The following is a 66,138-nucleotide window of genomic DNA, read 5'->3' on the forward strand; positions in this document are numbered from 1 at the left end:
TACTCCGTGTCTCACAAAGACACAGTGGTTGGAAGCAAAACCCTCAAATTTGTACTCATCAGACCAAAGGACAAATTTCCACCGGTCTAATGTCCATGAACGCCTGGTTCACGCAGTCTCCTCTGAACAGTTGATGTTGAAATGTGTTGGTTACTTGAACTCTGTGAAGCATTTATTTGGGCTGCAATTTCTGAGGCTAGTAACTCTAATGAACTTATCCTCTGCAGCAGAGGAAACTCTGGGTATTCCTTTCCTGTGGCGGTCTTCATGAGCGCCAGTTTCATCATAGCGCTTGGTGGTTTTTGCGACTGCACTTGGAGAAACTTTCAAAGTTTTTAATGTCTTAAAGTAATGATGGGCTGTCGTTTCTCTTTGCTTATTTGAGCTGTTCTTGCCATAATATGGACTTGATCTTTTACCAAATAGGTCTATCTTCTGTATACCACCCCTAACTTGTCACAACACAACTGATTGGCTCAAATGCATTAAGAAGGAACATTTAACATATAACACCTGTTAAGTGAAATGCATTCCAGGTGACTTCCTCATGAATCTGGTTGAGAGAATGCCAACAGTGTGCAAAGCTGTCATCAAGTCAAAGGGTGGCTACTTTGAAGAATCTCAAATATAAAATATATTTTGATTTGTTTAAAACTATTTTGGTTACTACATGATTCCATATGTGTTATTTCATAGTTTTGATGTCTTCACTACTATTCTACAACAACAACAAAAAAACATTGAATGAGTAGGTGTGTCCAAAAGTTTGACTGGTTCTGTATATAGATGAAAATAATGCACAAATAAGAACAACAAGGTTCCCAAAAAGGCAAAATTAGCAGTTTTTTGGAAGATGGTTCGCCCCCTCATTGGACCTTTAAATGGTACAGAGGGCAAGGGAGGGGAGAGAGCTCACCTGAGTAGCGTCATCCATCCAACTCAGGGTTAGATGAAAGTTCAGCGGTGTCATAAAGTATGACCTTCCACATACAGTGCCAGTATAATTAGTTACAGACCCATAGATGTACAGTACAGTCTGTTTTGATTTGGGTGAACTATCCCTTTAACTCTATGGTTAGTTCTATGGTTGTGTAGTAGTAGCCTGGTTGCCAGTCTGGAGCAAGATATGATATTCCTCTTGTCCTCGTCACATATGGGCTCCCTACACTAGAGCCCGTTTTCGCAAATGGTTGTTCCATTTGATTTGAATCACTTTTTGACCATTTCACTTTTGATTTGAACGAAACCTTCCATACATATTTGCCCATGGTAGAAGTGGTCAGAAAGTAACTTTGTGGACCTGAATGCCAAAACATTCAGGAGATCAAAGTCCACCCATTTTGCATACCCCACAATACCACGAGACATCCATGTCTTCATCACTGGAAAAGATTAACGAGCGAGTTTGATGTCATTTAAAAGTTTACAAACAGTCTTGTCAAACAATTAAATCATTTCTTTAAAAAATATGTTTTTTAATAAAAATTGTCTTTTTTTTTACCTTTGACATCAATTATCTAAAAACATATAAACTCAGATTTGTTTCATTTTCACATATGTTGTAGTTTAAACCCTAATTTATAATCTGAGATGAATGTGTTGTGCCTACCATCAGTTGAGACAGAGCATGCTCTTTAATACAGGGTGGTTGGCATTTCAATTATAGAAATATAATTCACAGAATGGACCTATACCTTCAGATCACTGCAATTTAGCTTGTACACCATTGAAATTGTAATTTAATGTAAAATTGAACTTCCAATTACTGCCACAAAGATGGCCGTCGCCCCACCCAACGTTGAATGTCAACTTAAATGCGAATATCTTTTCTATTATCTATATTTCTATGATTTCAATAGGTTTCTATGGAAAATTGGCAGTGTAATTTAAAACTGATATTCGCATGCAAGTCAACATTCTCTGATGGGTGGACCTCCAACCATCTCTGTAGCACCATTTGAAAGTAAACATTTCTATTTTATTCAACAGATGGTGGGCACAACAAAAACACCTCAGATTATGTAAATAGGGACTAATCTACAACATATGCAAAAATTATGTTTTTAAATAATTGCCATTAATAAAAATAAAAAAACATTTTAATTCCATTTTTTTTTAAATGATAAAATAGTATGACAACCCTTTTTTAAAGCTTTTAAATGATTTCAAACTCAACCGTTTCCATTTTCCATTGATGAAGACATGGATGTCTCATGGTATGGCAGGGTATGCAAAAAGGGTCAACTTTGGGCACCTCTAGGTCCAAAAAGTCACTGTCTGACCACTTCTAAAATGTATGGGAAGTTTTGTTCAAATTAAAAGGGTTGCAGTCAAAAATGATTGAAATCAAATGGAACAACCCCAAAGCTTCCCAGAGTAGGAGTACTGATCTAGGATCAGGTCTCCCCCTCCTGTCCATATAATGGTATTCATCTTAGATCAGCACTTCTACTCAGAGGTTTCGTGGATATGGGCCATGGTCTCAGATTCCTCTATTAAAAAGAATTTATTGAAATTGTATAGCTCTTTTCATTACAGAAAATAATCTCAAAGCGCATTAAAAGCAAACAAACAACACATTTAAATTGAGATGATGAAGATGGAGATGGAATGTCTCTAGTTGGGTTCGGATGATGGAAAGTCCGGGAGACTCTTCATCAGTGCACCACACCAGACCTGCTTTTCTGACGTCAGTTCCTCCAAACGTCGCTCCTTCTTAGATACTCCACCACATCTTGGCAGTGGTTAAGAACAGTCCCCGAGCCTCCTCTGCCATCAGTGGACACAGCATACAGTCCTTGTTGTGGTTCATCCTGACAGATGAAACATAAAAAGCAACCGGGATGAAAATATACTTTTCACCCCAATTCTGCAAATTTGAGAGTCAAGAATGTCAGGATGTCTCTACTGACAGTGACATGCCTCTGCTGCCTGTAGGGAAGCTGCTGGGTCAGAGAGGACCAGGGGATGCATGCTCCTGCAGTATCAGTGGGGTCCAGTGGGTAGTAAAAGTGCCACTCAGAAAGACAGAGCAGGTGATCGTATTTCTCCCCCAGATTGTGGGATAAAACACAAGCCTCATCTGATCCATAAAAAACAACAGCCAAGCTCACAACTCATGAGGCTGAAGGACACACTGGATACAGAGTGTCAGTGTGTGTGAGTATGAGTGTACATGCCTGTCTGTGTGTCTGTATACAGTATGTGTGTGCGTCTCAGAATATGTGTTCCAGAAAGTGTGTGTGTGTGTGTGTGTATGTGTTATTTCACTCAGTCAGAGCCCTAGCTCCAGATGTGCGGGGGTCACAGGAGGAGTTTAGCTCTCCCAGATGTGGCCAGGTGTTGCCTGTGGCATCACGCCACCAGACCCATGGCTTCCCTCCACACAGGGCTTTATCTAGCGGTCACAGGGTCATGTTTGTCTGCCTGTCTGTCCAATCAGCACTCCAGAATTGGAGGAGAGGAGGACCAGGGTAGGACAGGGCCAGGCTGAGGTCCAGCTTCGCTGTGGCAGGAAAGGGACACTGAACTTCTACACCACACACTAGGGCTGAGGAGGGAGGGAGGGAGAGCTGGGCAGGTTACGAGGAAGGCGAGTATTAGTAGAGGTTTGGGATCAGTCAAATCAAATCAAACTTTGTCACATGCGCCAAATACAACAGGTGTGGACCTTACCGTGAAATGCTTACTTACAAGCCCTTAACCAACAATGCAGTTTCCAGAAAGATTTAAGAAAATATTTACCAATTAAACTAAAGTAAAAAATTCTAAAAAGTAACACAATAAAATAACGAGGCTTATACAGGGGGTATCGGAACCGAGTCAATGTGCAGGTTAGTCGAGGTCATTTGTAATTTGTACATGCATACATAATAGAACAGCAAGTAGCAGCAGCGTAAAAACTAATTGGGGGGAGGTGTCAATGTAAATAGTTTGTGTCGGCATCCCGAGTGGTGCAGTGGTCTACTGCATCGCAGCGCTAGCTGTGCCACTAGAGATCCTGGTTCGAGTCCAGGCCGCCCGGCCGGCCACGACCGGAAGTCCCATGGGGCGGCGCACATTTGTCCCAGCATCGTCCGGGTCAGGAGAGGGTTTGGCCGGCAGGGATGTTCTTGTCCCATGGCGCAATAGCGACTCCTGTGGCGGGCTGGTCGCAATGCACGCTGACACAGTCGCCAGGTGTACGGTGTTTCCTCCGACACATTGGTGCGGCTGGCTTCTGGGTTAAGCGGCCATTATGTCAAGAAGCGAACATAAAATGCATTTAGCTCATCTGGTAGGCTCGCGTCACTGGGCAGCTTGAGGCTGGGTTTCCCTTTGTAGTCCGTAATAGTTTTCAAGCCCTGCCACTGACGAGCGTCAGTGCCAGTGTAGTAGGATTCAATCTTAATCCTGTATTGATGCTTTGCTGGTTTGATGTTTCATCTGAGAGTGTAGCGAGATTTCTTATAAGCGTCCGGATTAGTGTCCCACTCCTTGAAAGCGGCAGCTCTAGTCTTTAGCTCGATGCAGATGTTGTCTGTAATCCATAGCTTCTGGTTGGGATATGTACGTACGGTCACTGTGGGGACGTCGTCAATACACTTAATGATGAAGCCGATGACTGAGGTGGTATACTCCTCAATGCGTCTGTGCTAGCAAAACAGTCCTGTAGCGTATTATCCATGTCATCTGACCACTTCCGTATTGAGCAAGTCACTGCTCTCTTGGTAGATAGAGTACCTTATGATAAGCTGTAGACCACGCTACCTCAGACGAGCAATACCTTGAGACTTCTTTAATATTAGACATTGTGCACCAGCTGTTATTGACAAATGGCCACACACGCGTCCTTCGTCTTACCAGATGTAGCAGATCCTGCAGATGCATGGACAATCCTGCCAGCTCTATATTATCCGTGTCGTCGTTCAGCCACGACTCAGTGAAACATAAGATATTACAGTTTTTAATGTCACGTTGGTTGGATAAACCTCCACTACCACCGTATATCATCCATTTTGTTTTCCAATGATTGCACGTTGGCCAATAGAACGGATGGTAGTGGAGGTTTAATTTTCAGAAGGCAGCCCAACGAACAAAATAGCACAGTTGGATAGGAGCCCGTAAAACGGCAGCCATCCCCTCCGGCGACATTCTCAGTTAGGAGGGTATTGGGGGGGGGGGGGGGGGTGATTATGAGGGGGTGTGGCGGTGCAGAGGAGGTTGGCTGGAGGGTAGAAGGCAGTGGGGGCTAGGATGGAGGAAGATGTCATCTCCTCGTTATCTAGGTTCAGTGTTTACCCAGATTCCAGCTCTAAGATATCATCAGTAAATAAGCGGCCAGGGAGACGTGCTCTGGGACCACGCCAAAAATGACCCGCCCCCCCTGCCCTCCCCTGTAAACACACACACACACACACACACACACACACACACACACACACACACACTATCCGATGCCAAACTATGAGCTCTGAGTGACAGGGGTAGAAGACCATGGGGTGGGGGTTATGGGGGGCATTTCTTCTAGCACTAAACAGACCAGGCCAAGCAGTACAGAAATCCTGGATAGGCCTGGACAGAGAAACAGCTGCTCTGAGTGGGATGAACAGAGTAATAGAATCAGCACTCACTTAGACATTTAAAGGCGTACCACATTAAAACAGTATAACAATGATAGATCATGATCATATCAATTATAAAGACTCAATTATAAAGTATCTTCCTCATTCTCCTTCCCACTCGTCCCTCTCTCTTTCTCCATTCTCTAGTGACGGACCACATTGTCAACATAATGGCTCTTTCAAAATGACAGTGTAACGTGGTTTGATTCACTTCATATTGACCAAGTGGTTTTGATTCTGCCCTCTCCCCATCTCTCCATCTCAGCCTCCCTCTCTCCATCTCTCCCTGCGACAGAGTGATGAGACAGTAGAGAGCAGACAAGGTTGGGTTCCCCTGGTAATTTCGGAGGGGACGGAAGTAACCGCGGCGTCCCACCCTGGGCCCCGAATGAGCCCACTGACGATTCACCGGCCTGCGTGACGAAGGTTGGCAACCCCAATTTCAGAGAGGAGGAGAAGGATGATAAGAAGAGTGGGAAGAGGTGGAGGAGGGGACGGCGATACCTAAATCAGTCGCTCGCTAATGGGCAGATGTCCTGGTCTTTGACAAGTAAATTAAGCCTCATGAAAAGAGGGAAAGAGAGAGAGAGAGAGGCCAGAGGAAGTGAACGAGAAAGACACACACTACATGACCAAAATATTGAGGACACCGGCTCGTCAAACATCTCATTCTAAAATCATGGCCATTATTATGTAGTTGGTCCCCCCTTTGCTGCTATAGCAGCCTCCACTCTTCTGGGAAGGCTTTCCACCAGATGTTGGAACATTGCTGCGGGGACTTGCCTCCATTCAGCCACAAGAGCATTAGTGAGGTCTGGCACTGATGTTGGGCGATTACGCCTGGCTCGCAGTCGGCATTCCAATTCATCCCAAAGGTGTTCAATGGGGTTCAGGTCAAGGCTCTTCCACACTGATCTCAACAAACTATTTCTGTTTGGACCTCGCTTGTGCACAGGGGCATTGTCATGCTGAAACAGGAAAGGGCCTTCCCCAAATTGTTGCCACAAAGTTGGAAGCACAGAATAATTTAGAATGTCATTGTATGCTGTAGCGTTAAGATTTCCCTTCACTGAAACTAAGGGGCCAAACCCAAACCATGAAAAACAGCCCCGGACTATTATTCCTCCTCCTCCAAAAATTACAGTTGGCACTGTGTATTAGGGCAGGTAGCGTTCTCCTTGCATCCCTCAAACCAAGATTTGTCCGTCTGACTGCCAGATGGTGAAGCATGATTCTTCATCACTCCATAGAATGTGTTTCCACTGCTCCAGAGTCCAATGGTGGCGAGCTAAAGCTACATTGTTCCAGCCGGCGCTTGGCATTGCTCATGGTGATTTTAGAATTGTATGCTGCTGCTCGGCCATGGAAACCCATTTCATGAATCTCCCAATGAACAGTTCTTGTGCTGACGTTGCTTCCAGAGGCAGTTTGGAACTCAGTAGTAAGTGGTGCAACGGAGGACAGACGATTTTTACATGCTATGCGCTTTAGTGGTCCCGTTCTGTGAGCTTCTGTGGTCTACCACTTTGCGGCTGAGCCATTGTTGCTCCTAGACGTTTCAACTTCACAATAACAGCACTTACAGTTGACCGTGGCAAGTCTAGCAGGGCATACATTTGATGAACTGACTTGTTGGAAAGGTGTCATTCTATGACAGTGCCACATTGAAAGTCACTGAGCTCTTCAGTAAGGCCATTCTACTGCCAGCGTTGGCCTATTTCTTATTTCTTTAATTTGACTAGGCAGGTCAGTTAAGAACAAATACAACTATTCAAGGTCAGGCCTAGGAACAGTGGGTTAACTATCTTGTTCAGGGGCAGAACGACAGATTTTTACCTTGTCAGCTCAGGGATTCGATCTTGCAGCCTTTCGGTTACTAGTCCAGCGCTCCAACCACTAGGCTACCTGCCGCCCCCATACCAACTATGGAGATTGCATGGCTGTGTGCTCGAGTTTATACAGCTGTCAGCAACGGGTGTGGCTGAAATAGCCAAATCCACAAATCTTTAGGGGTGTCCACATACTTTTGTGTGTATATATATATATTGTAGATTGAGATTGCAGTCTGGTCCGGGGAGGGGGCTGGTGGGCTTGAGTATGTGTGTGAGATAAATTATAAGCAATTAGGTCTACCTCCTGAAAATGCGCTTTTGATGATGTGTAAAAAAAAAAGATGAGTACAGGAAGGAGAGTAGAGGGGAGAATAACTCTCCTGTAGTGTAGCAAGTACTGGAGGATGAGGGGGCGTTGGAGGGAGGAGGAGGGGACTGAGTGTCGGGAACCGTCCTCCCTTCCGTTCTTGTGGGATCGTCTGAAGATCAGTGCAGCGCTCCAGTCACAGACACAGCGTTAATGACCACAGGAAGAAAAACCTTTAAATGTATGTGATTCTGTCCCTGATAGCTTTATGAGACTGCCACTTCTCAGTGCCAGGGCGCTTTCCCTTGGAGATAAATTAACACACATCTCCTTTGCACCTCTGTTAAAATAACTAGATTCAGTCATTTAAGGGAATGCAAGAATGTCTAATGCGTTCTTGCTCATCGAACAGGAATGTTATTCAACATAACAAGATGTTGAAATAAGAGGCCTTGGCATAGCAGGGTCAGGCCTGGGCCCTTGCCCACACCGAGCTCCAACAGGAAACTGCTTCTCAGATATTGCCTGTCTACTTCCTGTTATTGTCTAATTAAAGGATTATTGCAGTGAGATCCTAGCAGCCTGGAATGGTCCGTTAATACTGTTGGACCTGTAGTTCTTTGGCTTGGACGTCTGCAATGAGGTTCAGGAGTGGTTGGGAGCCCAAGGAAGGTCCCAACTTGACTGGAAATATGAAACATTTTTATCTTCCCTTGGCCTATGAACATCCTAAAAGCCTGTGTCGCTGATATCAATATGGATGACTCCATTTAACCCGTTTGGAGGGTTGGATGGACCCATTGACATCATGCTTATCCACAAACATACCAAAATGGCAGCTTTGCTTTCCTGCCTTCCCCTGATTGGCTGAGGAATGAACTTCATAGCTTGTGAAGCGATCCAATCATCAGTTGGGAGCTCTGTTGGTGGGTCATCAGCATCATAGTCATTAGCAGCATCTTCCTGTGTTTAGGCCTGTGGGAATGGGAGTGGGACAGTTAGGGCTCTCTAGGCTTTGATGTAGATAAAGTAAGATAACTTTAATCTCTGACTAATTAGCGAACCCCCTTCTTCGTGTTTTTCTGTCTAGACAGAGTACATGCGACCCCCCTTCCGTCCTTCCCTATTAGGTCACTCAGGAAGCAAAACTACGTTCCCCCACTTTACTATGATGTGTTGGAAAGCAGTCAACCAGCAGCTGATATGCTCAAACCATAGACTGTCTGTCAACACGCTTAAACCTAGGGAAGAAAGAAAAGTTGGAATGTTAATTTATGAACATGTTTCATATACATAGCAAACATACTCAGACAACACTAATAGATTCAATATTTCCCGGGATATGTTTGGTTCAGGAACACATACTTTACACAGATATAGTATTATATAGTATTATATAAATGAGCAGGCTTGAGGCCTCCTGGTCTGAGCTAAGTGGGTTTGTTTGGGTTTGGGGCCCAGACGTCTACTTGCCTGGGTCTCTCTGCTGGCATGGTCCCCTGCCTTGGTCTTTATCTCCCTGGCCACTTGAGCCGGGGAAGTGAGCCTGCCACATGGAGCGCCTGGCCCTCACAATCACTGGAGCTCCTCCAACATTCCCTCACAGGCTAGTCAAACAAACCTGGGGCATGCCGCCTGCCCGTGACTCAGTCAGTCCCCCCTCGGTTTGCTCTGCTCTGACTGCCGCACAGCGCCACAATGGGCACATTCCAGTCAACATCCCCAGCGGCCCAAGGAGCCACCGTCTTAATCTCCTGTATGGAGAAACCAAACAACAACATGTCTGATGGAGGGCGCTGTGACCCAATCACCACTGTGTTTTCATATTATTTCATATAAGTGCAGGGCTTTTTCCATGGAGAAACTGTCGTGCTTTCCATCCACATAAAGCACATGTTTTAGGTAGCACCTCTTCTCCAGCTGTTTGATCACAAACCGCTTGCCTCTCGAAAGACAAAACAAGAGGCCGGAGACTGGAGAGAGCATGATCCAGGCCCCACAATAGGACAGGCTTTGGTCCTTTCAGAGCCAAGATTAACAGCGCATTCGGAAAGTATTCAGATCCCTTTACTTTTCAACATTTCATCATGATACAGCCTTATTCTAAAATGGCCTCCATCATTCTTAAATGGAAGAAGTTTGGAACCACCAAGACTCTTCCTAGAGCTGCGCCGCCCAGCCAAACTCAGCATTCGGGGGAGATCGCCCTTGGTCAGGGAGCTGACAAGATTCTCTGGTCTGATAAATCCAAGATTGAAGTCTTTGGCCTGAATGCCAAGCATTACTTCTGGAGGAAACCTGGCACCATCCCTACGGTGTAACATGGTGGTGGCAGCATCATGCTGGGGGGGATGTTTTTCAGCAGCAGTGACTGGGAGACTAGTCAGGATCGAGGGACAGATGAACAGAGAAAAGTACAGAGAGATTCTTGATGAAAACCTGCTCCAGAGCATTCAGGACCAAACTGGGGCTGAAGTTTCACCCTCCAACAGGACAATGGCCCTAAGCACACAGCCAAGACAACGCAGGAGTGGCCTTGGGACAAGTCTCTGAATGTCCTTGAGTGGCCCAGCCAGAGCCTGGAATTGACCACAATCAAACATCTCTGGAGAGACCTGAAAATAGCTGTGCAGAGACGCTCTTCATCCAACCTGACAGAGCTTGAGAGGATCTGCAGAGAAGAATGGGAGAAACTCCCCAAAAACAAGTGTGCCAAGCTTGTAGCATCATACCCAAGAAGACTTGAGGCTGTAATCACTGCCAAATGTGCTTCAACTATGTACTGATTAAGGGTCTGAATACTTATGTAAATGTGATATTTCAGTTATTTTATTTATACATTTGCAAACATTTCTAAAAACCTTTTTTGCTTTGTTATTATGGGGTATTGTGTGTGTGTCTAGATTGTTGATGAAAAAATACATATAAGGCTGTGGATAAAGTCAAGGGGTCTGAATACTTTCCGAATGTACTGTATACCCATGTATCTGCCTCTGTATTTTGAAGTGGGGAAAAGAGGAAACGGATCCTTTCCCCCTCTCATGGTTGTATCATGTAGGACTGTTATACCAACGTGTTTCTTTCCACTACGGCACTGATGTTAGGTAGGTGAAGGAGCTCCTTTCTGATGAACTCCTCATGGACACTCATTTATTGGACACAACACAACAGCGTGGATGTCCCAACAGCTTTAAAACAGTTACACAGCCCATTGCCAGTAATGGCTATAGGAATGCGTGGACAAAGAGCTGTGATGGGATGGTGAGGCTGCGGCACTGATGTGTTCCTGAAGCTGCTGAAAGGGTTTCACAAGAACCCAGCAAGGTGAAACCGATCTGTTTCAGGTTCCATTGACTCTTCAATTAGGTGTGTGAATTCCTCATCTGACTGCTGGCTCATTGGTAAAAGACCAAGTCCATATTATGGCAAGAACAGCTCAAATAAGCAAAGAGAAACGACAGTCCACCATTACTTTAAGACATGGTCAGCCAATCTGGAACATTTTAACTACGTTGAACGTTTCTTCAAGTGCAGTCGCAAAAACCATCAAGCGCTATGACGAAACTGACTCTCATGAGGACCGCCACAGGAAAGGAAGACCCAGAGTTACCTCTGCTGCAGTGCATAAGTTCATTAGTTTCCAGCCTCATAAATTGCAGCCCAAATAAATGCTTTAGAGTTCAAGTAACAGACACATCTCAACATCAACTGTGTAGAGACTGCGTGAATCAGGCCTTCATGGTCAAATTGTTGCAAAGAAACCACTACTAAAGGACACCAATAAGAAGAGACTTGCTTGGGCCAAGAAACACGAGCAATGAACATCTGTCCTTTGGTCTGATGAGTCCAAATATTAGATTTTTGGTTCCAACTGCAGTGTCTTTGTGAGACGCAGAGTAGTTGAACGGATGATCTCCGCATGTGTAGTTCCCACTGGGAAACATGGAGGAGGTGGTGTGATGGTGCTTTGCTGGTGACACTGTCGATTATTTATTTAGAATTCAAGGCACACTTAACCAGCATTGCTACCACAGCAATCTACAGCAATACGCCATCCCATCTGATTTGCGTTTAGTGGGACTATCATTTGTTTTTCAACAGGCTGTGTAAGGGCTATTTGACCAAGAAGGAGAGTGATGTAGTGCTGCATCATATGACCTGGCCTCCACAATCACCTGACCTCAACACAATTGAGATGGTTTGGGATGAGTTGGACTGCAGAATGAAGGAAAAGCAGCCAACAAGTGCTCAGCTTATAGTACCAGTCAAAAGTTTTAGAACACCTACTCATTCAAAGCTTTTTCTTTATTTTTACTATTTTCTACATTGTAGAATAGTGAAGATATCAAAACTATGAAATAACACATATGGAATCATGTAGTAACCAAAAGTGTATTTTATATTTTATATTATTCAAATAGCCACCCTTTTCCTTGATGAAAGCTTTGCACACTATTGGCATTCTCTCAACCAGCTTCACCTGGAATGCTTTTCCAACAGTCTTCAATGAGATCCCATATATGCTGAGCACTTGTTGGCTGTTTTTCCTTCACTCTGTGGTCCAACTCATCCCAAACCTTCTCAATTTGGTTGAGTTCAGGGGATTGTGGAGGCCAGGTCATCTGATGCAGCACTCCATCACTCTCCTTTTGGTTAAATAGCCCGTACAGAGCCTGGAGGTGTGTTGGGTCATTGTCCTGTTGAAAAACAAATGATAGTCCCACTAAGCCTAAACCAGATGGGATGGCATATTGCTGCAGAATGCTGTAGTAGCCATGCTGGTTAAGAGTGCCTTGAATTCTAAATCACTGACAGTGTCACCAGCAAAGCACCCCCACACCATAACACCTCCTCCACCATGCTTTACGGTGGGAAATACACATGCAGAGATAATCCGTTCAGAGATAAGCCATGTCGCTGTTGAAACAAAAATCTCAAATTTTGACCCATCAGACTTCCACCAGTCTAATGTCCATTGCTTGTGTTTCTTGGCCCAAGCAAGTCTTCTTCTTATTGGTGTCCTTTAGTAATGGGTTCTTTGCAGCAATTGGCCCAAGCAAGTCTTCTTCTTATTGGTGTCCTTTAGTAATGGTTTCTTTGCAGCAATTCGACCATGAAGGCCTGATTCACGAGGTCTCCTCTGAACGGTTGATGTTGAGATGTGTCTGTTACTTGAACTCTGTGAAGCCTTTATTTGGGCTGCAATTTTTGAGTCTGGTAACTGTAATGAACTTATCCTCTGCAGCAGAGGAAACTCTGGGTCTTCAATTCCTGTGGCGGTCATGAGAGCCAGTTTCATCATAGCGCTTGATGGTTTTTGCGAATGCACTTGAAGAAACTTTCAAATTTCTTGAAATGTTCCGTATTAACTGACCTTCATGTCATAAAGTAATGGTGGACTGTAATTTCTCTTTGCTTATTTGAGCTGTTCTTGCCATAATATGGACTTGGTCTTTTACCAAATAGGGCTATCTTCTGTATACCCCCACCTTGTCACAACACAACTGACTAGCTCAAACGCATTTAGAAGGAAAGAAATTCCACAAATGAACTTTTAAGAAGGCACACCTGTTAATTGAAATGCATTCCAGGTGACTACCTCATGAAGCTGGTTGAGAGAATGCCAAGAGTGTGCAAAGCTGTCAAAGGCAAAAGGTGGCGATTTGAAGAATATAAAATATATTTTCATTTGTTGAACACTTTTTTGGTTACTACATGATTCCATATGTATTATGTCATAGTCTTGATGTCTTCACTATTATTCTACAATGTAGAAAATAGTAAAAAATAAAGAAAAATCTTTGAATGAGTAGGTGTGTCCAAACTTTTGACTGGTACTGTATCTCTATGCACAGAGTCCTCGACCTCATGCCTTATGTTAACCAGTAATGAGTAATAATTGTAATTTCTCAACCCCAGCTCTCCTAAACCAAAAACTGAATCCGTCAACCCCTTATGAGGCAGTCATAGAAGGAAAACACCTACATTCCCTAAAAGTAACTGCCCAACAGTTTTAATGGAGGATTTTATAGGCAGGGGCAGGGTGTGACCATGTATTTTTGTAAGTTATCACAGACACTTGACAGGAAGTAAGAGGGCCACAAACAGGAAGGAGCGGAATGTGCTTCCTGTTGGATGGCGTTAGACAGGGCAGATTCCTTGTACCATCGTGACAGCCCCTCTCCTCTTGTAACACTGGCGCACAGGGATGTTTTTCCACTGGGAGAAGCAGAATCCAGGAAAGAGAAACTCAATGGTAGATAACATTGAGAAACAGTGTGCCCACTATGCAACAAATGAGGCAGACCACAAGACTCAGTCCACAGTACAAAAATAGGATTATCATAAAGTGACCAATCACACTCTTCTCACTCAAAGGAGACAGTAAACGAACTGTACACACAGCAACTAGCTGTATCATCACTTAGTTGCGGATACACTACTGCAACGAGATTAACGTTCAGACCACTTCTGTTTTTCAGAGCTTGGACGGCACGCACATCGAGAGTGCGGGCTGGGAGGGAGTTGAGCACTGCTGCCACTGCCTGGGAACATGAAATTAACATTGGTCGTCCTTGAGGGCTTTCTGATTTAATAACAAGGGCCCTATGACGTCACAGGGTTTTACTCATTACTCATCATGATTGTCTCCACAAAGCGGTCAGTATCATTCAGGCACAACAGCAGAGGGATCCTGCACTGCACACCGACCGCCTAATGCCATTCCAATAAAAGTATTTATTGGAGACGCACACAAAACACACCTTTTAGGAAGATTAAATATTACTGATGCCTCTTCATAAGGGCAATTTGTGAGGATGACGAACTCTACACTATTGATCACTCATAAGGAGTTTCAACTGACAAATGTGTAAACTAAAGATGTCACATTGATCCACACACAACATATGCAAAGAGCTTTGACCTTAAACACAGTCATTTATAGTGCGTTAAAAAAGTGTCTTAAAGACTGGGCAGTCGAGATCAATTAGGCTAAGTCTACTTTCTTCTCATCCATATTAACTCAGAAAACCAGAGGTTGCAATAGCATCTGGGCTGACTGGCACAATACTGGAACGTAGGCCAACGTGTCAGGGTCCTATCAAAATAAAAAGATTAATTTGAAACTATAGGACAACCAGTGACCACTGAAAGTTAATATTTCATTCAGTGAAAGGAATACGATAACGTCGACATCACCAACACCTTCATCTACAACATATGGCCTACTTAATCAACACATTGTCAAATTCAACGCAAGTGACAAAATGTTTATTCAAAGTAGAAAAAAAACTAAGTGCATATGCCCGTTGACAATGTAATAGGCTTCAGTGGTAAACAAACATATCTCAGCAACAGATCTTATCAGAAGGAACAAGACAAGAACCACATTGTCATATATTCAAGGAACAATGCCAAGATTTTCAGGTTGCCAGACAATTCAATCCAAATTCCACCTGCAGACATGCGTCCTCGTCTCTTCCTAATGAAATGGACTGGACAGCCGAGAACTGCTGAGTGTCAGATAACCTGGTGGTATAAGAGCCCCCTGACATGTCTGTTGCAAAGACAGTGCTGACATCTCCCTCCAGTGGAGGTACAATGAATAGGAAACGATGAAAAATCTAATCATAGACTGTATATCAGTGTTCTCAATACCTGGCTGGCCACATAAAAAAACAACATATGGCAATGGCAAGTACTCATACTCAAAGTAACAGAATAATACATGGAAACAGCTTACTACATATTCAGCCAGAGAACACCCTGCGTAGCAATGGAACAGTTATCAGACTCCCCCAAAACACCCTGTATGTGAAACGAAATCATATTAAAAATAACAGTTCAAATCGGATTTCTTGGACATCTGTTCAAAAACATCACAATTAAGTGAACAGCACTGAACATCACAAATTGGTGAACAGCACTGTTCAGAGATCAAAGGAATATGAAATTACATCCTGACATCTGAGCAGAGCTTCTTTCTGCACCCCAATGGGGGTATGCAGTTCTGAAACTTGGAAGTTGAGCACGTCAATGTCCGAAGCTCCAAACTTGGCCTCAACCTTGACTCTCTCGTACATGTGGAATTGCACCTGCTTGTTGGTCATGGCTATGAGCGTTCTCAGGAAGCTTTCTCTCAAAACCGACCGTGCACGCTGCTCTTCTCTCATTTGGACTGAGTCGGTCCCTGTTTCAGTCGAAGCTGAAATAGTAGTTGGACACAGCGCAATGAAACGGGGTGAGTTCGGGTCGAATCCGCGGCCATTCGGATCAGGTCCTCTCGGGAGACGAAGCACAGAAACGTGTGGTCTCATTTCGACTTTTTGTCACTCTCTGCAATCACAAAGTAGGACAGGGATGTTGGCATGATGTGCACAAAAAGTTACTAGATTCATAACGACACAAGTTAGCTACTGTAGCTAGCTGTGGTTGCTCTGCGTTGTCCCATTCGCTAACTAGCCAACATTATAAGAGTATGAGTACAATGCTGTAGAGCTAACATTAGCTAGTTTATGTTCATAGCTTGCAAAGGGAAGTCACTCGTACTTAAATACTTACCGACTCAAAGTACGAAGATTATATTTGAAGTTGGCAAAGCAGTACGTTTTATGAGTGCCGTTTGAGTTGGTACGCGTACATTTTGTTGTCCCTCTGACAAATGTGACCGGAAAATGTAGTGTATTTTTTGGTTCCGCAGGGGGACCCCTCGACGCATTCTTTGACACTGATGCCTCCTAGCGAATAAATAAGGGAGCACTCAAAATGTTGATGTGCACCGTACACCAAGGTGTTAGGCAGGCTGTGACTGTAGTTAGGCTGCTGGGGCCATGTGAAGCATTTAGCTATCCTGTTTACTGTAGTGTTTGTATAAAATATGTATTCCTCCTCCTACTTGATTGATTGATCAATGAGCTTGTTCCACTGAGAAATCATGAATCAAATTGAAACAATGTGAATTTCAGGTGACAATAAAAATGATGATACATTTGAATGTAAAGAATTGCACTTTCAAATAAAAAATGTTGTGTGTTTTTTTTTGGCCTCACCCGTCTGAACAGTCGGCTGTGAATGCCCTCACCCATACACTTAAGATGATTCTTAGGTTCTGACCCTCTACTACAGGGTGGCTGGTAAGAAGAGGCGGATGTGCTTACTGTGCTTACTGTTTACACACACACAGTGTCAAACAAACCACATATTCCTACATTCCTATGTCAAACCTTAGGGTCAGATATACTGCTATACTGCTCAATAACAAGATTTTTCAATGTGCATGTTGTTACATCTTTTAACATTGTTTTCCAGATGTATTTTATTTTTTATCTAATGTTGTTTTTTTTCTTCATTTGTTTTTACAATGCAACCAATTTTGACTTTAAAGCTTGGCCATGTAGTGGGAACCATTTTTCAACACTCAAGAAGTTAGATCCATTATTTCAAATATATTCACTATGTCAGCAATGTTAACTTACATTGCATTATCCAGTAACCACATACACATTTAATACACATCTTAGTTTCCCACTAGCATTCCACTAAATGAAAGACGATAGAAATGAACTTTTGACCATTGACAGCTGACAGTATTTGCTCTGACTTCTTCAGTTTGAGGTCTGGGATGTACGCCATGTCTCAGCCTCCAGTATTTATGCTGCAGTAGTTTATGTGTCGGGGGGGCTAGGGTCAGTTTGTTATATCTGGAGTACTTCTCCTGTCCTATTCGGTGTCCTATGTGAATCTAAGTGTGCGTTCTCTAATTCTAATTCTCTTTCTTTCTCTCTCTCTGAGGACCTGAGCCCTAGGACCATGCCCCAGGACTACCTGACATGATGACTCATTGCTGTCCCCAGTCCACCTGGCCGTGCTGCTGCTCCAGTTTCAACTGACCTGAGCCCTAGGACCATGCCCCAGGACTACCTGACATGATGACTCCTTGCTGTCTCCAGTCCACCTGACCGTGCTGCTGCTCCAGTTTCAACTGTTCTGCCTTAATATTCGACCATGCTGGTCATTTATGAACATTTGAACATCTTGGCCATGTTCTGTTATAATCTCCACCCGGCACAGCCAGAAGAGGACTGGCCACCCCACATAGCCTGGTTCCTCTCTAGGTTTCTTCCTAGGTTTTGGCCTTTCTAGGGAGTTTTTCCTAGCCACCGTGCTTCTACATCTGCATTGCTTGCTGTTTGGGGTTTTAGGCTGGGTTTCTGTACAACACTTTGAGATATCAGCTGATGTACGAAGGGCTATATAAATAAATTTGATTTGATTCGATTCGATTTTCTTTGCCATGTGCCTTTTTCAACACATTTTCTCTTTCTTTCTCCCCCTGTTTCTTTTCGTTATAGTTCCTTGCCACCTCGTCCAGGTGGGCCTTCACCCTCTCCTTTTTCTTCTTCACTTCTTCCTTACTCTCTGCTTTTGTAGCTCTGAGCAGCTCTTTCACTTTGTTCTTCTCCAATTTTTCTATTTCTTGACTCTCCCTTTTCTCCTTCTTTGCCCCGACTCTCTGGGAACTGTTTGTTTCATATGTTAGACAGTGATCTTGGACATTATTATTAGTCATTCTCTAGCATGCAGTCTACTTAATCTGATGAATCGGGCTAGTATAACCCTTAGGAAGTGATTTATGAACTCCCTGAACTGTGACTGGTGAAATGGAGTGCTGTACCTGAATGCTTTGTTCACCCTCTCCACCATATCTCTCTTCTCTATTGCCCATCTGTCTTTCTTCCATTTGCATTTTCTCTGTTTCTCTACTCTTTCTCTCCCGCTACTCTTCCTTTTCCATCTCTCCCTTTTCCATCTCCCATCCCTTCTTCTCTTGTCCATGCAGGCAAAGAATCCTCATCTTTTCTCTTTCCAGGGCCTCTATCGCTCTCTCCTTTCCTCTCAGTTCAATCATCCACTCCTCTGCTGCCTGTGTGCTCCTTCTCTTAATCTCCTCCTTCTCCTTCATCCATCTTTCCCCCTGTTGATCCCAGATTATTTGTAGGCCAGCCTTGGCCTTGGCCCATCTCCCCCTGTCCTCCTTCCAGCCTACTAAGGTCTGATTCCTCTCCAGGTCTGCTTTGGCCAAATCTGTCTTCAAACCATCTCTTATGAGATTCCATCCATTCCTCTCTCACAGCCTCTCCTTCTCCACCCTTTCATTCCCAGCTCACAATCTCTTGTTCTCCACTGTCACCTTTCTCATCTTGACTTCTAGATTTTCTTTCTCTGCCTCTAAGCTTTCTCTCTGTTTCTTCAACATCTCTCTCTTCCTTTCGTTCTCAGCTAACAGCTTAGTACTCTCCACTGTCACCTCTCCTATCTCGGCCAAGTTCAGTATGTTCTGCACCTTCAGCTTTGCCATCTTGAGCTCCATCTTCTTTCTGTCTGACACTACGCGTTTAGCTTTTGTCATTCTTTTGTTCCTCCTTCACCGTGTTGCCTTTCTCAATCTCTTCATATTCAGTCATCTCTTTCTCCATCTCACTGACTCCTCTCTGCATCGATATACACTGCTCAAAAAAATAAAGGGAACACTTAAACAACATAATGTAACTCCAAGTCAATCACACTTCTGTGAAATAAAACTGTCCACTTAGGAAGAAACACTGATTGACAATAAATTTCACATGCTGTTGTGCAAATGGAATAGACAACAGGTGGAAATTATAGGCAATTAGCAAGACACCCCCAATAAAGGAGTGGTTCTGCAGGTGATAACCACAGACCACTTCTCAGTTCCTATGCTTCCTGGCTGATGTTTTGGTCTCTTTTGAATGCTGGCGGTGCTTTCACTCTAGTGGTAGCATGAGACGGAGTCTACAACCCACACAAGTGGCTCAGGTAGTGCAGCTCATCCAGGATGGCACATCAATGCGAGCTGTGGCAAGAAGGTTTGCTGTGTCTGTCAGCGTAGTGTCCAGAGCATGGAGGCGCTACCAGGAGACAGGCCAGTACATCAGGAGACGTGGAGGAGGCCGTAGGAGGGCAACAACCCAGCAGCAGGACCACTACCTCCGCCTTTGTGCAAGAAGGAGCAGGAGGAGCACTGCCAGAGCCCTGCAAAATGACCTCCAGCAGGCCACAAATGTGCATGTGTCTGCTCAAACGGTCAGAAACAGACTCCATGAGGGTGGTATGAGTGCCCGACGTCCACAGGTGGGGGTTGTGCTTACAGCCCAACACCGTGCAGGACGTTTGGCATTTGCCAGAGAACACCAAGATTGGCAAATTCGCCACTGGCGCCCTGTGCTCTTCACAGATGAAAGCATGTTCACACTGAGCACATGTGACAGACGTGACAGTCTGGAGACGCCGTGGAGAACGTTCTGCTGCCTGCAACATCCTTTGGCATTTCTTTGGGGGGCCGCACAGCCCTCCATGTGCTCGCCAGAGGTAGCCTGACTGCCATTAGGTACCGAGATGAGATCCTCAGACCCCTTGTGAGACCATATGCTGGTGCGGTTGGCCCTGGGTTCCTCCTAATACAAGACAATGCTAGACCTCATGTGGCTGGAGTGTGTCAGCAGTTCCTGCAAGAGGAAGGCATTGATGCTATGGACTGGCCCGCCTGTTCCCCAGACCTGAATCCAATTGAGCACATCTGGGACATCATGTCTCGCTCCATCCACCACAGACTGTCCAGGAGTTGCCGGATGCTTTAGTCCAGGTCTGGGAGGAGATCCCTCAGGAGACCATCCGCCACCTCATCAGGAGCATGCCCAGGCGTTGTCATACAGGCACGTGGAGGCCACACACACTACTGAGCCTAATTTTGACTTGTTTTAAGGACATTACATCAAAGTTGGATCAGCCTGTAGTGTGGTTTTCCACTTTAATTTGGAGTGTGACTCCAAATCCAGACCTCCATGGGTTGATACATTTGATTTACATTGATAAGTTTTGTGTGATTTTGTTGTCAGCACATTCAACTATGTAAAGAAAAAAGTATTTAATACGAATATTTCATTCATTCAGATCTAGGATGTGTTATTTTAGTGTTCCCTTTATTTTTTTGAGCAGTGTATATGGAGAAACATGTATTCCTAATAATATCTCAGCATATGAGGCTGCATGGACGTTTAGACTGTCCTACATGTATCTTACGCCTACAACGTCTTGCAGCGTTTTTAGAATCATTATTTAGCCTACCTTGTCACAGGCGTAACAACATGTAAATTGACGGGTCTGGTTAGGTTCACCAAGTGTCCAGTAGAGGGCACAGCTACCCCAGGAATCCACTGAAGTCTATACAGTAGAAGACACTAAATAATGCATGCTATTGTCTGACTGGCCTAGCCTAAATGGCGCCACACCAAACTGGAAGTCTTTCGACTAGCTTGGAAAGACAGTACTGTGCAGTACCGAAGAGCCCTTACTGCTGCTCGATCATCCTATTTTTCTAACTTAATTGAGGAAAATAAGAACAATCCGAAATTCTTTTTTGATACTGTCGCAAAGCTAACTAAAAAGCAGCATTCCCCAAGAGAGGATGACTTTCACTTTAGCAGTGATAAATTCATGAACTTCTTTGAGGAAAAGATTATGATTATTAGAAAGCAAATTTCGGACTCCTCCTTAAATCTGCGTATTCCTTCAAAGCTCAGTTGTCCTGAGTCTGCACAACTCTGCCAGGACCTAGGATCAAGAGAGACACTCAAGTGTTTTAGTACTATATCTCTTGACACAATGATGAAAATAATCATGGCCTCTAAACCTTCAAGCTGCATACTGGACCCTATTCCAACTAAACTACTGAAAGAGCTGCTTCCTGTGCTTGGCCCTCCTATGTTGAACATAATAAACGGCTCTCTATCCACGGAATGTGTACCAAACTCACTAAAAGTGGCAGTAATAAAGCCTCTCTTGAAAAAGCCAAACCTTGACCCAGAAAATATAAAAAACTATCGGCCTATATCGAATCTTCCATTTCTCTAAAAATTTTTAGAAAAGGCTGTTGCGCAACAACTCACTGCCTTCCTGAAGACAAACAATGTATACGAAATGCTTCAGTCTGGTTTTAGACCCCATCATAGCACTGAGACGGCACTTGTGAAGGTGGTAAATTACATTTTAATGGCATCAGACCGAGGCTCTGCATCTGTCCTCGTGCTCCTAGACCTTAGTGCTGCTTTTGATACCATCGATCACCACATTCTTTTGGAGAGATTGGAAACCCAAATTGATCTACATGGACAAGTTCTGGCCTGGTTTAGATCTTATCTGTCGGAAATATATCAGTTTGTCTCTGTGAATGGTTTGTCCTCTGACAAATCAACTGTACATTTCGGTGTTCCTCAAGGTTCCGTTTTAGGACCACTATTGTTTTCACTATATATTTTACCTCTTGGGGATGTTATTCGAAAACATAATGTTAACTTTCACTGCTATGCGGATGACACACAGCTGTACATTTCAATGAAACATGGTGAAGCCCCAAAATTGCCCTTGCTAGAAGAATGTGTTTCAGACATAAGGAAGTGGATGGCTGCAAACTTTCTACTTTTAAACTCGGACAAAACAGAGATGCTTGTTCTAGGTCCCAAGAAACAAAGAGATCTTCTGTTGAATCTGACAATTAATCTTAATGGTTGTACAGTCGTCTCAAATAAAACTGTGAAGGACCTCGGCGTTACTCTGGACCCTGATCTCTCTTTTGAAGAACATATCAAGACCATTTCAAGGACAGCTTTTTTCCATCTACGTAACATTGCAAAAATCAGAAACTTTCTGTCCAAAAATGATGCAGAAAAATTAATCCATGCTTTTGTCACTTCTAGGTTAGACTACTGCAATGCTCTACTTTCCGGCTACCAGGATAAAGCACTAAATAAACTTCAGTTAGTGCTAAATACGGCTGCTAGAATCCTGACTAGAACCAAAAAATTTGATCATATTACTCCAGTGCTAGCCTCTCTACACTGGCTTCCTGTCAAAGCAAGGGCTGATTTCAAGGTTTTACTGCTAACCTACAAAGCATTACATGGGCTTGCTCCTACCTATCTCTCTGATTTGGTCCTGCCGTACATACCTACACGTACGCTACGGTCACAAGACGCAGGCCTCCTAATTGTCCCTAGAATTTCTAAGCAAACAGCTGGAGGCAGGGCTTTCTCCTATAGAGCTCAATTTTTATGGAACGGTCTGCCTACCCATGTCAGAGACGCAAACTCGGTCTCAACCTTTAAGTCTCTACTGAAGACTCATCTCTTCAGTGGGTCATATGATTGAGTGTAGTCTGGCCCAGGAGTGGGAGGGTGAACGGAAAGGCTCTGGAGCAACGAACCGCCCTTGCTGTCTCTGCCTGGCCGGTTCCCCTCTTTCCACTGGGATTCTCTGCCTCTAACCCTATTACAGGGGCTGAGTCACTGGCTTACTGGGGCTCTCTCATGCCGTCCCTGGAGGGGGTGCGTCACCTGAGTGGGTTGAGTCACTGATGTGGTCATCCAGACAGGACAGAACATTTGAACATCTTGGCCATGTTCTGTTATAATCTCCACCCGGCACAGCCAGAAGAGGACTGGCCATCCCACATATGCTCTCTCTAATTCTCTCTTTCTTTCTCTCTCTCTGAGGACCTGAGCCCTAGGACCATGCCCCAGGAATACCTGACATGATGACTCCTTGCTGTCCCCAGTCCACCTGACTGTGCTGCTGCTCCAGTTTCAACTGTTCTGCCTTATTATTATTCGACCATGCTGGTCATTTATGAACATTTGAACATCTTGACCATGTTCTGTTATAATCTCCACCCGGCACAGCCAGAAGAGGACTGGCAACCCCACATAGCCTGGTTCCTCTCTAGGTTTCTTCCTAGGTTTTGGCCTTTCTAGGGAGTTTTTCCTAGCCACCGTGCTTCTACACCTGCATTGCTTGCTGTTTGGGGTTTTAGGCTGGGTTTCTGTACAGCACTTTGAGATATCAGCTGATGTACGAAGGGCTATATAAATAAATTTGATTTGATTTATATGGACATTAAGATCAACAATTGAGCCATCTTTGTTGTCAAGGAGGTGTTATTAGCTGGGCTAGCGTATATCAACACCATTTTTGGACATGATAGCATAACATTGGTTTAAATTGCTATTTAAACCAATGTTAGACTTTCATATCCAAAAATTGTGTTGATATAGGCAAGCCTATTCTACTATAGGTTGAACTGAAAATGGCAGACATTCACATCAGATAGTGTCCTCCCACCCACTGGGGAGCCAGGCCCTGCCAGGCCCACCCTATCAGACTGAGCAAAAGCCAAAAAAGTATACATTATATATATTTTTTTAACTCCTCAATTTTTCAGGACAGGTTCTTTGAGTGACTCAGACCAAAACACAGGCTATAGGATAGGCCTAATACAGAAATATTAGTAACTACAATTAATATAGGGGAAATTATATAGACATGCAGTGGCGACACGTCATTCAGGCTGTTTTGAGCCCCACATGTTTAAGTATAAATACTTTTTTTTGCCTGTTTTGTGTGTTATTTTGGCATTAATACGTGTCACATATCAGTTTGCAAACAATGTAAACCTAACATGGTCTCTTTTTTGTTGTCTTGAGTAAGGCAGCTCCAAAATGCAGGTGTTTCAGCTTAGCTCAGCTCTTTCTGTGGTGGTGGGGCAGCCAGCAGAAAATACAGAGCGTAGGGGTTGGTAATGTTCTTTAGTGTTCTGTCACTCAATCGGGCCACTACATCACCGCAACATCTACGCGGAGAGCTAGAAAGTTCAAGCCCCTTGGGTGCTGCCATAGAGTTACATTAGAAGTGCTCATCCAAGAAGGCTCAAGGTCATTGGCCACAGATAAAACGACGTCAAATCACATTATATCTACCGTAGCTTTTATTGGACTGATCATGTCAACATCACACTTTCAAAATCTTAGCTAGCAAGCTTGACAAGCAGTCATCATCATGCATCAAGTTGGCAATCTAATGGAAAATCCTTTTCAATACTTATCGTTACTAAATAAAACTTATCGGTGCTCATCAGCCATTGGCCATAAACATTAAACAACAAGTTATAAATCACAAATTGAACAAGCAGTGTGTCAAGAAGCAGTGCGGCTTGGCTCTCGACCTTCGCCGAGTCCGTAGCGGGGTGGCAGTGATGGGACAAGATCGTAACTACAAATTGGATATTACGAAAAAGGGGGTAACACCATGGGACAGAAAAGTTTGAATACATTGGCCATGCTGTCAATCCAGCATGATTTATACCGTGTTCAAAACAACTGGAAACTCGGATCTGGAAAATCTCAGACTTCAGTGAGTTCAAGACAACTGGGAACTTTGATAAAACTAGCTCCGACGGGGAAAATACGGAAAATTATTTTGAACGGTCATCCAACTCGGAATTCCAAATCGGGATTCGGGCCTTGTTCTAGAGCCCACAAGAAGGACCGCGGCGCCACCTTCCTGTTCAAGTGAGCACAGCACAACTAGGTGAGTCCAAAAATATATTGTATGCTGTTGCATAAATGATGTAATATGCCAAAGAGATATGCATACTTTAGCCAAGAAAGTAACACTAAGTGTACTGTATGTTGTGTAGTAAGCTGTTAGTAGCCCATGTGCCTCACCCTAATAATTTGGCCCCTTTCCTACCTCCTAACTTCCCCTACTGTTCTGAGTTGATGGTGCACATGTAGCTTATAGCCTGTTTTAGAGAAATGTAAACATTGAATATTGTAAGAGCTTTCATTGTCTGCTTGTGTGCGCCCTTTATGTATCCTACAATTCTGAATTGATGTACACAAAGAATACTGTAAGAATGGCAGATGTTCTGAATTCTGTCGCTGTTCATTTCAAAAGTGCTGAACCAATAGTTATATTGACTACGTCCGTCCTAGCTCGCTCATTTAAGTCTCCATCGAAATTATGGACTATATTTTATCCGCTCGTCGTTCCTTTATGTCATAGTTTGTACATCTCAATTGTCAGTAGAAACCTGTTTATGCAAGTCAGCCATATAAGCTATGTTTTTAAAAAAGGCAGTAGATGAGGCTGAATGAACTGTTTCGCTGCCAGACAAGGCCCTGCTGATAGCCAGGTGTAGCAGTGGTAAGGATTCACTCCATGGTGCTGAAGGAAAGCTCTGCTGCTGGGACAGCTTTATGTAGCCATTAACAGTTTGTGGGCACCGTTTGTCACAGTTATAATGCAATTCATGTATTGTTTAGTGTTGTGTTGTGTAGTGGCTTTGCTGGGATGCATCCCCACCACCCCTAAAAAAAATAGTTTGCCACACCAAAATGTACATGCTAAAATTGCCACTGCTTATGTCTTATTCAGGGGAGCTGAGCCCACACTGGCTCCCCTGTAATTCACACACGGTGGTGTAATGAGATGAGCTTCAACGTGGTCAATGAAACGCAGATCCTTATTGGCCCAGAGAAACAGTAAGAGAAATACCCGGTTTTGTAATTGGCTGATTTGTGCCAAATTGTGTTTATCCATTGCAGAACTAATCGAATATGAACGAGTCTATAACTTTCCTTTGTATAAATTGTTTGCTATATGCTATTGTTGGTCTTCCCTGGGGGCTCCTCGGTAGGATTCTTCCTGGCTGCTCACCAGGTCCCTGAAGCCCATCCTACTGAAGGCCACGAAGCAGAATTACAGGGACACGATGTAGCTCCAGCCCTCCATGGCAGAGTAAAGTGTGGAAGCACCACACGCCACACACCAGGGTAGCATCAACAAGTGTGAGAGTGACAGAATACACAGAGGGCCTCCACCCATCTTTTCCACCCTCCATGTCTCTTTCCTCTCCTCCACCCTCGGGTTGGTTACTGTTGCCCCATAGCCTGCTGTTGTGTGTTCTCCTCCGGTGGCACCATCGCACGAGGAAGCCCAACATGGTGATGACCCTCTCCAGGAAGAGGTTGAAGAAGAGGATGGCAGAGCAGCCCAGCAGGCTGTAGATTACCAGGAGGTGTCACGAGTTCGACCGAGGGTGGCTCCCCTTCCCGTTCGGGTGGCGCTCGGCGGTCGTCGTCGCCGGCCTATTAGCTGCCACTGATTTCCTTTTCCTCCCACTCTTTGTATGTTTATTGTTAGCACCTGTATGTTAGTAATTAGTTGGGCTTTATTAGACAGCCTGTTTCTTTGTGCGGGATTAATTATTGTAACCTTCGTGTAGGTAGTAGACAAACGTGTTTGTTCCTGGTCGTGTATTCTGCTGTACTGTTTTCATCCCCCGTGTTTGTTCCTGGTCAGGTATTCTGCTGGACTGTTTTCGTCCCCCGTGTTTGTTCCTGGTCAGGTATTCTGCTGGACTGTTTTCGTCCCCCGTGTTTGTTCCTGGTCGTGTATTCTGCTGTACTGTTTTCGTCCCCCGTGTTTGTTCCTGGTCGTGTATTCTGCTGGACTGTTTTCGTCCCCCGTGTTTGTTCCTGGTCGTGTATTCTGCTGTACTGTTTTCGTCCCCCGTGTTTGTTCCTGGTCGTGTATTCTGCTGGACTGTTTTCGTCCCCCGTGTTTGTTCCTGGTCGTGTATTCTGCTGGACTGTTTTCGTCCCCCGTGTTTGTTCCTCGTGTATTCGTGTATTCTGCTGTACTGTTTTCGTCCCCCGTGTTTGTTCCTGGTCGTGTATTCTGCTGTGGACTGTTTTCGTCCCCCGTGTTTGTTCCTGGTCGTGTATTCGTGTATTCTGCTGTACTGTTCTTGGACTGTTTTCGTCCCCCGTGTTTGTTCCTGGTCGTGTATTCTGCTGGACTGTTTTCGTCCCCCGTGTTTGTTCCTGGTAGTGTATTCTGCTGGACTGTTTTCGTCCCCCGTGTTTGTTCCTGGTCGTGTATTCTGCTGTACTGTTTTCGTCCCCCGTGTTTGTTCCTGGTCGTGTATTCTGCTGGACTGTTTTCGTCCCCCGTGTTTGTTCCTGGTCATGTATTCTGCTGGACTGTTTTCATCCCCTGTGTTTGTTCCTGGTCATGTATGCTGCTGTACTGTTTTCGTCCCCCGTGTTTGTTCCTGGTCGTGTATTCTGCTGTACTGTTTTCGTCCCCCGTGTTTGTTCCTGGTCGTGTATTCTGCTGGACTGTTTTCGTCCCCCGTGTTTGTTCCTGGTCGTGTATTCTGCTGGACTGTTTTCGTCCCCCGTGTGTGTTCCTGGTCGTGTATTCTGCTGGACTGTTTTTGTCCCCCGTGTTTGTTCCTGGTCGTGTATTCTGCTGTACTGTTTTCGTCCCCCGTGTTTGTTCCTGGTCGTGTATTCTGCTGGACTGTTTTCGCCCCCGTGTTTGTTCCTGGTCGTGTATTCTGCTGGACTGTTTTTGTCCCCCGTGTTTGGGGCATTTGTTTTTGAGCACCCAGTGTTTCGTGAGTGCATTAAATAGCACAGTTGTGAACTCTCTGTTTCCTGCGTCTGACTCCACACCCACGACACCCAGAGCGTTACAGGAGGGCTTTGCCCTCTGCAGTGGATGGGGTCATCATCCCAAAACCTGACAGGCGTGGTATATCAGACCGTGTATCACAGGTATAACAAAACATTTATTTTTACTGCTCTAATTACATTGGTAACCAGTTTATAATAGCAATAAGGCACCTTGGTGGTTTGTGATATATGGCCAATATACCACGGCTAAGGGCTGTGTCCAGGCACTCTGCTTTGAGTTGTGTGTAAGAACAGCCCTTAGCTGTGGTATATTGGCCATATACCACACTTCCTCAAACCTTATTGCTTAAACATGTCAGGTCACTTTTATACGATTTTGAAACTTAATCTCAGAAACCACACCATTCCAATCATCCCTGAAAAGGCCATTGTTGAAAAAGTGCATCCCGAAGGGGATGTCGAGAAGAAGTGCAAATGCTGTGTTAAGTTTCTTTCCGTCAGCAAGTCAACCCCACCTCATTCTTCTGGATAGTCATTCCCAAGCTATGCTGAAGTTCCTCCTTTTATCAGATCATTTGGAGATCATTCATCCAAATTGAGTCTCTGTTATACTGTTTTCCTAATAGATGCTTTGACACACACCTTGCAAGTAGAGTAATTAGACTTAGTCTTTCTTCGACAGCATCTGAGGTGTGTATGTCGACTGCTTTCCTATACACGCTTAGAAAACAAAGGTGCTATCTAGAACCAATAAGGGTTATTCGGCTGTCCCCATAGAAGAACCCTTTTTGGTTCCAGGTAGAACCGTTTTTGGGTTCCATGTAGAACCCTTTCCACTGAGGGTTCTCCTATGGGGACAGGCGAAGAACCCTTTTGTAACCCTTTTTTCTAAGAGTGTTGAGTAAGTAGACTGAGTCTTCGACAGCATCTGAGGTGTGTATGTTTACGACCTAACTCTCCAGCCTGCTGTCAGTGAACTTACTTCTTTATTAACACAGCTTCTCTTTATGTCTTTAATAATCACTTTATTGTCCGTTTATAACCCTCGCCAGCTCAAATTAGCCTCTTGTCCCTGAATTTATTCAAGGGATAGTGGCCATATGCTTTCCCCCTACACACAGTAGTGATAGGATACAGTATTTTCATTAGTCTCTAAAATAGGATGAAATGACATTTGACATGTAAGCTTATGCGTTTCTGTCCATGTTCTGTTTTAAACCATTTGTGTGAAACAAAATATATGTGGTGCTCATAACATGACATTTTCTTTGTGTAGGCCATTAGAGAGCATAGATCTGCTGTGTTACAATAGTGCCACGTTTGGCTTACTTTGAGACACTTTCGGTCAGAGCTTCATACAGGAAGAGGCTGTCTGGTCCACTTTAGAACTGTGTGGTTAACTGGGAATGTGTCCAAGGACTTGGACCATCTTCCCACGACAAGAGCCTGGAAGGAAGCATATGAAAGATGCAATTTCTCGCTCACAGTTTCAAGCAATTGTTTGGCACCGGTGTCAACCTATTGTTTTGATATGCAGTCATTTCATTGTGGTTTCTGAGGCTCCACTAAAATATCCTATCGCTTTCTTCAATCCTTCCATTATTTTCAGCACAATGTTCAGGAACACTAAAATTATAACACTATAATGTGTTTGCAGTGTATACAATTGTTTGCCCTGTAACTGGACAGCTTTGTTTGATGTTTTTTTTTATGTGGAATGGAACTGAGCCAACTCTACGTTGTCTTTCATACAGTAGTTCTGTTGTCATGCAGGCGCCAGCATGGCTGTGGCCTCCCACCCAGCCTTGTACAATAGTCACAACTAAAAGAGAGGATCAGCAAGGATCTTATTTGTCTGTGGCAGGACAATGTTTTATGTGATATATCTCAGTCAATATCTGAGTTTGGTGTATCTTCATTTATTAGAATAGTCCTTTATTAAACTTTTGAACAATTCTTGTGACGGTTGCTATGTTGACAGATGCTCCTCTGTCTTCTCTGACAAGTGTGCCTTGTCAAAAGCATACCGATTTCAGATGAAAAAGCAAATGAATGTTGACTGATAACAGCTGTCCGTCCAACCTGACAGAGCTCGAGAGGACCTGCGGAGAAGAATGGGAGAAACTCCCCAAATGCAGGTGTTCCAAGCTTGTAGCGTCATTACCCAACAAGTCTCGAGGCTGTAATCGCTCTGCCAAAGGTGCTTCGACAAAGTACTTAGTAAAGGGTCCGAGTACTTATGTAAATGTCATATTTAAGGGGAGAGGGGGGGAGGGGGGAGGGGGGGGGGGAACAATTGAATGCATTTTAGAATAAGGCTGTAACGTAACACAATGTCGAAAAAGTCACGAGGTCATGGTGAAGTCACACACCTACACACAATTGCTTGGTTAGAAAATAGGCTTATTTCCTGCCGTTTCACAATGTGGTGCAATCACTTCACAGACAGATTCACGCCAATGATGTTAGTGTCACATTGAACAAAGGGTTTCAGTGAGTAAATAGCTTCAGTATGGAATAGACATTATTAAGAAAATATTGCATTAACATTAAAGGACCGTTTGCGATAATATAACAGAAAACCACTACCCAGACAAACATAATCAAATATGACTTATCCTGAGATATGACTCATCCTGAGATATGACTCATGAGATATCATAAACATGGTTGGTGTTTTTTGTAAGCAAATAAAAATAGCTTAGATATACTGATATCTTAAATGGGTCATCATCCACATACATTTTTGTTTGAGTTTTAAATGAATTATATACAAATGGACTCTTGAAGAATATAACGTATGCCTCATGAGCTTAGTTCATCTGTCCTACCCCATCAGAACCCAAAATAGACGGGTTTTGTTTTAAAGACATTTTTTGTAAGCAATGTAATTGTGAACAAAACACTGTATTGCCTCAAAACAAGGTTAAAAGTATCATTTTGAGCACCTGGAGAGGATGGAATGAAGAGGGGAGGAATGATCGCTGAGATCAGAGATGAAACGAATGGTGTCTGAGTAATTATTTTTCACCCAGATGTAAGTGTTGCCCGGCACCAGTTCAGGGGAGCTGCAGTGGTCGGGTAATGTGAGGTAGTGAGGGGAAGCCATGGCGCTGACATGGCCACGCGAGGCCTGCATGTACATGGCGTTCACCATCACGATGGACCGCTCATTCATCTTCACAGACACACTCTCCACTGTCCCTACCAGAACTGAGACACACACACACACACACACACTTTAGATCAGTGTTGTGAAGCTACTGTAAATCAATTAGTCTAAGTGCTTCCCAAAGGGATTCAAGTACTTCCCACAAAAGTAGATTCAAGGGCTTCCCAATGCTCTTGCTAAAGGTCAAAGTATTGAGTAATGTTTCCTGTCATCTTGTGCTTCAAACTGGAGGCCTTACCTTTGCTCTGACACAGGACTTCAGTCTTCAGATCCCCCAGTGGTAGAAGCCTGGGTCCTGAGGATAATGAACAACAGTCTAATCAAATGGACAGAGAGACTCCAGGCAGGGAGCCCTAAAATGACATCCCCTTTATCTTATGCATGTATGCCATTTAGGGGACGCTTTTATCCAAAATAAACTTAGTCAAGAGTGCATTTTTACATATGGGTGGTCCTAGGAATCAAACCCACTACCCCAGCATTACAAGCGCCACGCTCTACCAACTGAGCTACAAAGGACCACATGAATAACATATAGAATCTTCATAGCACTCGTCTGCCCTGTAGGTAGGTTTTTCGGAGACATTTCAGAGATAAATCATGTATGGATGAAAAATGGGTATCAAGTTTGGATTGTATCCGGTTCCCACTGACCTGGAATCACGTTCTTGGTGGTGTTGTGTGGTTCAGGCCTTGGGTGCAGGACCCCGGCGCAGCAGGACCACAGGGATGAGTTGGGGTAGCGGTGCCCACAGCAGGTGAACCCTGGCTGGGTAGGATAGAGCAGGTCTAGCCCTGGGGCAGAGCAGCAGGTCTGGGTGGAGCCGGCCTCCATCAGGACACTCCCACAGCACTGGGCTTCCTCTGAGAGTCTGTCCTGAAACTGCAGGTCGTACAGAGTCCCTGCACAGCACTTCACCTGGTCACAGCTAGGGTCATAAGCCTTGACTCCGCAGCAGGACTTGTTCCCCCTGTGTCTGGGCAGAGAAAAATATTTGATCTCTCTATATCAAAAGAGTCCATATCATCTCTCAGAATTTGGTTCCTGTTGTGCTGTCATGTTGGGTGAGATCAGAGCCATATGTACTGATGATTATTTATCATTGATTAGATTTTACCCATTCTATTTCGATGAATAGCTCTCAAGGAAATGGGATCTGGAGAGTTCTAGCTATAAAAATGAGTTTCAGCCAATTGATTACTTGAAATCGACAGATTGAGCAATGAAGAGAGATGACCAGTAGCATGTATTCATGGATGCCATGGGAAGCCAGGCTTCCCCCAAAAAATGTACCAAGAAAAAAATCTCTCTTTTTGTTTTTATAATTTTCCTTCAATTAGCAAGAGGCTGAATGTATCTCACCGGAGAAAGCATCCGAAAGAGCGAAACAGAGCCCCTCTGTCTGTCGGCCATCTATCTGATGCTGTCAGGTCATAAAGAGTATGACATCGTTGCCACGTATAGCATTAGATGCAAGGGAAACCGTTGAGCACTTGGCCTCGCTTGATAAAAAAAAAAGTATAAAATAATAGCCCAACATTGAGCTACACTGAGTGAGCTCAACTGTGAATGTTCCTGGTGCACCAAAACAGAGTGTCAAAGGAAACAAGTTTGGATTTGGCTTCACTCTTATCACATCAAATAAAAATAAATACATTGTTGACAAACTATTTCAATTGTTGCATCTCTTTGTGTTGTTGTCCTCTGGTGGCTAGCTAACTGAAATTGTCCCTTTGCTAAATTAGTCATGGATGAAGATAGGGATTTGGACTTGTGGTTTTACTTAATTCTCCGTACTGGCCAATGATTATAACGGTGATTCTGATCCACCCATTAATTAATTCATTGTTGTGCCCCTGGCCTGAGAGGATGGAAGTTCAATATGTAGCTAGATGTAGAAGGCTAATGTTAACTAGCTAACGTTGCCCACGAAAGGAAGTTAGGCTAGCAAGCAAGCATTTTAGCCAGGTAAAAATTGACAGTGTCATAGACCATAGATCTTTTAGTTGTCACTGTATTAGACTAGGCAGAGGTGATTTGCTGATGCTGAAATGTTGAAGTCGCAATGGCACTGAAATAGTGAAGTCAGCTCTTGTTTTCTTTGCAACTTGCGGTAACTCTCTATGGTTCTAAATCATTAGTTGTTTAGTAGTCGGAAACATTCTTGCTTGACCATGTAATAAGCTTTGTGGACATCACCAGACAGAGCTTGCTCTCCAGTTTTGTGATGAAACAAAAGTGTAGTTGAATTTATTTTGTTTCAAACAAAAGTAGATTCAAGTGCGTCACTCACAACTGCACTGCACAGACCTCCCGCTTATTTCTTGACCAAAGTATTGAGTAATGGTATCAAAAATTCAGACTGCCAGGCAAGTTCTTGGGGAAAGCACTACAGGTTGCTACCCACAGTTTGAATGACCGTGTCTGAGCCTTTTCACATTAGAGCATTGTTTGTTATGTGTTCGCCCACGTTTCCACTTGTTCTCTAGAGAATTTAGATCAGCGTGTGAAACCCAATGAGACAAGATCGAAATTGTGGGGGGAAGTGGAATGAGGGGTAAAATACATACAAAATAAATATATCTATATATTTCCAGTCTGTCAGGTCATGATAAATGTTTACGTATTTCCAATTAACAGACTTCAGTCAATAATAAACACAGTTTAAATAAAAAATACATTAGTACTGTTCCTAAAATCCCAAAGAACCATCAACCAGCTTCCTCCCATAGCCGCGGGAAGTAGGGATGCTGAGGGTGCTGTAGCACCGCTTGAAAAATCACAATAAAATATATATATATTTTTTAATTTAAAATTAAATAAATGGTGCACTAGGCCTTTATTACTCTTGTATGAGCAAAGAAGAATCCTGGCTAGGTTCAACTCCCTACAGTTTCCACACTACAGTGCAGCTCACTTGTGTCCGTTGCAGCAGATTTCATTCCAAGGGTAGTATGTCTCCTCCCCACAGCAGTGTTTGCCTGGATCGTTCAGATGAACTCGTGAGCCACACACCATGTCACGGGATGGCAGATACAAGTGGCCACCTGGGGAGCACTGGTACCCATCCTCCACCTCACAGTGCAAGGTCTGGTTACAGCACAACACCCCTCGGTCCTCTACACCATACGGAGTTGTACCACAGCACTGGGAGAGAGACACACCAGTCAGCAGGGTATCAACAACACACACACAACATGAATAACAGACATGCAGACACACCGTGGCATGCACATACCCAAAAAAGAGAGTCTAACTTTCTTACCAGGGGACCTGTGCACTCATCCTCTACCAACAGTGCTAAGCGTTAGAAAAGAGACCTCTAGTTATCCGTCGTCTGAAACACTCTCACACAAAAGAGGAGCTGCTCTACTCTCAACTGGTTGCAGGGTGGGGCTTACAGAACTAAATGTGCTGTCAGAACTGACATGGTACCGCATAGAGCCCAAGTAAAGCAAACACCACAAATAGTTATTGTTACTGGTAAATCACGGGGCAGAGTTTCTCCCTGGCAGACTTTTAGATCAAGCAGCCCTCTAGAAAATTGGCCTTGAGTATAGAGACACCCTCTTCCCACGGGGGCCCTGTGTAAACATTCTGAGTGGACTGAAATGGGTCTGTGGACAACGTATAGTGTCAGCCTTGCCTTAAAATGCCACTTTTTAGTTATTTTGACCATTTAAAAATGTACAAATACACAGATACATCCCTGTGCTGTACAGCATTGTCTTTATGCCTTGACAAACAACAACTCAACAAGCGTATGGAAGATTTAGCTGTTTAACTTCAATTTTACTGAGATGAGGAGAACTGATGTTTATGTAGTGGAGGAGGTTCAGTGAACTAAGCTTCAGCTGTAGGCCTGTGAGCTCTGTGGGCTAATGGACTTACCAGGTTTTTTCCAAGCACCCTATTGGACAGCTTCCCGGCACAGCAGATTTTACTGTCTGGATTGTAAACCTGAGAGCCACAGCTAGCACCATTGTAGAGATCTGGTTAGAGAGATAGGAAGGACAGAGATGGGGATGGTGGTGATGATCAGATCAAGACTGGTAAATAATCTGTCTAACCTGGCAGCATTTACTGTACATACTGTAAAATCAGCATCCATACAATACAGTGCGATGATTGCTGAACAAAACGGGTCATCTGTTACACATATGGACTGCTTTTTCACCTACATATGATGCAATATGCCTTTGTGAAAACCCCCAGAATTTGCAGAGATTGGGTGATTCGACTGATGATATAAAACAGCTGTTTAATGCTGTTTCCTCCCATGTGTGGTTTGTGGGGAAGTGGATACCTAGTCAGTTGCACAACTGAATGCATTCAACCAAAATGTGTCCTCCTCATTTAACCCAACCCCTCTGAATCAGAGGTGCCTCCACGTCATTGGCACTCAGAGAACATTATCTTATTTTCGTGGTAGAGCACCTAATCTTCCACAAGAACTCACACACGTGTCTCATTTAAGATTTTATATTTTATTTTTCATTATAGATTTAATAATGTCTCCATCGCGTGTGCTTCTCTGTCTGCGCGTGTATACTGTCTTACATGGGGTGTGGCGTAGTGTTCCCTCACAGCAGGTCTGCTCGTGGGAGTAACTTTGTCCCTGGAGAGATGTAGGGTTCACACAGCAACGTTCTGTTGTTGGGTTGAAACAGGCACCTAGACCACAGGGCTGTTTCCCTGACATACTGGAGGCAGATGGAGAAAAAGACAGAGTGGGGAGGACCTCTGCAGGAAGTGCAGCTCAGAGCAAGGTAATGGGTAATGTACAGGAAGTCTATAAACTGGGAAAGTTAAACTATTTGTTTGTCATTGCATCTGCCTCCACAGTTTACCAGGGGAAGACATTAATTTCAAAGGATCCACATGCACAGTGCACACCCACGCACACCCACAATTAGATGCCATACAACACATGCACATAAATACATTAACAGACCATAAACATACAGTAGAAATGTATACAAATACACACATACAAGCATAGTTAAAAATATTATTTAAAAAATAAAACAATCTATCATGTTTCTAATTATTCCACCACACTTGTTCTACAGGCAAACCTTTACAGTTAAAGTGCCCATTGGAGGTTATCTCAGTGTCAATGTGCTTGTTGGCAGACCAATGCCAAAAGGCAAAACCCACAAGGAAAAATAAAGCAATATCTGACACCTGCAGATGTTCAGTAAATATTAAAGAACATTTGGAAAAACGGACATGTAAGTGGGTGTTTTTATTTGCATCTTAATGATGTTGCATCATTTAAAATGGATGCCATCCCATTGTGGCTTTTAGCCATTGGACATCAATTATATTATATTCAAACTTGACTGTTAATGAAATGGTTGAATTGAACATTGAATAAAGAAAGTGAAACATGAGGTTCAGTGTATGGTTGAAGGCCAAAGGCAACCTTACCATTTCGGAGAAGTCGGAGCAATTCCCAAGTGCTGGGGGGAAAAAAAAGAAAGAACAAAACACACACAAAGATGACAAACTATCATAACGTGAAGTTTCATTACAACCACACAAAACCAGTAGGTTTCCTTTTTTACTAACATTAGACCCTGATGATGCACAGCAGCTTGCATTGAGAGGCTCTGGAGAGAGTGGTTCAGAATCGAAGCAGCAGCAGTGGCTTCGCTGGTCAAACTGGTGGTCTCCACAGCACTGGTGGTGAACGGACATTTTGGTCAGGACCTTCTTTCCTTTAACGACATTTCCACAGCAGAGCTGGTGGTCTTCATCGTAAAGGTCTGCGGAACAGGTCATAAGGATTGATCAGATGTACTGTTTAAACGACTGAAGGGCTTTCAAGTGCTCAAGTCTAACGGTCTTGACATTGTGACGGGGAGTGAGCATAGAAGCCGTGAGGTGCAGGTGGGAAATTGGGAAACATCTCCCAAACAGTTTTCGGAGCAGACAGGTGTAAGGGGTGCGTAATCGATGGCAGGGAAGTCAGACGCAGGAGAGCTGAACTTGGCAATAGCCGGAGCAGTTTAACAGTAAAACCCACGGCATAAAAATAACAACATAATTGGGTGCAAAAACCCGTCACGCACCAAACAACACGTGCACAAGCACTTACAATAAACAAACAATCTCACACAAAGACATGAGGGGAACAGAGGGTTATATACACAACAAATGATTGAGGGAATTGAAACCAGGTGTGAGGAAAAACAAGACAAAACACATGGAAAATGAAAAGTGTTTCGATGATGGCTAGAAGACCGGCGACGCCGAGCGCCGCCCGAACAAGGAGAGGACCCGACCTCTATTGGAAAGACAGTTTGAGAGCAAAGTCTAAAATGCACACCACGACAACATCTCTGTTTATGCCTTTGTGAAGAATAAAACAAACACAACTACATAATCGATGATGACATCAATAGATGTGAATAGACCTGATCTCGCTGACCTTTTCCGCAACACTTGGAATGGGGTTGGGTCCTGGTTAGGATCTGAGAGTCACAGCACAGCTGGTTGAGTGGGTCATAGGCCTGACACCCACAGCAATCTGACACCAGCTGGCTCACATTAAGAGTCACCTGACCTGCATCGATTGAATAACAGATAAACACATATTGAAAGAAAACTTGGGAGGTGCTGAGAAAATAACTTTTCACAGTTACCAGGTTTGAGTGAATACTGTAGATGCCATGGGATACTGATAGGAGATATGACTCTGTCTATCTCACCTTCACAACAGGACGCCTGGGTGAGGTTAAAGACCCTGTTTCCACAGCAAGACAGCCGCGCCTCTTTATGCAGTACTCTTTCACAGCAAGTGTAATCTAGAACGTCATAATTCAGCCCACCGCAAACGTGATCTCTGGGAGACCTGAAAGGCAGAGGCTCATCATGTCTAGAGGTCATTTTCTATATCTATGTGCAGCACATATACTAGACATAGGCTGCATTCCTCCCCTCAGCCCTCACATTTAGTGGACTTCTGATGATGTATCATGACGTCTGACGAGTATACACTTGCAGGGCGAGGGAGGAAGGAATGATTTTGAAATGGACCTTCCTTGCCTGGAAATTCGTCACTCGTCAGCTGTGTTTTCAGCCACAGGTAGCTTATTGGTGCATTATATGTGTCACAGTCAATTATGATTGTATGTTTACCTATATTAACTATATCATTATTAATATACGCCTACTGTATGATAGCTAGCGAATTAATTAGCTAACCAACGTCAGCCTGCCTAGCTGAAACTTCTGAAGAAGGAAAATGTTTTATTTTTACCATTTCCAACAGCTAAACAAACAAAAACATCCGTTTTACGAGACGTGTTTGTGCATTTCAAACTTATTTACATTTGTTTTTACTTGTATGTTGACTCCATATTGACGTTGAGGTTTTGACTTTTGGCAGACTTTTCTTAGTGGATGTACTGTACAATCATTGCGAATTGAATTATGGTGCGTTTCAGGCCCGAAGTGAACATAATTGTATACTCGCAAAGTCCACTAAAATGAGGGCTGAGGGGTTTACGTTGCAAACTTCCCTGGTTTGGCTAATCATTTGGACCGACGACAAATATAGCCGCAGAGATTACGCCAAGGACATAAGGTAAGGGTAAATTGATGAGCGTGTGTCTTTTATGAGTTTGAAACACAGCCATAGACAGAGTGGAGTCACAATGCTCACAAATACAGAGTTACATCATGATGACACATCTTAATTAAAGAAAGGTATTTAAAATATATATATATTTCTCATTTATTTAACCAGGTAGGCTAGTTGAGAACAAGTTCTCATTTGCAACCGCGACCTGGCCAAGATAAAGCATAGCAATTCCACACATACAACAACACAGAGTTACACATGGAATAAACAAAACATACAGTCAATAATACAGTAGAACAACAAAGGTAGTAGGATGAATTTGCCCCTAAACACTATCAGGTCAATTTTTCATATCCCCGTTTAAGATTTGAGCCCTAGGGCAACTTCTACCCAGAGCACAGATAATAAGGGTACTTGCTATACTCACGTGTCGTAGAACTTCCCAGCATGGGCAGAGACTGGAACTCCTAAAGGATTGGCTTGCCCTGTGAAACATCCTCACATCATGACAAAGCGCTGGCTACGTATTCTGTGAAAAACTCGATCTCAGGTCATGAGGAAGGCTATTAATCTAAGCGTGATATTTGCAAAACGCTCACTAAGAAAATATTCCTACTGTCAATTGCTTTACAGTTAAAACAAATTAAAGCGATTCATAATTTTTTCTTAAAAAATTGCATTTTATAATTGCCAATCAAGTGACTGAAGTTGATAGGATAAAACGCATAGAGATAATTCTATGATAAAATGCCTGAAAAACTGAGTAAGGTATACCTTACTCAATATATTGTCAGGAAACAATGGTATATCTATGGTTAGCACTCCCTAAAGTTATCCGCAGCTCAATAGAAGTTATTTGAATTAAAAAACCTTATTGGGCTTAATATCCCCAAAGCTCTATAAACCACACAGCCAGTTGTCTGCCATAGAAGGCTATACTGTTCAGAGCAGTGGGTTGCAACCAGGTTTACTAGGACCCCTGGGGGTACTTGGTCTATCCACAGGGGGTACTTGAGAAGACTCAGGAGACCATAGGACTACTGGTAAAATGCAAAAGAAGGGGTACTTCAGGGGTACTCCTGGCAGAGCAACATTCAGTTGGTGGTACGGTAACCCGAAAAAGGTTGGGAACAACTGATGTAGAGCAGAGTTTCTTAAATTATGGTTTGGGAACCAAAGTGGACCCTGGGCATGTGAGCAGTGGGCCGCGAGCTATTAGTAAACATTTATAATCACACACTATTTCTTCTTAATTTGAGTCGTTCAAGGACAATACTTTTCTCATTTGGGTCTTGAGCTGAAAAAGCATAAGCACCTTTGGCTTAGAGTAATGATGGTGCTCCCGAGTGGCTCAGCGGTCTAAGGCACTGCATTACATTGCTAGAGGTGTCACTACAGACCCTGGTTCGTTCCCAGGCTGTATCACAACCAGCCGTGACCGGGAGTCCCATAGGGCCACAATTGGCCCAGTGTCATCCTGGTTAGGATTTGGCCGGTGTAGGCCGCCATGGTAAATCAGAATTTGTTCTTAACTGGCTTGCCTAGTGAAATATATATATATTTTAAATGATGACAACTAATTTCCCTGACCGATCATCTAGATTGCAGATATCCCTATACAAGTACAACTATGTTTGGGTTTCTAAACCAACATGATCCACTGCATTCCCGATTGACATGTGTTTTTCAGAAGGCATTTCAGGGAAATAAGGTACATAATGTATGAACTCTCAATTCCAAACCACAAAGCAATAATTTACAATTCATTCTGCTGTGGCTTAATCTGAGAGGCAGAGTAGTAGCCTACACCTCTCAACAGCTGGCCCGATTTCATTCATAAAAACAGACGCAAGACATTATCTTTCCACTTACCAGGTGCGCTGTAGCAGGGTAGAGCCAGAAGAACTGCACAAATGAAACAAACAAATGTTCAGAAAAGTCCAGAGGATTGTACAGACAAATTCTAGCGAATGTGCAGAGTTTGATAGGGATGCTCACATACCAAACATCAGTAGTGGAGTGGTCATGGTGACTCTTTCAATAAAGCAGTCTCACTCATAGATGAAATACTAAGATGCACAGAGATAAGTAGTCTATTTCAGCCACACCTACAAGCACCACCCCTGACAACAATATCCAATTGCCAAGCCATCTCAAAATATTCTACAGTATGAACCCAAGTCGTTAATATGTTGTTTGAGTCATTGTTTTGCTGGGACCTCCTTTTCCAGTTGCAGTTGGTGCACTTCTGAAACATCAGCTATTTTTAAGAAAAAAATGAATGGTAACACTTTCTAACAGCCACTACCGGTACTTCCTCGCTGTTTAGGATTTCTTCCTTAACTCAATGTAATAGTGAGATGGTGGGTAAAACAAACAGGGGAAATAGCATGGTGGTGGAAAATTGTGTTTTATAAAGAAAGTATGCATATTTCCCCTTTTTCCCCCCCACCTCCTCGTCATTAAATTTAGTAAAGGGGGAAACTGAGGCCTTTGCAGGCTGAATAGAGAATGTTTTATGCACGATCCAGTCCACGGTGAATACGAGTGTATAGCAGGTTGCATACATTCCCCTTGGACGGTCTGATGAAATGACTCAGTAAAGCCATCTGCCGGTCCATTGGGCTGACACTGACAACGGTGTCCAGATCCCTGATCGAAAGTGTTCTCACTTTCAACATCACCTCCTAGCAATGGGAACCTCTCAGTCACAAACAGGCCGGCAAAACAATCTGCAGTAAATAGCCTCAACTCCAAGAACTGGACACACATAGCATCACAAGGAAAGCACTCCCGGTCTTCAATGACAACACCCACACACAGCACGTATCCTTCCAAATGCTGCCGTCCGGTCGGCAGTAATTCATTTGTAAATCTGCAGCTGCTGGAACATAATGTGAGCATGAGAGGGGGGTGACCTGGAGGAAAAAAATGCAACTTTACAATAGAGCATTGCGTGCATATCATCTAATTTGCAAAGTGGCATAGAGTTGTCATAGAGCAGAGGAGCTTACAGAAGGTAAGGAAAAATATGTGGCCTTTTATAAATGTAATTCATACAATTCCAAGTCATTTAACATGACTAGAGACTTAAGCAGAATATTTTTTTAATACAGCACACATTGAAAATGACAGGCTACTTAGACACTGACAAATCAACCTGGTCTCAGAGATTATCGTATTATTCAGTACATAAATCCAAGACACTCGTATGGCATGTATTCATTTGTGGATGTCTATTACACATTTCGTATGACATGTAATGAATTACAATTCGTATTATATGTTACAAATTTGCAAAACCCACAATAAAATATGAACAATTTGCAAAACGTACTATATGTTGCGAATTCGCTAAATGTACAGTACCAGTCAAAAGTTTGGACACACCTACTCATTCAAGGATTTTTCTTTATTTTTTACAATTTTCTACATTGTAGAATAATAGTGAAGACATCAAAACTATGAAATAACACATATGGAATCATGTAGTAACCAAAAAAGTGTTCAGTCAGAAGTTAAAGCTTTGTCACAAATGGGTCTTCCAAATGGACAATGACCCCAAGCATACTTCCAAAGTTGTGGCAAAATGGCGTAAGGACAACAAAGTCAAGGTATTGGAGTGGCCATGACAAAGCCCTGACCTCATCCTATAGAACATTTGTTGGCAGAACTGAAAAAGTGTGTGCGAGAAGGAGGCCTACCAACCTGACTCAGTTACACCAGCTCTGTCAGGAGGAATGGGCCAAAATTCACCCGACTTATTGTGGGGAGCTTGTGGAACGCTATCTGAAAAGTTTGACCCAAGTTAAACAATTTAAAGGTAATGCTACCAAATACTAATTGAGTGTATGTAAACTTCTGACCCACTGGGAATGTGATGACAGAAATAAAAGCTGAAATAAATCCTTCTCTCTACTATTATTCTGACATTTCACATTCTTAAAATAAAGTGGTGATCCTAACTGACCGAAGACAGGACATTTTTTACAAAGATTAAAAGTCAGGAATTGTGAAAAACTGAGTTTAATGTATTTGGCTAAGGTGTATGTAAACTTCCGACTTCAACTGTATCTACACATGGTCACAAGACGCAGGGTTCCTTATTGTCCCTAGAATTTTTAAGCAAACAGCTGGAGGCAGGACTTACTCCTATTGTCACGATCGTTAGAATGAGTGGACCAAGGTGCAGTGTGGTAGGCATACATTTTCCTTTATTAAATGAACACTGAACAAAATACCAAATGAAACGTGACCCTAAATAATAGTGCTAACAGGCCATTGTCAAGATCTCACAAAGCACAATGGGGAAATGGCTGCCTAAATATGATCCCCAATCAGAGACAATGATAAACAGCTGTCTCTGATTGGGAACCATACTAGGCCAACATAAATCACTAATCACCTAGATAACCCACCCTAGTCACTATCACGCCCCAACCAACATAGAGAATAAACAGCTCTATGGTCAGGGCGTGACACCTATAGAGCTCCATTTTTATGGAATGGTCAGCCTTTCCATGTGAGAGACACAGACTCGGTCTCGACCTGTAAATCTTTACTGAAGACTTATCTCTTCAGTAGGTCCTTTAAGTGAGTGCAGTCTGGCCCAAGTGTGCAAAGGTGAACGGCAAGGCACTGGAGCAACGAACTGCCCTTGCTGTCTGCCTGGCCCGGGTCCCCTCTCTCCACTGGAATTCTCTGCCTCCTGGCCCTATTATGGGGGCTGAGTAGCTGGCTTACTAGTGCTTTTCCATGCCGTCCCTAGGAGGGGTTGAGTCACTGGCATGATCTTCCTGTCCGGTTTTGCGGCCCCTCGGGCTTGTGCGGTGTAGGAGATCTTCGTCTTATCTGGTATCCTGTGTGAATTTAAGCATGCTTCCTCAAATTTTCTCTCTTCCTCTCTCCCTCCACTCCCGGAGGTCCTGAGCCCGTGCTGCTGTTCCAGTTTCAACTGTTCTGCCTGTGGTTGTGGAACCCTGACCTGTTCCCTGGACATGCTACCTTGTCACGGACCTGCTGTTTTCGACTCTCTCACACTCTCTCTACCACACCTGCTGTCTCGACCTCTGAATGCTCGGCTGTGAAAAGCCAACTGACATTTCCTCCTGAGGCACAGACCTGTTGCACAATGATTATTATTTGACCCTGCTGGTCATCTACGAACGTTTGAACATCTTGAAGAACAGTCTGGCCTTAATGGCCATGTACTCTTATAATCTCCACCCGGCACAGCCAGAAGTGGACTGGACACCCCTCAGCCTGGTTCCTCTCTAGGTTTCTTCATAGATTCCTGCCTTTCTAGGGAGTTTTTCCTAGCCACCGTGCTTCAACATCTGCATTGCTTGCTGTTTGGGGTTTTAGGCTGGGTTTCTGTACAGCACTTTGAGACATCTGCTGATTTAAAGAAGGCTTTATAAATACATTTGATTTGATTTCAAATCAAATCACATTTTATTTGTCACATTCCCCGAATACGACAGTGACCTTACAGTGAATTGCTTTCTTACAAGTCCTTAACCAACAATGCAGTTTTAAGAAAATACCTTTAAAAAAAAGTAAGAGATAAGAATAACAAATAATTGAAGAGCAGCAGTAAATAACATTAGTGGGGCTATACAGGCGGTACCGGTACAGAGTCAAATGTGTCAATGTACGGGGGCATTGGTGTCGAGGTAATTGAGGTAATTATGTACATGTAGGTAGAGCTATTAAAGTGGCTATGCATAGATAATAACAGAAAGCAGCAGCAGCGTGGGGGGGGGATCAATACAAATAGTCTTGGTAGCCATTTGATTAGCCATTTGATGAAAGAGTCATTGTTACAGGCATGCAAATCATGGGGCAGAGTTTCTCCCTGACAGACTTTTAGATCAAGCAGCCCTCTAGAAAATTGGCCTTGAGTATAGAGACACCCTCTTCCCACGGGGGCCCTGTGTAAACATTCTGAGTGGACTGAAATGGGTCTGTGGACAACGTATAGTGTCAGCCTTGCCTTAAAATGCCACTTTTTAGTTATTTTGACCATTTAAAAATTTACAAATACACAGATACATCCATGTGCTGTACAGCATTGTCTTTATGCCTTGACAAACAACAACTCAACAAGCGTATGGAGGATTTAGCTGTTTTACTTCAATTTGACTGAGATGAGGAGAACTGATGTTTATGTAGTGGAGGAGGTTCAGTGAACTAAGCTTCAGCTGTAGGCCTGTGAGCTCTGTGGGCTGCTGAACAAAACTGGTAATCTGTTAAAAAAATGGACTGCTCTTTCACTTACATATTTGCAGTGGTGGAAAAAGTACAAAATTGTCATACTTGAGTAAAAGTAAAGATTCCTTAATAGAAAATGACTCAAGTGAAAGTCACCCAGTAAAATACTACTTGACTAAAAGCCTGAAAGTATTTGGTTTTAAATATACTTTAGTATCAAAAGTAAAAGTACAAATAATTTAAAATTCCTTATTTTAAGCAAACCAAACAGCACAATTTTTTAAATATTTTTTAATTTTTTATTTACATATATTACATATATGTATATATATATACATATATATATTTACATATATTTTTTATTACATATAGCCAGGGTCACACTCCAACAATCATTTAAAAACAAAGAATTTGTGTTTAGTGATTCCGCCAAATCAGAGGCAGTAGGGATGCCCAGGGATGTTCTCTTGATAAGTATGTGAATCTGACCATTTTCCTGTCCTGCTAATGTAACAAATACTTTTGGATGTCAGGGAAAATTTTAAAAGTACATTTTTTTCTTTAGGAATGTAGTGAAGTAAAAATAAAAGCTGTCAGAAATATAAATAGTAACGTTAAGTACACATACCCCAATAAAAACAACTTAAGTAGTACTTTATTTTTTTACTTAAGTTACTCTACACAACTGGTGGTTAGCCCCCTAGAGTCGATGTCCGCACCCCCGCGGAAATCTAATTAGCATAATATTTAAAAAATCCCAATTAAAAACTGGGGTTTTGCATTGGATGTCGCAATTCCGCATCTGTGGTGAAAGTTGACAGAGCTAAAGCGGTCTTCTTCTCACAAAATCGTCTGTAGCGTCTGAACGGTTTGACCACTCTGTTTAAAGATGAGACTCTCACAAACACGGTGGTGTTCTCCGCTTAGCTCTACCACCCCCACAAGCGTTTTGGGACTCGTCTGAAGTCGGTACAGCCAATCTGCCAACTTCTGTCTATAGCTTCTGAACAGTACTAATAAGGTGAGACTTTCACAAACACGTACATGTTGGTTGTTTTGCTCTAGAATGGCCACAGGCCTCACAACACTTGTCTGAAGGTCCCCCGGTACTAGTTGAAAACATGAATGGAAGTATATATAGAGACTGTTTAGTACCAAAAATTAGGGTTTAAATACAACAGTTTCCTGATCTTTCTTATATCTCTCTCTCAGACAAACATGTCAGAACAAACTTCCTTTAGATTTTTTTGTGGGGGGACTGTTGTTCCATGTAGTGAATCTGTTGTTCAATGCATTTCTATGGGCTAGTAGCTTACACAGGGCTTAGACTGTAAGGGGCTAGACAATCATTCCATTTAAATTCCTAAACACTCTATTTCCCATCAAAACAGCTATTTCCCTTATATTCAGGAAGGGGACCACCTCTTATTCTTTAACATTTTTATAATCATGATCAATGTTCCTTGACATTTTTTTCAGCACTGAGCAAATTTCAGGTCTGCTGAGCAAAAACTTGAACATTGTGAAAATACTGTGCAACTTCTGGCCCACGTTTACTGTGAACACTGGGGCTGTACCCACTTGAAGTTAGTTTAAACACTGGTCAAGTAGGCTACTGCAGCTATTTGATCATAATGTAGACCTACCAGACTGGCCTACCATTAAAAAAAACAGTAGCAACCAATGTGTGGTGTTCAATGTAGGCCTACATTCCATAAGACTTTTGAAAAAAAGATGCAGGGCTTGACATTAAGCTGTTTATCCACTTTTCCTTCAGACAATGATGTGGCTGAAACTGTTGTTGTGTTGTTTGATGCAAGAAACCACTTTGCAGAATGAAATGCATCATTATTCCCATTTCATTATTACAGAGAATCAGACAAATTATGCTATCCTCTGCCTATTGGCTCTTTAGCTTATTCAGGCCTGTCTCCAAATACAACACTACCCCAAAATACAACACTGCCCCTTACAGAAAAAAAGCTCTTTACCTGACTCGCCTTTCAAATATGTCTAGAAATGCACATGTATTGTGCTCTTGTAGGAAGCAATCACTCCCCCATTGCTGGCTAGAAATTATCTATACACATGGGCTAACTAGCAAAGAATATGGAAAAATGTACAAATGTGCACTCGCTACATGTACTGTATCTCTAAAAACAAGCGCATATACTCAGCACCGCACATGCTGTAAAAACAGTCCAGTTCAAAGTGAATGGCACAGATCCATATACATTGCATTCAGAAAGCATTCAGACCCCTTGATTTCTTCCACATGTTGTTACGCTAGTCTTATTCTAAAATGTATTCAATTGTTTTTTAATGACAAAGCAACATTTTTTGCAGATGTATTAAAAATAAAAGAATGGAAATATTATATTATTCATTTATACATTATTACATTATTCAGACGCTTTACTCAGTACTTTGTTGAAGCACCTTTGGCAGCGATTACAGCCTCGAGTCTTCTTGGGTATGACGCTACAAGCTTGGCACACCTGTATTTGGGGAGTTTCTCACATTCTTCTCTGCAGATCATCTCAAGCTCTGTCAGATTGTATGGGGAGCGTCGCTGCACAGCTATTTTCAGGTCTCTCCAGAGATGTTCGATCGGGTTCAAGTCCTGGCTCTGGCTGGCCACTCAAGGACATTCAGAGACTTGTCCTGAAGCCACTCCTGCAATGTCTTGGCTGTGTGCTTAGGGTTGTTGTCCTGTTGGAAGGGGAACCTTTGCCCCAGTATTAGGTCTTGAGTGCTCTGGAGCAGGTTTCCATCAAGGATCTCTCTGTATTTTGCTCCGTTCATCTTTCCTTCGATCCTGATAAGTCTCCCAGTCCATACCGCTGAAAATCATCCCCACAGCATGATGCTGCCACTACCGTGCTTCACCGTAGGGATGGTGCTAGGTTCCCTCCAGATGTGATACTTGGCATTCAGGCCAAAGAGTTCAATCTTGATTTCATCAGACCAGAGAATCTTGCTTCTCATGGACTGAGAGTACTTAAGGTGACTTTTTGCAAACTCCAAATGGGATATCATGTGCCTTTTTACTAAGGAGTGGCTTCCGTCTGGCCACAATACCTTAAAGGCCTGATTAGTGGAGTGCTGCAGAAATGGTTGTCCTTCTGGAAGGTTCTCCCATCTCCACAGAGAAACTCTGGAGCTCTGTGAGACTGACCATCAGGTTCTTGGTCACCTCCCTGACCAAGGCCCTTCTCCCCCGACTGCTCAAATCAAATCAGTTTATTATTAAGTTTATTTGTAACTTGCGTCAAAAACAACAGTGAAATGCTTACTTACAGGCTCTAACCAACAGTGAAAAAAAGGTATTAGGTGAACAATAGTTAAGTAAAGAAATAAAAACAACAGTAGAAATACAGTAGCGAGGCTATATACAGTATCGAGGCTATAACAGTAGCGAGGCTACATACAAGCACCGGTTAGTCGGGCTGATTGAGGCAGTATGTACATGTAGATATGGTTAAATATGGTTAAAGTGACTATGCATATATGATGAACAGAGAGTGGAAGTAGAGTAAAAGAGGGGTGGCGGGACACAATGCAGATAGCCCGGTTAGCCAATGTGCGGGGGGCACTGGTTGGTCGGGCCAATTGAGGTAGTATGTACATGAATATATAGTTAAAGTGACTATGCATATATGATAAACAGAGAGTAGCAGCAGCATAAAAGAGGGGTTGGGGTGGCACACAATGCAAATAGTCCGGGTAGCCATTTGATTACCTGTTCAGGAGTCTTATGGCTTGGGGGTAAAAACTGTTGAGAAGCCTTTTTGTCCTAGACTTGGCACTCCGGTACCACTTGCCATGCGGTAGTAGAGAGAACAGTCTATGACTGGGGTGGCTGGGGTCTTTGACAATTTTTAGGGCCTTCCTCTGACACCGCCTGGTGTAGAGGTCCTGGATGGCAGGCAGCTTAGCCTCAGTGATGTACTGGGGAGTACGCACTACCCTCTGTAGTGCCTTTCGGTCGGAGGCAGAGCAATTGCCGTACCAGGCAGTGATGCAACCAGTCAGGATGCTCTCGATGTTGCAGCTATAGAACCTTTTGAGGATCTGAGGACCCATGCCAAATTGTTTTATTTTCTCAGAGGGAATAGGTTTTGTCGTGCCCTCTTCACGACTGTCTTGGTGTGTTTGGACCATTCTAGTTTGTTGGTGATGTGGACACCGGGGAACTTGAAGCTCTCAACCTGCTCCACTACAGCCCCGTCAATGAGAATGGGGGCGTGCTCTGTCCTCCTTTTCCTGTAGTCCACAATCATCTCATTAGTCTTGGTTAGGTTGAGGGATAGGTTGTTATTCTGGCACCACTCGGCCAGGTCTCTAACCTCCTCCCTATAGGCTGTCTCGTCGTTGTCGGTGATCAGGCCTACCACTGTTGTGTCTTCTGCAAACTTAATGATGGTGTTGGAGTCGTGTCTGGCTATGCAGTTGTGGGTGAACAGAGAGTACAGGAGGGGACTGAGCACGCACCCCTGAGGGGCTCCAGGGTTGAGGATCAGCATGGCAGATGTGTTGCTACCTACCCTCACCACCTGGGGGGGCCTGTCAGGAAGTCCAGGATCCAGTTTCAGAGGGAGGTGTTTAGTCCCAGGATCCTAAGCTTAGTGATGAGCTTTAAGGGCACTATGGTGTTGAACGATGTAGTCAATGAATAGCATTCTCACATAAGGTGTTCCTTTTGTCCAGGTGGGAAAGGGCAGTGTGGAGTGCAATAGAGATTGCATAATCTGTGGATCTGTTTGGGCGGTATGCAAATTGGAGTGGGTCTTGGGTTTCTGGGATAATGGTGTTGATGTGATGAAAACGTTGAATGAAAAAAGTCAAGCAAAAAAAATTGTGTTAAATGAAGAGTATTATTCCAACCTCATCGTGTGGACATAAAACACAGGGAAATCACGTTTTTGACTACACTGGGCCTTTAAAGAAGTAATCCCTTTGCTTCCCTTGCTCCAGAGCGCTCAGGACCTCAGACTGGGGCAAAGGTTCTCCATCCAACAGGCCAACGCACCTAAGCACACCGCCAAGATAATGCAGGAGTGGGTTCGGGACAAGTGTCTGAATGTCCTTGAGTGGCCCAGCCCGAGCCCGGACTTGAATTCTAGCTTCCGTCCTCGTCAGGATACATTGACTTCAATACAAAACATAGGAGGCTCATGGTTCTCACCCCCTTCCATAGACTTACACAGTAATTATGACAGGTTGGAGGATGTCCTCCGGAAGTTATCAGAGCTCTTGCAGCATGAACTGACATGTTGTCCACCCAATCAAAAGATCAGAGAATTAACCTAGTACTGGAAGCATTAGCTACAGCTAGCTAGCACCACAGTGCATAAAATGTGGTGAGTAGTTGACCCAAAGACAATAGTTGAACAGTTTTGAAGAGCTTCATTTCTTACATAATTAAGAAGAAGTAAGAGTGAAAAAGAGGAGAGTGTCTTTAAAAAAAGCTTACATAGCTAGCAAATGGAGCTAGCTAGTTCAACCTACTGAAACACCCTGCTCAAGGGATACTATGTTTGCTAGCTGGCTATGACTATCCAACACAACACTGGAACTCTTCCAAGTTAAGGTAAGCTTTAGGTTTTACAAATGTATTGCCACCGGGGCCTGCCGGTGTAACTGCTTATTGACTGTACTCTGTAACGATACTACATGATTGTAGCGGGTTTACTAACAGGTTAGTTTTATTAGCTATGCTAACTATGAAGGTTACTTTAGCAAATATGGTGACAACAATGTAGTGGTTTGGCTTGGATTTTCTTTCCCGCCTGGTCACAAACAACTGTTGTGTTGTGCACTGAAGTCCACAACCGAAGGGAAGAGGTGAGAGGAGGAGAGCACATGTAAGAAGGAATACAACGTGGCTGCTATGAAAGTGAATTGTGTTTACACGTGATCAGGGGTGTATTCATTCCGGGGATTCTGTTAAAAAAGCTTCTTCAGGATCGGTGTCCCTTCCACGAGACGGTTGAGCTAACTTAGGCTAATGCGATTAGCATGAGGTTGTAAGTCACAAGAAAATTTCCCAGGACATCGACATATCTGATATGGGCAGAAAGCTTAAATTCTTGGTATTCTACCTGCACTGTCCAATTACAGTGAAATAATACCATGCTATTGTTTGAGGAGAGTGCACAATTTTGAATATGAAAAGTTATTAATCAACAAATTAGGCACATTTGGGCAGTCTTGATACAACATTTTGAACATAAATGCAATGGTTAATTGGATCCGTCTAAAACGTTGCACATACACTGATGCCATCTAGTGGCCAATATCTAAATTGCACCTGGGCTGGAATGATACATTATGACCTTTCTCTTGCATTTCGAAGATGATGTATTATTATCTTTTAACATATCTATTGTGTTACATTCTACTACATTCACATTCACATTTCACATTTCCATAAACTTCAAAGTGGTTCCTTTCAAATGGTACCAAGAATATGCATTTCGTTGCTTCAGGACCTGAGCTACAGGCAGTTAGATGTGGGTATGTCATTTTAGGCGAAAATTGAAAAAAATGGGCTAATCCTTAAGAGGATTTCTTATACAGAACAAAATGGGGATAAACATATCTGAATTTATCCAATAGAAACTCTCATTTGCAACTGTTGGACTAGTAAGTACACCCTATATCAACTAGATGCAGGCAAGAGTATGCAAGGCGGTATTGAATGTCATCGTCAGTCCATGTGTCACTAACTGTCAACTCAAATTTGTCTCTTGACCTGTGTGCATCTACGCTGTAAACTTCATTTATTGGCTAGGTTGTATTAATGACATGATGGGTATAGGGAAAATGTTAGTATCATGTAGTAGCCTAAACCTATCGCTGTTACATTGAACAGGGTGAATTGAATATGAATGATAGTCCTCCCATATGATGTAGTAGAAATAAGGCCATGCTCATGAAAATAATTGTCCTCCCTCATCTTAAACGGCACTGACCGCAACTGACATGCATGCAGTACGAGTCACACACTGGCACCTGGAGAAGGACTAAACAGACTGAGTCCCAGTTGTCCCAGATTTAGACGCAAACTACTGGCACCTTGAAGATCTAAACGTCCCCTTTTCAGGACCCTGTCTTTCAAAGATAATTCGTAGAAATCCAAATAACTTCACACATCTTCATTGTAAAGGGTTTAAAACACTGTTTCCCATGCTTGTTCAATGAACCATAAACAATTAATGAACATGCAACTGTGGAACGGTCGTTAAAGACACTGAGCTTACAGATGGTAGGCAATTAAGATCACAGTTATGAAAACTTAGGACAGTAAAGAGGCCTTTCTACTGTCATTGAAAAACACCCCAAAAAAGATGCCCAGGGTCCCTGCTCATCTGCGTGAACGTGTCTTAGGTATGCTGCAAGGAGACATGAGGACTGCAGATGTGGCCAGGGCAATAAATTGAAATGTCCGAACTGTGAGACGCCTAAGACAGCGCTACAGGGAGACAGGACGGACAGCTGATCATCCTCGCAGTGGCAGACCACGTGTAACAACACCTGCACAGGATCAGTACATCCGAACATCACACCTGCGGGACAGTTACAGGATGGCAACAACAACTTCCCGAGTTACACCAGGAACGCACAATCCCTCCATCAGTGCTCAGACTGTCCGCAATAGGCTGAGAGAGGCTGGACTGAGGGCTTGTAGGGCTGTAGTAAGGCAGGTTCTCACCAGACATCACCGGCAACAATGTTGCCTATGGGCACAAACCCACCGTCGCTGGACCAGACAGGACTGGCAAAAAGTGCTCTTCACTGACGAGTCACAGTTTTGTCTCACCAGGGGTGATGGTCGTGTTCTCGTTTATCATCGAAGGAATGAGCTTCACACTGATGCCTGTACTCTGGAGCGGGATCTCAATCCCATTGAGCACATCTGGGACCTGTTGGATCGGAGGGTGATGGCTAGTGCCATTCCCCCCAGAAATCTCTGGGAACTTGCAGGTGCCTTGGTGGAAGAGTGGGGTAACATCTCACAGCAAGAACTGGAATATCTGGTGCAGTCCATGAGGAAGAGATTCACTGCAATACTTAATGCAGCTGGTGGCCACACCAGAAACTGACTGTTACTTTTGATTTTGACCCCCTACCCCTTTGTTCAGGGACACATTATTCAAATTCTGTTAGTCACATGTCTGTGGAACTTGTCCAGTTTATGTCTCAGTTGTTGAATCTAGTTATGTTCATACAAATATTTACACGTTAAGGTTGCTGAAAATATACGCAGCTGACAGTGAGAGGACGTTTATTTTTTTGCTGAGTTTATTTGGATGACTAAGGTCAACACACAGCAGTTACTTAGGATACTGATTACAAGGACTGGAGAGACATACAAAACCGAGTGGGGAGGTTCTGAGATCACCTTTGCAGGAAGTGCAACTCAGAGCAAGGAAATGCACAGGAAGTGTATAAACTGGGAAAGTTTTTCATTATATCCACCTCCACAGTTTACCAGAGGGAGCATTCATTTCAAAGGATCCATTTGCACAGTGCGCACATACGCATACACACACACACACGCACACACACTAACACACACAGTGTGAATGTTATTCCTCAACTGGTCATTGATTGTTCATGGGAGATCTGTTGAAGACAGTAGATGCAACGATATGGATGCAAAGTCATTGTTTGTTCTGGAGGGGAGTTTTCTGATGGACATCTTGTCGCCAAGTTGTTATGAAAGCATGTAGCAAGATAATATATTAATTTGACGCTCTATGATAAAACACCTGTGCCAATATACTGTATCCTCCAGACACAGACTTTCTGGGCATTATTAATTAATTGTATAACAGGATATCACAGTGTGTTTTTATAGTATCCATTTTAAAAGGAAATAGGAAGAATGACAGGAAAATTTGAGAAGGATCAGGGGACCGGAGACTGAGAGCGCTATTCTTTGATTTAATGAGATGTTACTCATAACCGGTGTGCAGCATGGTATGGTTCCAAACACACAGAAAACAATAAAGCGCAAATTGAAACGTGAAGCTAATGTAGTGCTCGCAGGCAACTATACATAAACAAGATCCCACAAGAAACAGGTGGGAAAAAGCTGCCTAAATATGATCCCCAATCAGAGACAACGATAGACAGCTGCCTCTGATTGGGAACCATACCAAGCCAACCTAGAAATAAAGAAACTAGAATGCCCACCCTAGTCACACCCCGACCTAACCAAAATAGAGAATAAAGGATCTCTAAGGTCAGGGTGTGATAACCGGTTCTGTTTCATTTCATTACAGTTGTCTTGGCAGTCTTTGCTGCATACGTGCTGCATATTATCCTTAAAATCATCTTCTTGTCAAGGTTGGAAACATTCCTATTTTGTGAGTTGCTTGAGACAACCAGTAGTGTAGAATGGTTGTGTAGGTGCAAACTGTGGTAGTTTCTGAGTAGTCCCACAGATGAGTAAGCCTTACTACGTCAATAATAGGGTGATTCCGTGGGAAATTTGGGGGCTTCATCATGTTTCATCGAAATGTACAGCTGTGTGTCATCAGCACAGACCCAAAGCACAGCCCCCACCCAACCCACTTTGCCAAAGCACAGCCCCCACACCACTAGAGGGATATCTTCAACCACCAACTTACCATCCTGAAACAAGGCCGGGTATAGCCCACCAAGATCTTGGGGGAGATCCCACCAGCCACGGTTCTTCTAATTAGAGCACCCCTTCTTGTTTCTTTTCTTTTCTTTCTGCAGCCATAATCACAAAACTCTCATTCCATTGTTGCCCACTCTGTTATCTTCAATTAACAGAGTGAGCTACTCGACCTCGACACTCTCGGATAACAAACTATTTGTCTAAAGCAATCAGTCAATGACTGATCAATAGGCTCGCTTAGTGGACTCATGGATGCGACTAATGATTGGTGACGGTTCGGGGTAAAAAGGCCAAGACCATTCACAACTTTGTTCAGTGATCAGTGTAGGCCGCTATTTTTTTTATTGTTTCTACAACAGACATGAATAGAATCTCTACCAGGCCTGGTGGAACGAAATAAAATAAAATGTGCGCACAAGTTAATTAAAAGTGTGTGCATGACTCAAAAGAGCACGAGATAAGCCTGAACCGAGAGAACTCCAATTCTCTTGCTCATCATTAACTTATATAATTAGACTATACTTATTTATATGATTATTCAGCTACAGCAATTGAATATTCCGTTTTGACCACATTTTCACATGCATTCCCATGGGCATGAGAAAATGTAATTCTTCCTGATCTCAATCAACCAACCAACCCAACATGACTCATGAGTAGGCTACAGACTCGACTCCTTTCACTAAAATCAGGGCCAGACAATGACATGATGATGCTAATCTATTTGTCCATTACAGTTGCCTTGTGTTCTGTGTGCTTATGTAGATTTTGGGATGTTTACACTTACCTGAATCTCCAAACATCTCTCAGCAAAGTGATCGTAGAGGCAGATGTTTCGCTGATTGGATCACTGTTGCCTGACTGTGGCCCAATCGCAAGGGCACATTTTCCCGTAAAAAGTACAGTGGTGGAAAAAGTACTAAATGTTTTAACTTGAGTAAAAGTACAAAGTAAAACTAAATGCTATACATAAAATTCCTTATATTAAGCAAACCAGACCTCATGATTTAAATGTATTTACAGACAGACGGGCACACTCCAACAATCAGACATCATTTACAAACGCAGTACACAGATCAGAAGCAGTAAGGATGATAACGCATTATATTGTTTGGTGCGTGAATTGGACCATAATTTTGTCCTGCCTCAGCATTCAAAATGTAATGAGTACTTTTTGGCGTCAGGGAAAATTTATGGGAGTAAAAAGTACATATTTTCTTTAGGAGTGTAGTGAAGTAAAAGTAGTAAAAGTAAAAAAATATAAATTGTAAACTAAAGTACAGATACCCCAAAAAACTACTTAAGTAGTACTTTAAAGTACTACTGGAAAAGGATGTGTATAAACTAAAATATTACAATAAGAAAACCAGTAAATCAATGATAAACCAAACAATATTATAAATGAGCTCTTGAACCCAAGATTGTGTCCCAAATGGCACCCTATTCCCTGCATTGTGATTATGGGCCATGGTCAAAAGAAGTGCACTATATAGAAAATAGGGTGCCATTTGGAGGCATCGCTCAGACACATGCTCCATGCATCCTGTAGGACCTGTAGAGTATACAGAGTAGACGTCCAAAGTGTCTTTTGATCTCCGGGGTCCTTGAGGACATGTTTAAGAAAACATAAAACACTGCAGAAGAGCGGTGAGGGATTTTCAGATCTGACCCGGGAGAAATCATTTGCTCCTAGCACGCAGCACCCCTGGTCCTGACGCAGAGATTAACAGAGCAGATGAATTTAGACTAACAAAGTTTGTCATGATGAACGGAGTGCAGGGCCTAGCCGGGGCCTGAGACTAAACCAGCCAGTTCTTCTAAAAACATACAATCCTCTCACACAACCCCGGGTTAAGCACAGTGAGAAACAGTCACAACGGCTGACAGGGAGATAGTGCACATACAGACATAGGCCTTGATTCAATCACATTCACGCTAGCCGACACCTGCATAGCTGGTGTTTTGATGTGTTAGAGGTGGAACCGCCTTCGAACTGTCAAATCCACAAGTGGCTCCGGGCATAGCTATTGCGGACATTGGCTGCACGGTCACGTTAATAGGGGCTATCTAGTACCTAAAAGGATTCTTTGGCTGTCCCCATTTGAGAACCCTTTGAAGAACCCTTTTTCGTTCCAGGTAAAACCCTTTTGGGTTCCATGTAGAACCCTTTCCCCAGAGGGAACCCAAACAAGTTATACAAGTTTGGAACCCAAACAAGTTATACCTGGAACCAAAAATAGTTCTCCTATGGGGACAGCCTAAGAACTCTTTTGGAAGCCTTTTTTCAGTGATGGAAAAAGTACCCAATTGTCATACTTAACTACAAGTGAATATACTTTAATAGAAAATGACTTAAGTAGAAGTGAAAATCAACCAGGAAAATACTGCTGGAGTAAAAGTCTAAAAGTATTTGGTTTTAAATATACTAAGTATAAGTATAAAAAATAAATGTAATTGTTAAATTATATACTTAAGTATCAAAAGTAAAAGTATAAATAATTTCTAATTCCTTATATTAAGCAAATTTACAGACAGTCAGGGGCACACTCCAACACTTTATTTTCTTGTTAACGCTAGAGGCTGACATTATATACATTTTTACTATCCAAACCCATTTCAAACCACCTTTGGATGCAGATACTCCCAGCTTTTAAGAACGTTTTACATTTGAAAAATAAAAATACATATAATCCTCTTTTTAAAATATGTATACTTACCTGCAGTGGCCTTTTAAATCATTCATAGGCCTACTTACCCAAAGTGGCCTTTAACATGCATACCTGCCTAATGACTTACCTGAATATTTATTTACCTGAGATCCAGACCACAATGTAGACGGTATGTTGCTGCAGAAGACATGCGCAGAATCCTCTTTGCCTCTCCTGTTGAATTTATGGAAACACCCCCAGTAATCTGAAGAACACGCTTCCATCCCCTACATTATATTTTTTAGAAAGCCATTACACCTCCCCCAACCCCCTTGCCCTAAACCGGGTGTGTATCTTATTTCCAACCCTACCCCTTAACACTTTACCCTAAACCGGGATTGTACCCTCTACCCAACCCCTCCTTCTCTATTTTATTTTATTATTTTCTTTACTTTACTTCTTTTAACATTTTTTTTTTTTATCCATTAAAGTTTGTTTTAATCAAATCAAGTTGAGGAAGAAAAAAATAATAATTCCACCACCCCCCGTTGTACCTTGCCAAACATGACCTCCACCAGACAGATACATGGAGAAGAGGGATAGAAGAGGGCACGAAACTCTGAGTTGTCCCTACCAATCCCAAAGTCCATATTTCTTTCTTGTGTTTGTCAATCTGTTCAGATTTTTGTTCACTGGATATACTGTATGGCAATATTCTTAAACGTGAGGCGCAAGAGGACAGTAGGCAAGAGAAGACGTTACTGGTTACCAACTTGAATGGCTTTCTCTTTTTATTGGTAGATTGTTTTATTGTCCTGGCTTTTGAAATGGCACTGTTACTATGGGAGATGATGCTGTCATAGAGCATTTGATCTGGAGAATGACGAGTCCTGTCAATCATAATGCTCATTGACTGGACATTCAAAATGACCATGGCAATTATGCCCCACAATAGTAATATTCATTTTGCAACACGCAGCAATCCACTCACAGTACCTATTAACTGGCTGCTGCGATTATAGTCTGGGGGGGCCCGTGTGTAAAATATTCAACAGACGTTATGACACCCTGCCCTGACAACTCTTAAACGAATCCTCAAATCCCTTCAAATAATCCTGTCAAATAAACACAAGGCCTAAAACATAGAAAGGAAACGTGAGAGAGGTGGAAGTTAAAGACAACTTCCACACTTGGACGTTGTCGTTAAAGTTCATTTGTGAAATGTCTTTCCTTCTTAAAGCGTTTGAGCCAATCAGTTGTGTTGTGACAAGGTATGGGGTGGTATATAGAAGATAGCCCTGTTTGGTAAAAGACCAAATCCATGTTATGGGAAGAACAGCTCAAATAAGCAAAAAGAAACGACAGTCCATCCTTACTCTAAGACATGAAGGTCAGTCAATCCAGAAAATGTCAAGACCTTTGAAAGTGTTTTCAAGTGCAGTCGCAAAAACTATCAGGCGCCATGACGAAACTGTCTCTCATGAGGACCGCCACAGACCCAAAGTTACATCTGCTGCAGAGGAGAAGTTCATTAGAGTTACAAGGCCCAAATAAATGTTCAAGTAACAGACACATCTCAACATCAACTGTTCAGAGGAGACTGTGTGAATCAGGCCTTCGTGGTTGAATTGCTGCAAAGAAACTACAACTAAAGGACACAAATAATAAGAAGAAACTTGCTTGGGCCAAGAAACACAAGCAATGGACATTAGACTGGTGGAATATGTCCTTTGGTCTGATGAGTCCAAATTTGAGATTTTTGGTTCCAACCACTGTGTCTTTGTGAGACGCAGAATAGTTGAACAGATGATCTCAGCATGTGTGCTTCCCATCATGAAGTTTGGAGGAGTGTGAGGTGTGTCAGTGTGGGGGGTGCTTTGCTGATGAAACTGTCTGTGAGTTATTTAGAATTCAAGGCACACTTAACCAGCATGGCTACCACAGCGTTCTGCAGCGATACACTATCCCATCTGGTTTGCACTTAGTGGGACTATCATTTGTTTTTCAACAGGACATTGACCCAACACACCTCCACACTGTGTAAGGGCTATTTGACCAAGAAGGAGAGTGATGGAGTGCTGCATCAGATGACCTGGCCTCCACAATTACCCGACCTAAACCCAATTGAGATGGTTTGGGATGAGTTGGACCACAGAATGAAGGAAAAGCAGCCAACAAGTGCTCAGCATATGTTGGAACTCCTTCAAGACTGTTGGAAAAGCATTCCAGGTGAAGCTGTATTACTTATAGTTGAGGTAATGATCACGTGTTTGTAAAGAAAAACCAGGCGCAAGAACTCCATTGAGTGGAGGCCACATCCAAGACTATTAATGTTGCAAGATGTGAGTCTTTGAATAGCTCAATACAGCTTGATTTGTCTCGTTTGGTTTGGCTCAGTAGTGTGAATTGTCCCTGAGTACAGGAAGCAACATACATTATTGGGTGTTTACGTAGGAACCTTATCTCTTTTAGATGATGCAATTTTATCTAAATGTGTTTTTGGCAAAAGGTCCGGGGTGGGTTGCATAGTAATTCCCCTAAAATCCTCTTCTCGTGAACTGTGGACACATTCCTACTCTGAGTTGCATTGCTTGGGACGAACAGTAGTGCGGAATAATTATGAATGTGGTTCCATTTTGGAAATGACTAACTTTATTTGTATGCTCAGGTCAGTGGAGGCGGGTGGGAGGAGCTATAGGAGGACGGGCTCATTGTAATGGCTGGATATGAATAAATGGAATGATCTCGGTAGTGTAGAATGGTGGTGTACGTACAACATGTGGTGGTTGATGAGTAAAGCTGAAATTGCCCTATTATTGGCCTAGTCTCATTAATCAAAGAATAGCCCTCTCAGCCTCCGGTCCCCTGGTCCTCCTCACAGTTTCCTGCCATTCTTCCTATTTCCTTTTAAAATGTATACGCCGATGACGTGGATGTTGATTAAGGCAGCCCTCCGCACCTCTCTGATTTGGAGGGGTTGGGTTAAATGTGGAAGACACAATTCAGTTGAATGCATTCAGTTGAACAACTGACTAGTATCCCCCTTTCCCTTACCCAGTTCCCCCTGGGGGGGGGGAGGGGGGGGCTAGGGTCAGTCTGTCCTTCCTGGTGGTAATAATCCTGTCTTATCTGGTGTCCTGTGTGACAGTGTTGTCGTACTCGGGACCGGTCTCAAGACCACATATTGACTGTCTCAGTCTTGTCTTGGTGACATTTTGTCTGTGAACCTGAGTCGTGTGAGGTCGTGGAGGGGTCGTGGGGGGGGGGGGGGGGATGCTGCCCATGCACAATAAAGTTTTAGTTTTGTCTGAGTTCAATCAGTACCACACATAATCTACATTTCTCATTATGTGTGTGTGTGTGTGTGTGTGTGTGTGTGTGTGTGTGTGTGTGTGTGTGTGTGTGTGTGTGTGTGTGTGTGTGTGTGTGTGTGTGTGGTTTTTGTGGTGTGCAAATGATTTTATAACTGCCCGGTCAAAAATGACTCTAAGACAATCTTTGTACCCTTTTGTACAGCTTTCATGGAAATATGAACAAAGGCCATGTTTCACTTTATCTAATGTTGGGGTCACTCAGGGAAAAGTCATCAAATTTTAAGTTGAGAAAATATAATTTGGGGGGTTTCTCTGTTAAACATAGTGGTTGGTCATTTTTCACCCTTAAGATAACACAAGGGTTAAAACAATGATGCGTAATGATGGGCAGCCTGGCACCCTTGAGCGCCAGGGAGGGTGAGCGTGACAAGTTAGGGAGAGCGGGAGCAGGCGTGACATCTTTTAGGTGTGGCTGAAGTACATCTTAGTCTTTCATTGTAGAGTGAGACTGCTTTATTGAAAGAGTCACCATGACCACTCCGCTACTGATGTTTGGTATGTGAGCATCCCTATCAAACTCTGCACATTCGCTAGAATTTGTCTGTACAATCCTCTGGACTTTTCTTAACATTTGTTTGTTTCATTTGTGCAGTTATTCTGGCTCTGCCCTGCTACAGCACACCTGGTAAGTGGAAAGCTCTATCATGTTATTCATCTGTTTGCATGAACGAAATGGAGCCAACTGTTGAGAGGTGTAGGGCTGTGTGGGCTACTACTCTTCCTCCCAGGTTGATGTGTGTACGGTATGTCGGAAAATGTGGGCTCCTCTTCTTTTACAGTAAGCAGTAGCAAAATGGATTGTGAATTATTTCTCTGTGGCTTGGACTTGAGAGTTTGCGCATCATGTACCCTTACTTCCTTGATATGCCTGCTGAAAACACATCTCAACCAGGAATGCATAGATTTTGGTTTAAAATCACAAGCAGAGTTCTGCCTGTGTATGGATATCTCTGCAATCTAGATGATACATTTGCGAAATCCAGTGAATCATCATTACTGTAAACAGAACGGCCTTCTCGAGCATAGTGGCTGTGTGGTTTTACAGAGCTCTGTGATGTTTTACCGCTGACTACGAAGCAGAGCCAGTTCAAGCAGGAAGGTCGCAGTCAAATTCCTCCAACCTTATGTCTGTGGTCTATTTAAGTTGACCCTTTCTGCTCACACATTCTCTTCTCCTGCATTGCTGTTGCGCTAAGCTATGCGATAGGCTTGTCTTGCTGCTTAATGTTGCTGCTGTAACATATCTGCCACCCCGCTATGCGTTGTTTGGTTCCCACCAGCCCGGCCTCCATCTGTTTTGGCTCTGCTTTCTTTTCCTGTCAGATTGGTATGTATATCTCGCTCACTGCCAGAAGTTGATCAATAAGGGTAATAATTGACTCATTGCTCAGACGATGAGCTCTCCTGAAGGAGCTTGACGCCAAGATCAAATGTACTGTCATCTCTTTTGTAATACATGGTTAAAGGAATTGTGGGTTTAATTTCTGAATTGAAACAAGTAATGATTCAATTCTTTATTTGAAAAAAATTCTAAGCCACTGTCATTGACAATATTTTGCATAGGACATTTACATAGGACATTTTTCAGTTAGCGTTAGAGCTTCTCACAGAACACGTAGCCAGGATATTGTCTTAATGTGTGGATGTTCCTATTGTTCCATCTCACAGGGCAAATCAATCGTTTTGGACTTCCAATCTCTGCCCATAGTAGGGATTTCTATGTCAGGTAAGTATAGTGAGTATATATTTCCCTCATCTGTGCTCTGTGCAGAAGTTGCCTAAAACTGACCTTAGATCAGTGTTAAGTGGGGTTATTTGTATTTTTGTTGGCCTACTACGCTGCGTACTCCCATGTACTCAACTTGGCAGAAAAACTACGAAGCCAGCTATAGCCTGTTGCCTGTTTATGAGTCTTGTGGTAAACCGTGGGGTCTGGGGTTGAGTGTGCAGAGATTAACACGGAGACAGGGAGGTTCTAGTCAGAAAACACGACTTTACTAGGAAACAAAATAAACACAACAACAAAATAACTTAGGTTTGGCTCGGTCCTTCTTCTCAGATTCTGCTCCGTGTCTGTTTCTCGGTCTTCGCTCGCAGTGTGCCACGGTGCTCCCTTTGTGGCGTGCACAGCTGTTTGGCACTCTCCCCTAATTGCCCAGCCCATGTACTCCCAGCAGAGGGAGCCTTGGGGTAGACCTCCCGGGATACCCTTGGGGTAGACCGTACCCCCCTGTCCCCCCCACCGCCCGGGAGGGAGGCGTGCTCAGGGCTAGGTTTGCATCCCTCCTGGAGAAGGCATCCGCATTGCCTGTGTATGACAGAGCATCGCTGTAAGGACAGGAACCAGCGGGTCATTTGTGTTCTTACCTCTTGCCATCCACACAAGGGGGACATGGTCAGTGATCAGGGTGAACTTCCTCCCGAGGAGGTAATACTTGAGGTTGTCCAGTGCCCATTTCACGGCGAGGCCCTCCTTGACAATCAAGTATTTCTTCTCCCTAGGGAGGAGCTTCCTGCTGACATACATGATGGGGTGCTCCTCGCCTTCCTGCTCTTGGGACAAGGTTTTTCGAGAAGATTTTGAGAAGACAAGATTTTTTGAGAAGTCCGGGGTGATGAGTACCGGGTGCAAACATGACACGTCCTTCAGGGCCTGGAACGCCGAGTCTGTGTCCTGACAATCGCACCGTCTGGGGTAGGCGTGCCTTCGTTATGTCTGTGAGGGGAAAAGCTATTACGGCAAAGTTAGGTACAAATTGATTGTAGTAGCCTGCTAACTCCAGGAACAACTTAAACCTCCTCTTGGTTCGGGGGACCGGCCATTACCTAATTGCAGCGGGATATTTTTCTTGGGGCTTCACATTTCCCTGCCCGATTTGATAGCCCAGGTACTCCACCTCGGAGTAGCCCAATGTTGTGTCTCTGACTATGATTAACTTGTTGACGCACCCCATTCCGGTAGCGTGATAATTGTCATCAGCAACGCTGAATAGCATAGTCAAATAATATTTTAAAAAAATATTCCTCATCATGAAATCACAAGTGCAATATTGCAAAAAAAAGTTTAGTCTTTTGTTAATCCATCTCAGATTTTGAAATTACGGGCTCGGGAGAGACGAAAGTTGAAAGTCATGCGTCCTCCGATACACAACCCAACCAGCCGCACTGCTTCTTAACACAGCGCCATCCAACCCGGAAGCCAGCCGCACCAATGTGGATACACCGTGCACCTGGCAACCTTGGCCCGCCACAGGAGTCGCTGGTGCGCGATGAGACCCTACCGACCAAGCCCTCCCTAACCCGGACGACGCTAGGCCAATTGTGCGTTGCCCCACGGACCTCCCGGTCACGGCCGGTTACGACAGAGCCTGGGCGCGAACCCAGGGACTCTGATGGCACAGCTGGCGCTGCAGTACAGCGCCCTTAACCACTGCGCCACCCGGGAGGCCTCGTCTGCAATATCAGTTCTGTTATACTCACATACAATATTTTGACAGTTTTGGAAACTTTAGAGTGTTTTCTATCCTAATCTGACAATTATATGCATATTCTAGTTTCTGGGGCTGAGAAATAGGCCGTTTCAAATGGGTACGTTTTTTAGCCAAAAATGAAAATACTGCCCCCTTACACGCAAACGGTTAAATTATATGACATGCTATTTTATCAAATTGATTACCTAATATGATTGAATTAAATCATGCACAATTTAATCATTAATAACCTGGGGCACCATGGAAGCATTCATTTATATAGAGCTGTTATCTCCTGAATCCACTCTCTTAAAGATCTGAAGATCTTTAATATCAATAGCAGTCAATTATTAATCGTCACCTTATTCAGTCTCATTCTGATTGTTGTAAAGTACTTGGTCATCTGCACAAACCCTGGCTAACAAGTTGAATCAGCAATACACAAATTGGCTTAATTATTTATTTAATAAATACCGAAATAATCACACAGAGTGATGCCTCTAGCACTGAGATGCAGTGCCTTAGACCGCTGCGTCACTCGGGAGCATTCACTGACATCAGTAAGGAGAGACACATTGCATCTAACAACAATAGATCTTGGACTATAATTTAATATTTATTTGTCATGACATTTCATAAACTGATTGACAGATCATTTTATTTTAAGACCACTTGGTGACTCATTTGTTGCCATTCTAAATGTCCTGAATAATGGAGAGAAAAACTAGGTGTCCAATTCGAAGCACAGAAACAAAAGAAAACATCCAGCAGCCGTTTAGCGCACCATCAGAATATTGTCCCACTGAAGGCCCATCAAGTTTCGATGGGCTCCTTATTGTTTTCAGATGATTGGGGGGGAGGGGGGGGGGACGACTTTTGAAAGAGTATGGCCCCACACCCCCAGTTTTATTGTCCTTACCCTTTAAAGGGAGTTTGTGAAGCCATTCAGTCATGGATGTATGTAAAACATATTTAACACGTATTGCAGGTTACAGAAGACTCATGTTGTACTATGAATCACTACTCATCTCTGTTAGATCTTGATGTGTTGGCTCTCTATGTATGTACATGTTTATAATCCACATAGTGTGATTATTGTTTTCCATAAAGTTAATAACCCCCTAAACCAAAATATGAAATTATCTTTAGGATCTCTTACCCCCCTATTACTTTGTGGTTCTAACCTCCCTCTTTCAAAATCGCCACTGTGACCAAATCTCTAACATTCCTGATCCTTCCCATATATTTTAACCCTAAACCTCCCACAATAACTATTGTCTATTGTTAGTCTCATTGACCTTACTGACAATATCAATGTTTTATACAGATCGAAATACATTGTTGGATACAGTTTTCATGTCTTTCATTATGCAGACATTTGTTTATTAGACTATATTTCTCATTAAGAATACGGTTGTCAGACACTTGGAGGCTTGGTGCATGTACAAATAAAAAGTACCAAATTCAACCATTGGTGGATGGTAACTTAAATAATGGCAATGTGTGTAGTCATGTTAAGGTTTTCATTGTTTTCTTGTCAAAGTTTTATGGTTTTGCATATGACTGTGCATTATATGCTGTCGTAATAGGGTTGAGGATCAGATCAAGCTGTCACGATCGTCGTAAGAAGCGGACCAAAGCGCAGCGTGGTGTGAATGCAACGTTTTAACAATAAATGAACAACGACCGTGACGCTATATACCAAATGTGCTGACACAAGCAACTAACATAGACAATCACCCACAACCCACAATGACAAAACAGGCTACCTAAATATGGTTCCCAATCAGAGACAACGACTAACACCTGCCTCTGATTGAGAATCATATCAGGCCAAACACAGACACAGACAAACTAGACATACAACATAGAATTCCCACTCAGATCACACCCTGACCAAACAAAACCTATAAACATACAAAGCAAACTATGGTCA

General features: G+C 43.2%; 2 protein-coding genes across 2 annotated transcripts; both read right to left on the minus strand.

Moving 5' to 3' along the window:
* Nucleotides 1-15,500: 15,500 nt before the first annotated feature.
* Nucleotides 15,501-16,074, minus strand: LOC139386077 (gem-associated protein 7-like). The gene has a single exon (XM_071131499.1). The coding sequence runs from the start codon at nt 16,058-16,060 to the stop codon at nt 15,674-15,676; it is 387 nt and encodes a 128-aa protein (XP_070987600.1). The 5' UTR covers nt 16,061-16,074; the 3' UTR covers nt 15,501-15,673.
* A 12,139-nt stretch (nt 16,075-28,213) lies between these two features.
* LOC139386439 (galaxin-like) lies at nt 28,214-35,953 on the minus strand. The gene is made up of 6 exons (XM_071132026.1): nt 35,812-35,953; nt 35,143-35,243; nt 34,169-34,398; nt 31,905-32,227; nt 31,489-31,545; nt 28,214-31,291 (listed from the first exon to the last, which is right to left on the minus strand). Exons 1-6 carry the CDS (start codon nt 35,951-35,953, stop codon nt 31,014-31,016), a joined length of 1,131 nt encoding a protein of 376 aa, XP_070988127.1. The 3' UTR covers nt 28,214-31,013.
* Between the last annotated feature and the right edge of the window lie 30,185 nt (nt 35,954-66,138).

Source organism: Oncorhynchus clarkii, chromosome 27, assembly GCF_045791955.1.
Source record: "Oncorhynchus clarkii lewisi isolate Uvic-CL-2024 chromosome 27, UVic_Ocla_1.0, whole genome shotgun sequence".
Taxonomy (NCBI): domain Eukaryota; kingdom Metazoa; phylum Chordata; class Actinopteri; order Salmoniformes; family Salmonidae; genus Oncorhynchus; species Oncorhynchus clarkii.

Excerpts from the sequence above, each read along its gene's own strand:
- LOC139386077 (XM_071131499.1), bottom strand. The coding sequence starts at position 16,060 with ATGAGACCACACGTTTCTGTGCTTCGTCTCCCGAGAGGACCTGATCCG.
- LOC139386439 (XM_071132026.1), bottom strand. The coding sequence starts at position 35,953 with ATGTCAGGGAAACAGCCCTGTGGTCTAGGTGCCTGTTTCAACCCAACA. Across the intron at positions 34,399-35,142 it reads GGGTGCTTGGAAAAAACCTG|TGCTGTGGTACAACTCCGTA; the intron begins GTAAGTCCATTA and ends TCTCTCTCCCAG. Across the intron at positions 32,228-34,168 it reads ATCTGCTGCAACGGACACAA|ACACAGGGGGAACAAGTCCT; the intron begins GTGAGCTGCACT and ends TTCTCTGCCCAG.